Raw genomic sequence first — 70,484 nt, 5'->3', positions numbered from 1 at the left:
ATTAATCTGAAGACTAACCAAATTATCACTTATAAAACAGCCTAGTTGAGGAGCCTAGAGAAGGAAATAAAGATGAGTAAATCTGTTAATGAATCTGATATTCATTAGAATTAATTCGAGATTCTATAACATTCCTGTATTTTGCCAGTGTCATCTTAATATATATTCTCACTATTACCTTTGTTTGGGGGAGATTTTGCTACATTAATATTTCTCTCAAGCAATGTTAATGCGAGCTTTCTCATAATCGTTTTATGTCCATAGATAAAAAGCTCACATCATTGTACTGGTAGGTCACCTATCCGCACAGATTGGGCTTAGTATTAAACGGTTAAAATTATTCTTTCTTCTAGAAATCTTGACACAGTTCACCTTGGTAGGATAACTATCATCTTATTACAATTGACTTAAATATTGATAACCCTCTTTTGTATTGACTCCAGTGAGATTTCTGTCGCTTCAAGAATATACGTTGTGTAACTTTGAATTGTGGACATAATTTATAACTTATTTTGGTCAATAAAATGAAAAAAAAAAAAAAGCTGGGGAAAGATAATCTGAGCCGAAATGGCTATTCTCATTTGAAGTTTCCAAGAGTATATTGCTTTTTTAACAAATATATAAACATCATGCTACCTTGAATGCTGCATTTTTTTTGTTTTAATATCTTGGCTAGAATTTAGAAAAATATATCTTTTCAGCATGTTTAATAACCTTTCTTTTTTTTTCCCCCCTTTTTAGGTCAAGCCTTGATCAAGACCAGGCATTTTTGACAACTGCGGATTCAGCCATAAGGTTGCTCCCAAATGCAACAAAACCGGTTAAAGATTGGAAGGGTCTGGAATATAGAGCAGCATTTCCAATGCAGAAGCCACCTGGAGCAAATTTCTACCCTCCAGACATGGACAAAATGGTACTACTGCTAATAATATGCTGTGCAAAGAATTTGATTTTGCGACAAGGGAAACAATGAGCTTCTGTCATGTAGGAATTTGAACGATGGAAGGACAGTCTAGAAAAGGATCAGCAGACAGAAGCTACAGGCTTTTTCAGTGTTATAAAAAGACACAGTGAATTTCTTTTGGATTCTAATACAGTAGATAACAAAGTGGGTGCTGCTCATGATCTTTATATAGTTCCTTACTCTCAAGAATACAAGACTCTTCTTGCAAAGGCTGCAGAGTTATTGCGTAAAGCTGGGGACACAAGTGACTCACCAAGGTATGTTTTCGTATGCTCATTATCCACCAATCATTGGCTGCTTCATGCTGAATATTTTAATTTATAAATGTTGGCTAACTCATTTGTTCTAAATTTAGTTTGAAGAGGCTTCTACACAGCAAGGCTGATGCTTTCCTTTCAAATGATTATTATGACTCAGATGTAGCTTGGATTGAGTTGGTTAGTTCTTTCTTTAACTTTCTACAAGAAGATTTTTCAGCTACTTGGTGACATGTAAGATGAACACAATCCAATCAATCCCATGTTTTAGACTCATTTGAAGATTCCTAATTTAAAAGAACAAATAAATCAAGTATCTTATTTTTGTTATCATCACTAGCATGACTGGGAAAGCCCGCTGGATTACTTTTGCTCAATATGTCTCTTTTGCTAAATGTGTGTTTTGTTTTAATCTGTGCCCAACCTCCTTCCTATTGGAATGATTACTTGATGATCAAGCCCATTTTGATGAACAAGCCCATTTTATTTAGGCAAAAGAAAATGTATAAAGTTTCCTAGTAGCGCTTCTGATGGCATTTAGTGCTTGTTTGGAGTTATTTATCATCAGCACATTCACACAGCCTAAAACAAAACTCTTCTCACATACTTACCTTGTACGTTATAAATCACGATTGGAAAGCTTCTTTTGAATGCTCTAATCGCCCTTCCAAAAAAGCCCTTATATGACTGGCTATAAATGTAGATGGCCCTTTCATCTCAAAAGCTCTAGCTTCTAGGACAAGGCCTAGGAATGGATTATATTTCATATCTCTAACATTTTCAGTGAGGTGAAAGCCTGTTGGGCTTCAAGTGATAATAAAGCAAGCCCAAGCCAGTCATTCCTTATTCTGAAATTTCCTTTAGTTAGGAGAATTGGTTCACAAGGATTAAGCTTTGTGTGTGTGTGTGTGTGTGTAGACAAAGAGTGAGAGCAAGTTGCACCGCCCTATTTATGTACTTTGTTAGTTTTAACGTCAAGCATTACCTTATTCAATTCTTTTGCTCTTTTCTTAAAACTTCAATCAGATGAAATCAAGTTCTTGGTACATTCCATTCCAGCCTCAGAGGCATTGGAATTTGGGTTCTTCAATTTAAATCAGAAGGAATTCTTCCCTACAATGGAGAAGATGGTCAGACACATCATTAAATAGCGACCTTGCCCTTTGAGTCCAATAACCTTTTTCCCTGATTAGGCTTTTACCAATATGCACAATGTGGAATGGACTTCATTACATTTAAATATTTAGTTTTTGCTGGAATGCATGTTACTTCTGGCACATTTCAAGATCATATAATTGTTGATCTTATTCCCTTTTCTGGTGCAGGACTCGAAGTTGGATGTTACTATTGGGCCATATGAGACTTATGAAGATAAACTATTTGGATATAAGGTAAATATTAATCTTTGATTGAGGCTTTTTACTGCATCCAGATGACTTTATGCAATGTTGGCTTCAATGCTCGAATTTTTCAACAGCTAAGAACTTTATATCTTTTTCCGCTATAAAATGATCATATGCTTCACATAGTTAATATGAATGTATACTACTATTGAATGAAGCTATTGTCATTACTTGGAAGCTGATTCACAAGAATCTTGATACTTTAGGTTTTAGATTTCTAACATTCATGTCTTGTCTGTGAAATGGCAGTTTTGTCTTAAGAGTTTCAGGACATCAATGTTGTGGGCCATGTGGCATGGTTTGGGGATTCTTGTGAAATTAATGGAATGTTCCTCCCTTTTCAGTGGCTTCAACCTGAGGGGGGAGTACTTTATTGGGCAGATGATGCTTTAAAAATGCAGTCTCCCCCTCTTCCCATACTCTGATGAGGTCCTTGATAATTCCAGTTAATCTCGTTTTGGGACTCACTTGACTTGTGCAGTGAAAATCCTGAGACAACCATGCATTCCATGTCTTCTCCTTGTGTCCCTTGGAACTTCTAATTTTATTTAGCTTATCCAACAATAATATTCAGCTATATTATATAAGAATGCAAAAGGTTAGGTGTATAAAGTTATTTGGATAAAAGCATAAAAGTAGCTGAGTTTATCTTTTGAGGTGAACGAAGCTAGCAAGTTAGGCTACTCTTCCTATGGCTTAGGCTTCAATATAATATTGACAGGGACTACTTAATTTAAAGTATGGAACTTTGCCTGTAGCCCTTTATTCAGTCATTAATTATTTTCCAATTTCCATTTCCTTTTAAGTGCCTGTCTCTTTCAGGCATGGAAATAGGAATCTTTGAAGCATAGACACTGCAGAAAAAAAGGAATAGTGTTCATGCTAAACACATCTGGGACATAGAACTTAGGAGATGCCTCAACTCTTTGGAGCTTGCTATTTTGTAGCGTTCATGTTATTATTAGCAATTCTTTCATTTTCCACATGTTAAGTTGATTATCCAACTTCCCAGAAGTCTCTCACTTTTAAAAATGAGTATCTTCTAACTTTAAAATTCCACAATTCGATTTCTATTCTTCTAGGCCACCTTTGAAGCATTTATTGGAGTCCGGGATGACCAAGCTACAGCTCAACTGAAACTTTTTGGTGACAATTTGCAAGTGATATCCTGCAATCAATTCTGCTCATGTAATTAATTTATAATCATTTTTATGTGCTATTGAATCTCAAAAGATTTCTGCTACTGAAGGTTCTGGAGCAAAATCTCCCAATGGACAGAGCATACAAATCAGAAGATGTAAATGCTGCACCAATCCGTGTTATCCGGCTTATATATAATGCTGGGGTGAGTATCAAGAATAATGTAGTATTCATAAATTTCTTATGAGCTATGATGCTAACTGTTAGGATCACCATTGAAAAATTAGGAAAATACATGAAAAGCAAAAAGATGCTTTTTATGGATCAGAACTTTGACTTCCCATTTTGGAGGGAAAAATAGGAAAGTAGGGTGGCCATAGGGTTCCTGTAGCCAAAGTCTATGAGAGATGCTGTAAGAATCCCTTTTTGGGCCTATAAATATCCCCTTTTGTTCAGCAGGAGGGGTAGAGAAGAATTTGAAGTGTGGCTTGGCCCTTGGGAGTAGAGAGTGCCAACCTTTTGAAAGTTTGGGAATCCTGTTCTGTTTTAGAGAGTCTGTAGTGTCATTGGGTTGTGGTCTGTGTCCCGTTTCTTGTTAGTTTCTAACTGTTATTCAATTTCTGTTCATGTATCTGAGTGGAAGAGGGTGATATGTTTGTCTTAAATCACCTTGGCCCTTGTAATCTGATTTAGTTATGCAGTAATATTGTGATCAGTTTTCAATTATTCCCACTCTGTTATCTACCACTAGTTTAAGTCTTGTTATAGTAGAGAGGGTCATAACACTAACAAAGATTTATGAGTTATTACAGTAGTGATTCTGTTGGTGTTTGATTTTGAAACAATTTTTGGTCTCAGTTACGGGCTGCAAGCATGATTTATGGGTTGCAGTTGATAGAAAACCTGACGAGTGTCGTGAAGAATGGTTATATTACATCATGACAAGAAAAATAGTTTCACTATATCAATATAGGATCAGGGAGAACTGGCTTAAGCATTTATTATATGAGACACGTCCTTCTTAAAATGCAATGCTAGTCTCACCTGCTAGTGCTTTCCAGTGTCCAGATTTTCTTGCTTTTGGTGTAATTCCTTAGGATGAAATTATTAAAACGGAAATTTTACACTGATGAATTATTTGTCAGGATGTGAAGGGACCACAGACTGTTGCTTTTAATCTACCAAATGATGAGCGTATAGTAAATGATCGAGGAACATCAATGGTCATGCTTAAGAATGTTTCAGAGGCAAAGTAAAAACTCTCATGTTCAAATGCCCAGTCTGTTCAAGTTACAAACATGAATGGTTTTCTTTAGATGATAATTTTTACAAACCCGCTGCCTATCATAATCAGGTTTAAGCATATTCTTCTTCCCATTGCTGAAGTCTGTGTTGCGAAGGAACAACAAGAACTTGTAGATTTTGAATCATTTTTTACTCATACAATTTGCCATGAATGCTGCCATGGGATCGGACCTCATACCATAATACTTCCAAATGGTCAGAAGTCTACAGTGAGATTGGTCAGAACTTCTGCAGCAAACTCAATCATTGAATGATGGATCAATAGTGTCGATTTGACTGTCTAACTAATGTGTAATCTTCCTTCTTTTGATACAGGAATTGCAAGAATTCCACTCTGCTTTGGAAGAAGCAAAAGCTGATATAGTTGGTCTTTGGGCATTGAGATTCTTAATCAACAAGGTCAGTTATTAAATTTAGTTATCAATGAATACATGTATCCTGTGCATATTCAGATTGACTAGAAACCCCGGGCCAACATCACAATGAAGAGGTGAAAAGGAGGCTTGGAAAATGAGAAGAAACGAGAAGTAAGTGATAAGGGGAAAGGAGAGAGTAAAAGAAATAAAGTAAAAGTACAAACTAGAAGTAACGAGGGACAATGTATTCTACTAGGACCAGGGGAAGATGCTAGGGAATTTAGTTTCTTTTCACGCCAGGAAATGAACCAAAGTCCCCCAAAATTTTAGATTCTCAAAGATAGTTTGAGAAATAAAATCTCCTTTAAGATAATCTATAAGCTCCACGGTTTTACTGGAATTAACTAATCCTCAGTGACAGATCTAGAACATGATGATTAGGGGGGCCAAATTAAAACGAAATATGGAATGTCTGTGGGGGGCCCTTGCCTCTACATCTGTCACTGCTAGTCCTTGTTTACTATCTCAAAGTAGATTTTTTGTTTTTAATGTCCTTACGTTATTGTCCAGTAAGAAACTGATTGCGAACTTTTAAATATATCTGGGCACTGCATTAATACGTGTTTTATGCCATGTTTAAGTGAGATCCAAAATATCTTTACTAAGCTGTAGGTTAACCTTCACAATAATTGAAACTTCTAAGACTTAGCCCGTTAGCCGGCCAAATTTGGCCTTTGATCTCGTGAGCCATAACTAATGCTAATTTATGGCTTGTCTGAACATCAGGACCTACTTTCCAAGAGTTTATTGCAGTCCATGTATGTTTCTTTTCTTGCGGGATGCTTCCGGTCAGTACGTTTTGGTTTAGAGGAAGCTCATGGGTAAGCTAGTTATACGCTTTTCCTCCATCTGTTGTCTATTATTATCCAGCATCTGATTTTATCTGTCTGTTTTCATATCGTTAGGAAAGGGCAGGCATTGCAGTTCAACTGGTTATATGAGAAAGAGGCATTTATCTTGCATAATGAGGACAGATTTTCAGTCGATTTTTCCAAGGTATAATTGACTTGCATTCTCTCAGCCTCTCTCTTCATGTTTATGACTGTTAGATTGATGCCATAATTATATTTTGCTTCTTCAAAGATTGAAGGAGCAGTCGAGAGTTTGAGCAGGGAGATACTCACCATACAAGCCAAAGGTGACAAAGCGGCTGCAGGTTTGCTTCTTGATAAATATGGTGTGCTCACAGAACCGTTGAAGCTTGCTTTGAAAAAGTTGGAGCATGTTCAGGTAATCATAGTACTCTGTTATTGGCGAATCTGATAAGTTGGCATGTGTCACTATGCTTTTTGATATTATCTATTTCTTGTTCTTGTTTTACCATATTTGAAGTATAAGTGTATCTTAGCATCCCAGAGGAGCTGAAAACTAAACAAGAAATTCACATCTCTGGCAGCATTAATACGATGTTGTCTCGCTTAAACATCGATTAATGATGATGTTTGTGAAGTATCAACAGATGATGGACAATCCTTGAAATTAATTATGTATATTATTAGAAGAAATAATAATTTTCTAGCAAGTGTCCTTTCGACAGTTATTTCTGCTTTTTCCATACAAATCAATATTGAGGAAGCTAGTGAAAAGTATTGCAGAAAAACACCTGCGCCTCAAGGGTACACAGCTACAATTTAAGTACGGCCCTTTGTACCATAGCTGATAGTATTTGACTATTTGTTGTATATTTTAGGTACCCGTTGACATTGTTCCCTCCTTTCCCATTGCTGAAAAAATATTGGAATCATGATACAAGATCCAAGGCAGAAGCTTACCATGCCAGCCATCGTCCTTGCATCCTTGGGGTCAAATTTGGAGCAATTGCAAGTTCTTCTTAGAAAATAAGTCTTTGTTTTTTCAAAAACAAATTGGTCTTCTAGTGTACTTAAACTTACAATGAAAATGATGGCATGATGTAAGGCTTGTTACATGATTTTCTGAAGTATGTGAAATAGTTGTTCATATTCGAATGCCGGCTCTTTTTGTTTTGACGACAACTTGTGAACCGGATGATTTTTTTCAAAAAGGTTAGTACAAATTTTGGTCTATTAAATTTGTCTTCATTTTGGTTTTGATTCCTCAACTTTCAAGTCATAGGTTTTTATTCCTATAATTTAATAAAAACTTGGACTATTTTATCCCTTGAGAGATCAAAACCAAAATGAGGGCAAACTTGAGGGGTTAGATTATATTATCCCTTTTCAAAAAGAATAAGTTTAATCTCAAAAGCTTCATGATGGTATATTTCTGTTTGAAATCTTTGGTTCATACTGGATTATTAGTTTCTTCTAATTATTTTTAGAGACCTGGGGTGATTGGATAACAAGATTATATACCTCAATAACGTGTACTTATTTGATGTGTGTGATTGTAACGAGCAAGAAATATTCAAGCTAACAGAGTGGGACTATCTGAATGTCATTGTTAAATGTTAAGTGAATTGTCAAACTAGTTCATTCGACTAAAAAAATTTAGTAAATGCAAACCAAACACTAAATAACTGAGTATAAATGTTCATGGGAAAAAGATCAAGATAACCCTTGCCAGTGTCCCGTCTTTAAAAAAGGGGACGATTGGAGATGAAAATTATATCCCCGGAGTTGGTCTCGTAATGGGATGATTGATAGATCAAGTAAATAACCTGGTAATAAAATAAAGCAACCTAATTTTTAAAAAAATTAAATGCCTTTGCGGTGAATGATGTATAAATATGAAAGGAGTCTTAAAAGTTGTAATATAAGAAATAAAAAATGATTTTCATACCTAAAATTTAAATGGGTTAAAGTGCATTTAATACTGTGAACTACTCTTCTGGTTTTATTTATAGGATAGAGAGAGAAGACATTTTTTTGTTCTATTTACAGGATACTGAGAAAAAATTTTTGTATGAATGTACAACTTTACCCTTTATTTGTTATTGTATTGACTTTGTTTACATGAAGCATAATGTAAATTAAATAGGGATAAAGTTGAAAAGTTATTAAATTTTAAATAAGAGTTAATAAAGTTTAAGATTTTTCTTAGTGTGTAAAATATATTGGAAGTGTCTCATAACTAGGACCAGAAGAGTACTTTTTTTAAAAATGTATTCAGTATTATGCACTCTAAAGTATTTTTAAGTGTATTGAGCACCTTAAATTATTTTCAGCACGTCTAGCACTCTAAATTGCCAAATGTAATATTGCATAAAAAATATTTTAGGGTACTGGATGCACATAAAAAAAATTTAGAATACTAGATATATCTGAAAATATATTTCAAGGGATACAATCTTGTTTGAGACACTGTAAGGTATTAAATGTGGGTTTATTAAAATTTGAATTTTGATTCGGGATATTACAAGAGGCTAGTTTTTTGGTTGGCTTCAGGCTCTGGTGAGAGATGCGCGTCATTGGGTGCCGTGGGTGGGTCCATGACGTGGTGGGATGGTATTCGGATGGCTCGCTTGGGGCCATTCTCTCATTTGTCCCGATCCTTTTTTCTGGGCTTTGTTTCTTTGTTGGGCACATCCCGTCCCGTCCCAACCCAACATGATTGGGATGGAGATGGGCCTAATAAAACCCGGACATCATAAACACCCTCTTTAGTTGTGTCTGTCTCAACAAGATGTGTTTATTAATGTTTTTAATGCTTGATCAATAACACCTTTAATTACCAACAGGAGTTAGGTCTAATAGAATAAACTAATCCCTCACAATATGACGGACCAAGATTTGAATTCCTGCTGGAGAGATGCCTACATTTAGTGTCCAACAGTATCTCGAATAAGATTGCCTCTAATAAGAGGATGCCTATGCTTTAGCAAAAAATAAATAAATAAAATAAAACCTTTAATTTTTAATGTAAGTTTCAAAAAAAATTATATAAATTTAAAAAATTATTTAGAATTAGTTAAAGACTATAAATATACATATAAAAAAATACAACTTGTCTTTTCAAAACATCTTTATTTATGAAAAGTGTGAGGGGGAGAGAAAATGAGTGGAAAAAGATGAGAAAGAGTGGTGGAAAAGAATAAGGCAATAAAATGATTCATGTCACATCTATAAAAAAAAATAAAACAATTCTCACCATGTATATAAATAAATAGATTATTTGCAAAACATATATATTTAAATGTGTACTATTAGGATCATTGTATATCTTTTGTGCTCGAGATATCTCAAATATAAGCAGTATGTGAACATGTTGAGAATGCTTTATTGATGTGCTTACCACATTTGACAGCGGCCTAAACATTTTAATTTGCTCATTTAAACCTTTTTTTTTATTTTTGAGTTTACATATGTAGTATAATAACGAAAAACTTAAATTCCAAAAAAACAAATTCAAGCTTTTGAGCTACCCATGAGCCCAATTTGAGAATGGCTCCAACAAGTTTTTGATTTTGCGCCTAAGTTTGGACTAGATATTAGATCGATTCCTGCTCCAACTAATTGAATTGGCTAGTTCGGTCTAATTTTTAACAAATTGCTTTTATATCAAATACATAGCAATTGTGATTAGGCGAAGTGAAACAAAAAAAAAATCTATATTAATACCTTTGGTCTTAAATATACATACCCTGTTTATAGATTATAAGCGAAATCTTATATTTAAGACCGGAAGTAATATTTAAAATAGATGGGTCATTATAAATGGGGGAAAATTATGTTTAAAGAACTACTTTATTGAACTCGATAATGTTCAAATCAAATAAGGAAAGCCTGAATACCTTCATTTGGTGGATAATGATAATAATCATCCCACAGCTTATTTCATTTTACATCGATGCTCTATAAAGGAAGAGGTAGGTATTGCTTCTATGACAATTTGAAGCAAAGCGATATCCCAACTAATTAAGCCCCTGATCTTGCAAAGCAGAGGATACATGAGATCTAAAGCTCTAAACAACCTTTAATTCTTTTAGCCACTTGGTGTGCAGAGGACATGGGTCAGGTTTTTCTTGTGCCACGGCCTTCTCAGAGAGAGAATAAAACCAACCATTTCTCCATTTGAACTACAAATACAACAAACAAATTGGTAACTTGACAATGGGATTTCAAAAATTTTATACTAAGTTGTTGTCTTTTACCTCCTTAACTGCAGTGGGAAAGTGGGCAACAGCTCGGGAATATGCACACAAGCGCTCGACCATACCATCATCAAATGTTAAACCTTTTTCTCCAGCTGCTGCTGATGCTAGTTCTTCTATAAGTTTTGATACCTAAAAATATAAACATGAGTTAGAGACGCATTATCCATAATTCAAACCCTCAATTTCATGCCAAATTTGACTGCAGAGCATAGTTCATCTCTAGATTCACAGGCTTTGATGTCAATGAGCATTATCAGGACATGCATTTAGGTCAAGCTCATCATAAATGGATCCAAGATTGACCCTTCTGATCAACCCCAGCCTAGTAGATGGAACGTTCAAACTTAATCCACGCAAATTTGACAAACACATCTTAGAATGAATCCAGGATCGATTCCCTCAAATGAAACCATAGCCAATAAATGGAAACACTGAACTTAACCCATGCAATCCTGAGTTAAACAAAAACTCATACCATTCACCTTTTCATTTGTAATCCTACCAGCATACAGAAACTAAATTTGTCAAAATGATAATCTGTACCTATCCTCAATTATTTTTCTTTTCATTTTTCCTTCTTATTATACCTTTTTCCCTGAAGCCAAGTAAGTCATTGCACTTCTTGGCATCACAGAAGAATTCCATATGATAGGCATGTAGCATATCCTTCCTTCATATTAAAGTCACAAACAAAAATGCAAAATTCAAATGTTCATGGTCCAGTGGTCAGCAATAAAACATAAAATAAAATAAAGAAAGAGCGCGCCACTATTTGTGGATGACAGGAGGTATAAGGGTATTATCATGTAAAAAAAAAATCGAGATGAAAAACTTATATCTTTGGCCAAAAGCAACAGATGAGAAATAGAAAGACAGAGATCCCCTAAACACACAATAGCATTAGAAATGAAACAAGTTAATGATTACTGTTTTTTTCCCCCCAAACATGATTAAAAATTAAAAAAAAATTATTGAATAAAGGGGGAAAAAAAAAGATGGATTTACATCCACTGATATCCATGTCAAACCGGTAATGTAATCATATCCTAATCCAGGCATATCACCCTATATAAATACAGTGCAATCTCAAACGGTTAGTCTTGAAGAAATAGTCAATTGCAAAACTTACTTCAGAGGTGTGTTCTTTTTCCACAACACCTACTGACACCCCTCCATTACGTGCTCCAACAAGCATGAATGAACAAATCCATATTAGCTTCTCTAGCATCTGCTTTTGAAATGCTTCCTTCTCAAGAACCTGGCTTTTTTGACAGAGATCCGTACATGATAAATTATCAGTCGTGTTATACTATCTCCTTTTGACAATTCTGCATGAAATTCTATCACTTTAGCTTTACAAGACTTCAGCTAGCAAAGAAACACCAGAAAAGAAAACTAGTAATCCATCATTCATCATGAAAACAAGTAAATCTCTAAAATAATACCTTGCAAGAGAGGCCTCCGGCATGTAGTCTTCCCGCCACAGCAGATGCCCACTTCCCATAAGCAGCTGTGAGCCCTTCAGGATTAGTATCAGTCTTACCATCAATAGGGGCTTCTCCAAGTTTTGACACTGCGAAATATGCCAATACTTGGTCCGCCTCATTTAATCCTTTACTTTCAAACCATGGCTCCAGCATTCCATTCTGGAAAAACACCAAATCTGCTACATTTTCAAAAACTCAGACTCATAACTAGTAAATACCAACGAACTATAATTCACAATAGAAATATAGGGACTTCCAATTTTGCACAAGTAGCAAGGCAACTACATATTAGTTCGTAACCCCCACAGACAAACACACACTATGAAATAAGATGTCTAGTATTTTCCAGGAAAGTTATAAAAGTTCTAGCAAACTAATGCGGAACCACGAGCTTGAGTGGTTTAATTGCACCGCAGATTGAAGTGGATCACAATAATAAGGAAGTCTTAATTACCGCTCCATCTGGACCGAGGAGTAGCTTCTAGAACTTGATCGAGATCGTCATTCCTTGTGCAGACCAAGATGGGACCTTGAAAATCGAGGGGCACAGGGTCTCCTCTCTTGACGAGAAAGTCATGACCGGAGCCCATGTCTTGCAAGGCCCTTCCGACTCTCCCGCCGCCGACGATGACGGCTGGAATAACCTTTGTTGGGGTATTGACGACGCCGGAGGCCATGCAACTGAAGGCTCTTGAAGAGGGAAGGGTGAGAGTGGAGCTAGAAATAGCTGAGGAGAAGAGAGAGGCCATGTTTAAGCTTGCGGGCGGAGCCCAACATTGTTCTTCCCATAATATTTTGGGAGCCACGCCGGATCTCTGAAATCCGTCCACTCGTTTTTCCCACCCCTATCCGGAAGCCATGACCATCATTTTTTTTTTGGCCAGACATCATGACCATCATTAATATATTTTATAAATAATATAGGAAAAATGGAGAATCCCACCAAAAATTTAAAATTACAAATTTAAAAAAAAATTTATAAAAATGTTGTGTTATTTGTAAGTGTAATGTAGTATTATCAAAACGTATTAATGTTATGACTAAATCTAATTTGAGATTTAATAATTTTAAGTTTTTTTTCCTCCTTGATTCTCCCAAAAAAAATGACGGAAGATTGACGTGAAAATATCCTGAAAAATAAATAGTTAAAATATATTCAGCATCTAAAAATATTTTCTCAAGTGTATTCAGCACTTTAAAGTATTTTGTACTGCATTCAGCATTTGAAGTATTTTTTGGGTGTGTCAGCACTTTAAAGTATTCTGTAGTGCATTCAGCATTCGAAGTACTTTTTAGGTGTGTCAAGTAGTCTGAAATATATTTTTTTTGGTTGAAGCCTGAAATATTTTTTTAACTTTAGTATTGGATGTACCAAAAAAATATTTTTGAGTACTGAATGCACCTGAAAAACATACTTTAAGGTCTTGAATATATCAAAAAATATTTTAAGGTATTGAATATATTATAAAATATTTTAAAAAGTGGGATACACTGGACAAAATACTTCATATTGTTGAATACACTTTATCTCAAAATAAAAAATGACAAGCAATGATTTAAATTTATAAAGTACCAAATCAGCTTACCAAAACTAAATTAGAATTTTAAAATGTTGAAAAAAGATGTCACTGCCTCTCAATTTTAAAATGCCATTGACCTCGTCGTCGACCAATCGCCACCGATTGGGATTTCTTGGGGCACCGTTAGCCAATAAACTATTGTAAAGATCCTGAAACATCCAAATGTAAAATTTGAAAAAAAAAAAAAAAGTGTTGTGATTTGTTAGTTAAATGTAATACTGCCTCCAATCTTAAATACAAGAACGAGTTGATTAATTTGAGTAAATTATGAAAATAAGTTAAATTACTATTCCGTCCCTTATTATAAGATCCTTTTAATTAAATTACACAGTTTGAGAAAACAGTTAAAATTAGTTAAAAACAATTAATATGTAGCAAATATAATTTTTTCTCAAATATACCCTTATATAGAAATGGGTAGATATGAAAGAGTAATAGTGAGGTAAATGAAGGGAAAAAATGTATTAAATACATTAAATTAGGGGTAAAATAGTTAATAGTGTATTAAATGTTCAGACAAATTCAAAAGTGATCTTATAAAAAAAGACAAACCTACTCAAAAAATGGGATCTTATAACAAGGGACGGAAGGAGTAGTTATTTGTAATAAATAAGTATTGTCTTTCCTAAAATATCTATATCAACTAAGTATATTGGTTAGAATTATTATTATTAGAAAGACTGTTTTGAAAAAAAAAACATAAATATGAGAGACAAAATGGATTCAAATTTTATATTTAAGATCAAAATAAAAATCAAATAAGGTTCGAAAGTAATATATAACGAATGAAGTCCAGCAAATATCTATTTTATACTTATTTGTCATTATGGATAGCTAAATTTTTGTAGCAAATGTTGAAAGAGTTGTTACTTCAACCAACGTGAATGGTAAACTTTGTGACAGGAAATTATTAATATGGAAAGAATTATTGTTATTCACTTTATTATTTAAGGAAATATCAAATTTTATGACTGAAAGTTGTTAATATCTTGTATGTTCTATAGAGTTAATACTATCCCAATTCTAAATATAAAAACTCACTAGAGATTTAATTTAATTTTAAATATAAAATCTAAATTCACTTAATCTTTTATATTTTTTTTTTTTTGAAGTAGTCCCCAATTACACATCTTAAAACCAACGTGAATGGTAAATTTAAATAGAGTTAATACCATCCCTGGTAAAAAAAAAATAGAGTTAATACTATCCTAATTCTAAATATAGAAGCTAACAGGAGATTTAATTTAATCCTAAATATAAAATTTAAATTCACTTAGTTTTTTATATTTATTTATTTTTTCTGAAGTAGTCCCCAATTACACATCTTAAAAGTTTCATTCTAATGCACATGATTAACAAGACTATTTTATAAAAAAAAACATTACTCATTTATTACAAATAACTAATTTAATCAATTTATTTAATATTTATAAATTAGTTATCTAACTCTTATATCAAATACAGAAAGTATTATTAAAAGAGTTACCATGTTTACTTACCCCGTGACTTTCTTAAACTTATACATTATTCTTCTCTAACCAATATATAGATTGAAATCTAATGTGAAAAAAGAGTGGTGCATGTAGGAGCATTACAATCCGTTAATATTTAATCAATGAAACGTCCTTAACTTCCAGCGTCTTGTAAAAGAGTGCGTGTGTATTTATATATATAATTGGGCGGGTGAGGGAGGGACGTCACATATAAGCTCTATAAGCTCTATAAACTCGATTGATAAAATTGGATCTGTTTGGATCAGTTTTTTTACAATCGGGCTTTTGTCTGAAAAGCTATAATAAGCTATAAGCTAAAATTAACAGCTTATAACTTATAGCTTATGACTTATAGCTTTTGAAATATGGAGAGAGAAAAAGTTAAGAAATTTATTACCTCTTTTAGTTCCTATTATAAGCCTCAAATAATTAATTTGTAAATAATAAAAAATCAGTTAAAATTAGTTGAAAGTAATGAATAAGTTAAAAATATATTTTTATTTTTAAATATGCTCCTAAAAATATACTTTTATTTTTTCATGTTTCACTTTATATTTAAAATATTTTTTATGACTTCTTCATATTAAATTATTTTAATTTCATTGTATTATGTGAAATTATTTTTTTAATCATGTTTCATTATTTATTAAAACTCATATCTATTTTGATCATTTTACAACCAAACTTACTTTTACTCAATCATAATCCAAACAACTTTTTACCAATCTCACTTTTGCAATCTAGCTTTTCTGAACTCTAATCCAAACACAATTCAGCTTATCCAATTTAGCTTTTATCCAATTTCACTTCTCTATAAGCTACTTTTTCAATAAGTTACTTTTCTAATCGCTGATCCAAACGGACCCTTAATCAATGAAACGTCCTTAACTTCCAGCGTCTTGCTTGAGTCCAAAAAAAAAAAAAAACTTCCAGCGTCTTGTAAAAGAGTGCGTGTGTATTTATATACTAGTATATAATTGGGCGGGTGAGGGAGGGACGTCACATGGACTTTTATAACTGGGACCAACTGTACGTAACCAAGCTTGTAATTACAAATTACCCTACCCACCTACACCTACATGTACTCTATTTATAGTCTCTACCTATTGTATTTGACTTTCATGTTCTAATTTGCGGGGTACCCAGCACATGTCTCCCCCTTATTTGTGAATCAAATTTAATAATATTTTCATGAGTTTGCTTAACTTACCACTTTGTCGTTGAGATTTAGACACATAGCAGCCACGTTTTTTAAATTTGAAATCTTTTTTATTTTCTTTTACCTTCTCAATGTTCATAATGCCACAATTGTGTATGCATACATATGACTGCACGTGGAGAATGGACATGCTATTGGAAAGAAAGATGTTGCACATGGTTAAATAGGATTTTTATCAACGATTATTTGCGGGACTTTTTTTTGAAAAAAAATGGTGCACATGAATATTAATTTCAGGAAAAAAAAACGAAAATATATATACATACTTAGTATGTTTAAAGTAATTGTCTTAATTTGTCTTCTCAGACATCACAATGACATAATCATTCTAAAGCTCGTTAGTGTCGCAAGATAACTGTATATTGTGTATATGTAAATTTTCATGTCGTGCTTCGATCAACCCAAGAGGTAACGAAATAAGTATACACACGCACATATTCCCTTGCTCCTTATTATATGAGGTTTTCTAAAAGTTTTCTTTTTTCTTTTTTGGGTCTATGATACATACATATATATGATGTGGTTTAATATTTTCTGATGATTTTAGACATTTTTGTTTTTGAGTCTTTTAAATAAATCCCTCATAATTAAATTGTGAAGATGAGGGGATGAACTAATAATAATCATGTTTGTTCTTTTACTTAATTGAAGCATAAATGAAATATTGATCTATTTTTGGATAATTTTGACCATACAAGTAACCTTCCCTAGTATGCACATGATTTTGTTTAAAACAGCTTATAACAATGCCCCGAGGGATTACATACATAATATGATACTATCTCATATATTTAATAAAAGAATTAGTTGACTAATTTAAATAGATTAAAAAATTAGTTAATTTAGTTATTTGTAATAAATATGTATTGTCTTTCTTAAAATATTATTGCTAATCAAGCGTACTGAATAGAACCACCATTATTACAAAGACTACCTTGAGTAAAAATGAATAAATATAAAAGAAAGTAAATTAAAGTCTTATTTATATTTAGGACCAAAATAAAAATCAAATAAACTCTTATATTAAGGATTGGAGGTAGTATTATGCAAGAAATGAAAAACATTAAAAAAAAATAGCAAATTTTTATAAGAAGGGAAAAAATTAGTGAAAGTAACCTTGAAAGAATCTTACCCCCTATTTGTCTACCCTTGCCCCAAAGTTTGTCTTTTGAATTATTTTCCTCACCTCTTTGATTTTTTTTTAGCGTGCACTGATATTGATTATGCACCTTATAAAACCAAAGTATAACTGAATCTACCAAATAAACAATCTTCCAAATTTGTGGGTTAAAAAAATATTACTTTTCTAAGCATCCAGCTCGCAATGGAAAATTGGAGCAGCAATTGAGCTCAAATCACCAAAGATGATGTCATCAGTTTCAGGGTAGCTGCTTGAATCATGACAATCAAAGAATGTTTGAATATCTTCAGGAAATATACGACCAGGAGGCTTTGATTCTGAAGTTACTGCCGTTGCAGGGTAACTATGGTCTCCGGCTGATGAAGTCCTCTCCAGCATTTCCTTGAACTTTGAGGATTGCCAGAGGAGCCCTAGTGCAGATGACGGCGGAGCCCCGCCTCCGGATCGTGGTGGCGCCACCATTGTGTCGTCAGAGAAACCCAATTCAAGTTCAGGATTAGAGCTTGGTCCAGACTCGGTGGTGTTATCAGTAGTAGGGTTTTCATTGGAGTCTTGGGTTTTAGGACGGAGCCAATTGATATAACGGCTGAGGTCAAAGTTTGTAACGGCATTAAGTCCTCTGTATTCTATGGCTGCCATATCATATGCTGCGGCTGCTTCTTCTTGTGTAGCTGTACCATAATGGAAACAAATCATGATGCAAAAGGATAATTTAATATATATTTATTTAATTAATAATATGTACTAATTATTAATATAGAAGGCAAATTTCGGTGGAAACTACTTTCAAACTTAGGCATTACTTTGAAAAGAATGAGGTCACGAATAAATAGCTTTACTTAGTAGTTGAGGTTCGGTGATCTACACCCCAACCAACTGGATTTGATTGCATGTATATAACTTTGACCTCTGCTGCTTTGTCCTATTACTCTGACCTGTAGGACCATTTTCCTGATCAAGTGGGAATTTACTATGTGGAATGCATACTCAAATTCAATTATATATAATATCTACTCTCTATCTTCTAAAAAAAATTTCTATAAAATAATTAAACCAATTGATAAGTTTCTGATATGAGGCTAATTTAGGGAATCCAAAATTTTAATTTTTATGATGTATTTAGAAAAAATTGATAAGTTTCGTTTTAAGGACTGACCCTAGCAGGTTGACAAGTTGTGAAATATGGTTCTGTCCCTTTGCCACGTGTCACAAGTAAATATGGATACTTATTTTGCGTCCAAGTACTACGGCCATATAATTGGGGTTAAAAGAAATGGAAGAATGGTATATTAAATGTATTGAAAGGGACGCTTTTGTAAGGTTTCTCAAAGACTCCATATATCCAAAAATTTAAAAAGGTGTCTATATTCGCTACCAAAAAGAGGTGATAAATAAGTAAGCATATGCATGCGTCTTTTTCAACACTGAGAAAATAAAGCGCACAAATTTTGGGCCACATAATGCGTGAGTGACTGATTGGGTAAAAGAGATTAACCGCATAATGCAAACAATATTCATTAATTGATTACCTCAACATGAAGCATTATACAATTTTGAGCATTTCCTATAGGGAATCATTCATCTATATTTCAGATTCTGCAATTTGTTCATGGCTTTACTGGATTTTGACTGAAACCCACAACTATGAATATATAAAACTAGGAATATATATTACTATACTCAAACACACACATAACATACTAACTCCACCAATTCCAAAACTAAACCAAACAAAAAGTTGAGCAAAAGTAGGGGGGATGCGTGGAGCGATAAAAGGGTCAAAGGGGTTACCGAAAGTTCCGAGATAAAGATATTTGTTGCCGAAGACTCTGCCAATCCGAGCCTCCCATCTTCCATTGTGATGGTGTCTGAAACTTGTAAATTTAAAAATCAGAGCATTTCTAATTTGTAACCAATTATAGACGGATCCGTCATGAAAATTGCCCACCCATCTGTCATCAATGGGGCAATACCGTGCTTTCATTAATAAGGTTCGTCCATGATCATTAATAACCGAACTTGTGGCTGGCAAGTAGCCAACTGACCAAATACAGCTTCCTAATTAAAACTAATTTCTGCAAACATTTGACTGAGATATCTTCATTTGGAGTATAGGATTACCTTGCTACGCCTCTGTACTTCGAGACTCCGCGCGAGAACCCGCTGCTTTTTCTGCCATGAAAATTTGTTTATTTACAGTTAGAATACTGTTTCAGATCAGATGAACATTTTGACAGCTAATAAATAACTAACAACCTTCTTAAGGATCCAATGTATTCTTCTTTTGATTGGCCCTCCATTTCCTTGACCTCTTCTTCATAATTTGTGAGCTACAGTATAATCATGTATGATAATTAAGATATAAAACTGAACATTTATTTGATCGACTTTATAATGAAGAAGAAGAAGAAGAAGAAGGAAGGAAGGAAAATTTTTACAGGAAAATTGAGGATGGTGTCTTGGCCCCAGTACTTCAATGCTGCCAAGTCATAGGCACGTGCTGCAGCTTCTTCATCATCATATGCCCCTAAGAAATGCAAGTTTTGGAGCCATTTATTAATATCCCCATCCGGTCCTACTACCCGCAGGAATGAATTCTCATACCAAACTACCAAAATTAAGGTAAATGCGATACACGATTTCAAAAACGTCACTTAAACATACCTAAATACACTGCATAAATCGCCCAGTTGTTTTCCCCATTACGTGATCAATCGAATCGACAAGAAATCAACAACAAAAACAAGTTAATAAGTGGAACCTAATTGATTAATTAGACTTGCAGACCAAGAAAATCAACAGTGCTAAAAAGAAAGAAGAGAGAATTTCGTCTTCCTGTAGAAGAAAACGATGATCTAATTAAGAACCTTGTCTTCCTTTCTTGCTCTGCGATTCATTCCAGCAATTCTTATCCCAGAGATGAGCCTCATACCGGCCCGTCCAACGATGCCTATATATAGTATATGCACATGGCATAAATCTTCTTGCTCGAATTAATGGGAACAAGAATTGAAACAGAGCAGGATCCAAGAATTGCAGAACAAACGAATAAATCGAAGCGAACATATATGTAGAATTAATCAATACTGACCTGGTAACACCTCGATAAACGGAGCTTCGTTGCGGAGGAGAGTCTCTGGGAATGCTTTTGCGAGTCCGTTTCGTCTTGGTATTTGAAGGCGTACTGCTGTTTTCAGCGTTCTTCACCTTCCTCTGTGACATCTTCGCCATTATTATCACACACCTTCACAAACGCAGTGCTACTACTTCTCTCTCACACACAAGCACACGCAGTTTTTAAGAGACTGGGAAAGAAGCGAGAGAGCTATATGAATTGTGACCAGGTCATCCAACAAGAAGGGCATTAATGGAAATAGAGCAAGAGAGGGAAAAAGTAGGTCTTATCTTATTCCTACCCGTCTCTCTCTCTTCCCGCTCTCTCCCTCTCTCTGGATTCATTTTTCTCTCTTCTTCTGACTGTGTTAATTGTTCATAAGCGAGTTATTGGAGTCGAATTGTTTTTTTTCAGAAAATGAGCATAAATTCAACATAAATAATTAAATTACTACTAAGTAATATGCAATGTCAAGTTCCTGTACTAAAATAACAATAAGGAGTATGCTGCTAACTTATTATGATACTCTTCTGGTCTTTAATATAGAATTTAATTATTAAATTGATTTTGATCATAAATATATGACTTATTTCTTATATTTATCAATTTTTTCTAAATTACCCATGTGATACTCTCTTAACCATAATCAAGTAAAAAAAAGAGAAAAGATATTAAGAAAAATGATTATGGTGTTTTAGGAAAAGCATGTTATATTTTTTATAATTAACTAACCTACCTAACTTCCTTAATCTAATCAAATTAGTTAAATAGGTCTTATATTAAGGACCGAAAGAGTACTTTTTAGTGATTAGATAATTTATATGAGAATGTATAATGATTTTTTTCCTTTTGTTACAAATATACACATACTCCTTCCATTTCATAATATAAGTCGTTTCTAAATGAATTACTTAGTTCAAAATATAAGTAATTTAGATAATATAATTAACGTTTGTTTTTCAATTTTATTCATGTAATTAATATTTAAGTCTCATATTTTTTTCTCTCATTTACGACCTCATTTAATATAAGTAAAGATGAAAAAAATTTAATTTGGAACACATTTAATTAGTTAATACTACTACTCCTCCGGTCCTTAATATAGGACCTAATTGTTGAGTTAGTTTTGGTCTTAAATATAAGACCCATTTATCATATTTATCAATTTTTTCTAAAGTGCCCCTATAGATGCTCCCTCAATCATAATCAAGTGGAAGAGGGAGAGGAGGTATTAAAAAATATGATTATGGTATTTTGGGAAAAACATGTCACATTTCTTATAATTAACTAACTTACCTAACTTCCTTAATCTAATCAAATTAGTTAAATGAGTCTTATATTAAGGACCGGAAGAGTATTTTTTATAAGTGATTTATATTATGGACAGGAAAAAATTGGGTTGTTGTTATTGACTTTTTGTAGGTGGAGGGAGGTGGGATCATGGCAGTTAGTGGTTAGGAAAGTGAAGGTGTTAGAAGGGGAAGAAATAGCCGGCAAGGTTTTTTGGATTTTAATTGGTTGCCATCTTAAAGGCGCCCTGGGATCTATTTTTGTTGCCATGATGGGATATCGGTTCGGGCCGAAACGGTTTTTGATCCATTTTTAGATGCCTAAAACAAGTAAATGCTCCTATGATCTTATTTATAATATAAAAAAAAGATATTTCTCGTCCTATTTATAAAGTAATAAGAAAATTTTTTCATATGAATATACAATTTTTTTTCATTTATTATTATGTTGACTTTGTTTACATGAAGTATAATACATATTAAATAGGGATAAAATTAAAAAGTTGTTAAATTTTATATAAAAGCTAATAAAATTTAAAATTTTTCTTAATATAGGTAAAAACATGCTAAAAGAACTAAAAAAGTAGTTGATACTTTATGTGCACACTTAGATAACACAAGTCAGTTTGTTTTTAGAAAAATTAAAAGAAAATTGGCTATCATCTGTTATATTATATCAAATTCGTATACACTATAAACTCACATTTTTTCTTTCAAAATATAAAAAATAAATAAATAATTTATAAATATTAAAAATTAATTAAATTAATTATTTATAATAAACACTTGTTGATTTTTTTTAATTGTCTTTGTAATTATTTTCATTCAAAAAATTCTCTGCGGTATGGACTTCCACATGTTGTTAATATAAGGCACCTTCAACCGTCTTGTCAATTGTCAAAACCAACAAAAAACATAGTTAAATCATTAACTTTGTCTGAAAAATAGAAGCAGCAGCCAATGAGATTTTAACAAGGGACGATCTTGAAATAATATAGTTAATATCTCATTTAATAAGTTATTATGAGGAGCATCTATTTTTTTTTTAAGAAAATGCTTTACAATAAGGGATAATAACAAAAAAAAACTGAAATTTTGTAAATACCAAATAAGGAATGTCAACAAAAAAAATTTCATTTGTAAATTCAAACTTGTCAATATCAAATAAAGTTGTGTTATCAAACCTAATTTGGGAATTATAATTTTCAGCTTCTTTTTCTGTCATTCTCCCTTACAATAAGGATTGGAAAGAGTATTATTAATAAGATTATTTAAAAAATTATAAATTTGTAAGATTAAGTGAATTGACGTATTATATTTAAGATAAAAACAAATCACTTCATTAATTTTTCACATTTATTTTTTATTACTCTACTTTTATATATAGGCCATTTGTGGAAGAAAAGTTTGTCCATAAATATAAGTTACTTGTTATATACAAAAATAAATATAAGTCACTTGTTAGGCAATTGATGATTTTTTTTATTTTACTCTTATTCAATGTAATAAAAAAAATAGGCGAGAGATAATACAAAATTTTTATCAATTTAATATATTTTTTGATATATGTAAATGGAATACAAATTGCTTACATATAAAAAAAGGGTCGTATCTTGGCGCAAAAAAAAAAAAAAAAGGCAGAGTAGTATGAACAGAAAATAGCGCGCAGCAGGATAATGTTGCATGAGGAGTGGAGGTCCCGCGCCGCTCCAGCGAGGGGCAATATGCATAGCTGGATGTGGTTGTATTTCAACACATGCTGTTTCAAAAAAACAAAATGCACCATTTTTAAAAAAGATGTTTTTATCAATAAACAATTCTGAAAGGCATTATTTAGAGGGGGAAAGTACAATGAAATCCTACAGAAAAAAAAAATAATTATTAAAAGGTCTCAATAACAATTTTAACAGCTTATAATGACAAGTTTTATAGTGAGAATGACAACCTATGAGACTTGTTTTTCAATTATTTTCTTTGTTTGGGACCTCATTGTAATTCTTCCTAATTTAGACGCAATAAGTGATGTGCTTCTTTTAGATGGATCAAAATGCTGAACAAAAATAGTTAAAAATAATAAATACCACCCCCTATCTTTGATGCTACTCCTGATAGTTAATACAAGAGTTTGTTTGATTTTTAATTGGGAGAATTGCAATTAGGTCCCACTCAAGAGAATTAAATACAAAAAGGTTCTTTAAAATCATGAAATTATTCTGAAGTCCCAATGGACCTTTTTGCAATAAATTTTATTTGTTTAATTACCAAATTATCCTTCTTCTTTTTGAAAAAAATTTGTATTGACAACTGAAAGAGCAGTGGTTGACAACTCAGGGTACAAGGATTGACAACTATCGCGGCTGGTTTGACAACACATTTTCTCAACATATCACACCATAAGTTGTCAAACCAGCCGCGATAGTTGTCAATCCTTGCACCCTGAGTTGTCAACCACTGCTCTTTCAGTTGTCAATGCAAACTTAAAAAAAAAACAAGAAGGGTAATTTGGTAAGTAAATAAATAAAATTTAATGCAAAAAAAATTTTGGGACTTTAAAATAATTTCATGATTTCAAGGAACCTTTTTGAATTTAATTCCCTTGAGTAGGACCTAATTGCCATTTTCCCTTTTTAATTTCATATTAAATATAAGATTCTAATTCATTTTATCTCTCATATTTATTTATTTTTTTGAATTAGTTCTTATAATAACTGCATATATTAAAATTTCTTCAAATGATAGTTCTAGCTAATACACATTATTAGTAATGGTATTCTAGAAAATTCAACTCATATTTGTTACAAATAACTAACTTGACAAACTTATTTAATCTACTCAAATTAGTCAACTAATTCTTATACTGCCTCCAATCCCTAATATAAGAACTAGTTTGGCTTTTAATTTGGTCTTAAATATGAGACTCCAATCAATTTTGTCTCTCATATTTGTTAACTTTTTAAGGTAGCCCTTATAATAGTTACACATGTTAAATATTTCATCAAATGACACTTGATTAGCAAGGATATTTTAGGAAAGATAACACATATTTATGACAAATAACTAACTTAACTAGTTTTCTTAATTTATTCAAATTAGTTAACTAGATATTATTTTAAGGACAAGAGATAATATAAGACCTAGTTAATTAATTTAACTATATTAAGAAAATTAGTTAAGTTAGTTGTTTGTAATAAATATGTATTACCTCTGATCCTAATTATAAGAGCTAGTTGACTAATTTGAGGAGATTAAGGAAAGAAATTAAGTTATTTATTTATAATAAATAGATGTTGTCTTTTCAAAAATATCCTTACTAATCAAGTGTATTGGTTAGAATTACCATTGTTAGAAGGACTAACTTGTAAAAAAATGTATAAATATGATAAACAAAGTGGATTGGGGTCTTATATTTAAGATCAAAATAAAAGTCTAACAATATCTTATATTAAGGACCGGAGGTAGTATTATCTTTTCTAAAGCACCTTTGCTAATCATGTGTATTAGTTAAAATTATTATTTGATAAACATTTAATATTTTCACCCACTATAAGGATTACCTTAAGAAAAAATAAATAAATACAAGAGATAAAGTAAATTAAAGTCTTATATTGAAAATCAAACTGAATGTTAAACTAGTCTTTAATTAATAACTGGAGTAGTATACAAGAAACATGATTTTTTAAAAAAAAAAAATCCTCATTTATGAAGATGATAGGTGTAGGAGAAGATGAAAAAAAAAAAAAAAGGAGAGAGAGATGAATAAAAGGGCATTAAATTTTTTGATAAATACAAAGTGTTGCTTGTATACAAGATCAATCCTATGTGGAATACTGTTGTTTATATATAGGATCAAAAAAGAGTATGAAATAAGATATGGAGTATTAGATCTAATTTGTAATACTAATTTCATAGTAAATTAGATATTATATTTAGAATCGGAAATAGTATTTGAATGTTTATTATTGGAAATTAAGACATCAAATGCTTATGTGTATGGTCTTATTATTGTCAAACTTGCGAGTTGATTTTCTAAATTTGATATTTTTAGATTTCTAACTTATAAAATCATGTCAACTTCCTAGTCAACTCATAATAGCTGTAAACTCAATTGAACCCACAAGTTTATTTCATGAATTTATCATTTCTATTGAGTTGAGCGAGTCAAACATATAATTGGTAGAATTCTATTTACAAAATGCTGAGGAAGACCTAATCCCAAAAAATTAAAAGTCAAGAGATAGAAACTAATGGTAATATAACCTTTCAACTTGATAGAAATTTTTAGATTGAGTATAATAATAAATTATTAATATCGACGGATTTAATTTCAATGATTTAATACTTTCTCAGGGTATTCCTTTATTTTTAAAGAGGTTCTCTCCACAGGACTCTTTCATTGAACTAGCATTTTAAACATTTTATTTTTCACTCTATAAATAATTTCTTTTCATTCAAAAATATTTCAATAATTTGAATTTGCAATATATTGTTATTTTCATTTTTTGTATTTCAATCATTTAATTATATATTTTTAATATTCATTTAACTATATATAGTACATTAATGCTCCTTTCACTCCTTGATATATATAACTTTTATATACGTTATTGTTGATACAACATGCAGGATATGGGATATTTTATAATTTTAAAGAAAATATCTTTCATTTTCAGTCCATATATTGGTTAATATCAGGCAACAAAAAAAACATATACTACCTCCGGTCCTAATTATAAGACTCAGTTGACTAATTTGAAGAGATTAAGGAAAGAAGTTAAGTTAGTTATTAGTAATAAATAGGTATTGCCTTTCCTAAAATATCCTTACTAATCAACTATATTGGCTAGGACTACAATTATTAGAAGGACTATCTTGGAAAAAAAATGCATAAATATGAAAGACAAAGTGGATTGGGGTCTTATATCTAGAACCAAAATAAAAGTCAAATAAGGTCTTATATTAAGGACCGGAGGTAGTATTGTTTAATGTGACATGAGTAATTACACGGATTGTTAGTTGTGGTTAATGAAGCAAATTATTTTGTAGTCTACTGACATATAAACTTTTCTATAAAGAGTTATGAATTGAGTCTCACTTGTAACTTCAAAGTATTTGTTCCTCTAAAGATCTTACAATATAAAAAAGTTGTTAATAAGGATAAAACAAAAAAAAAGGGACAAATTTTCATAGGATTTTAAGAAAAATCAATTTTCTTAATATCTGTCACACTCTTAAAAGAATATTTTTTTTAACTGATATAAGTCATGCGCAAAATAAGTAATGCTTAAATGTGACTTTATATTTTTTTTCTCTTTCAAAATTTCATTTAATATGCATAAAGTTGAAAAGAAAAATCAAAATTAAGGCAGATTTTTTTGTAAGGTCATCTCTACTTCAAATCTCAAAATGTCAGTTTCTATATGTAAGTCAATTGTAGGAAAAAATTTTTGCTTTTAAATATAAGTCAATTGCAGTGTAAATAATGATTTTTTCATTTTTACTCATATTTAGTATAATAAAGAAAATAGGTGAGAGAATATGTACATTATTTCTTTTCAATAACCTTTTGTTAATATGAGAAAATGGATAAATTTTTATCAATTTAATGCACTCTTTTAGTCTTATTTATAAGGTATTTTTAATATATTTTACACAGATAAAAATTTTTAAATTATATTAACTCTTTATTAAAATATAATAACTTTTTAACTTTATCTATATTCAATATATACACATTTCAAAAAAATAACTATCCACACCATAATAAATAAAAAACAATATAGTATATTTATAGTAAAAATTTAATGAAGTGACTAATAAATAGAACTAAGCAAAATCTTCTCTTGGTGTCCTATAAATAGGATTAGAGTTCAATTACTTAGCATGCTAATAAATTTCCCCCAGTAATTTCACTTATTACTATCAAAAAAAAAAAAGTAATTTCACTTATTGCTTTCATCATAAATTCTTCATTAATTAGGACTACATGTTTTTTTTTTCCCCGGCTAATTGTTAGGACCACATGGTCACTGGCAAGTGCTCATTTTTAGTGCGGGAGATGGAAGGAGTGCTCATTACGAATTCCACCGGCTAAATTAAAACTAGACAATTTAGATTTAAGGAAGAATTAGAGAGAAGAAAAAATAGAAAATGATATTTATGAAAGAAGATAATAAAAATTAAAATTCTTTTAAAGGACTAAATATTAAAATATAAATTTAAGAATATTATATTGTTCCTATTCAAATCTCCTACATTTTTTTCCTTATGCTCCCTCCTGCATTTTATTTTTAAAAATAATGCCAATTAATAAATTTTACTAAATTAAACATGGTTTCTCCCAAAATTTATAACCTAAGTAAAAATCAATTAAAACAATACGTAAATATTGTTCATGTAAAAATTAACTTTTTATTTTCTTTATAAAAAATTAACATTTTCTTTTTAAAATCATCACAGAAATTTAAAATCATCACAGGATTTAATTTTGAAAGTAAAAAATCATATAATTCTACTAAAATTTAGATTATTATATCATTATTATATAAACAACTTTAAAAAAAATCAAAGAAAATGATTTCTTTAAATTTCTTAACATTACATGAATTTTTTTATTATATAGTTAGGTGGTCTTTGTTAAATGATTTTGAGGAGGGGTCTTATAAAACTATAATAAGTTATCTGAATTCTTTAAATTCCTTAAAATTACATGAATCTTTTTATTTTTAAATATGATATAAATCTCTTTGAAAATAAACAATATATTATACAAATTTTCTTTGAATTTTAAAATCATGTATATATATGATAAATGATATAATAATCTAAATTTTAATTAAATTATATAATTTTTATTTTCAATTAAAATATGTGAAGGTTTTAAAAATAAAATTTTAATTTTTTATAAAGAAAATAAAACTTTAATTTTTACATGAATTAAAAATGTTTACATATTTATTAAATTGATTTTTAAGCATGTTGTAAACTTTGAGAGAAATCAGATTTAATTTAGTAAAATTTATTAATTTGAATTAGTTTTAAAAATAAAATGTAGGAGGTTTGGATAGGGATAATATGGTACTTTTAAATTTATCTTTGAATATTTAGTCTTTTTAAATAATTTTAATTTTTATGACGTTCTCCTATAAATACCACTCCTTATTGGTCCTTCTCTCTAATTCTCCCTAGATTTAATATCATTGTATTGTGGTTTTTATATTTTTTTATTCTATTATATGTATAATATGATTTTTTTTTCATTTTTTATCATCCAATTAGACTTCATTATAACAATAAGCAAGCAGTGTTCAACTGCATTACAATGAGCATTAAATCTGAATCTTAGTAAAGATTCAGTTTTCCATGCATAAAAATAATTTTAAAATTTTTTTTTTTAAAAAAATAGACCGGAGAGGCAACATTGCATGGGTAAGAATTTTGGGGGGAAAATAGTGGAAAGATCCGAAAAGGAAATCATTGGACCATGTGTAAAATTTCACCTGATTTCAGGTTAAGATATATTCCTCCGATCTTTAATATAAGATCTGTTTAACTAATTTGATTAGATTAAGAAAATTAAGTAAGTTAGTTAATTATAAGAAATATGACATGTTTTTCCTAAAATACCATAATTATTTTTTCTAATATCTTTTCTCTTTCTTCTACTTGATTATGGTCAAGAAATATCATAGAGATAATTTAAAAATAATAATAAATATAAAAAATAAATCTTATATTTAATATCAAAATTAATTTAATAATTAAGTCCTATTATACCAAGGAAATAGTATAAAACATGAAAAGGAAACACAATCCAGAAGAAGCTCCTTTGCTCATGGTCCATGAAAGCCACCTTTTCCGCGCTACCGACAGTGGGCGTATAGTATTGGGCTGTTATTGTCAAGCAAGTCTTATCTTGTTTCAATTACTTTACGTGTGTAATTTGAATCATTAATTAATTTATATTTTTATATAATTATCTTGTATACAACTCATGAATTAAAATATATCAAAATCACTAATTTGTCGTTTTAGAATTTAATAAGTATTTTTTTGTTATTTTCTTTTTAATAAATTCAAGCATGTTGGGTCCATTTAAGGTGACTTTTTAAATCTCATTGTTTAAATTCAAATATTCAATTATATTTAAAAAGAATGGAGATTTTTATATTTAGTTTAACATGAATTTAATTTTAAATATAAGATGTTAATTCACTTTGTCTTTTATAATTTTTATTTTCTTCAAACTAATTTGTTAAACTTATATACTAATATATAATCTAGAGGCATTCTTAACTAATTCTCCTATCTTGTTTCAATTACTTTGCGTGTGTAATTTGAATCACTAATTAATCTATATTTTTGTATAATTATCTTTTATACAACTCACGAATTAAAATCTATCAAAATCACTGGTTTGTCATTTTAAAATTTAAGAAGTATTTTTTTTGTTATTTTCTTTTTAATAAATTCAAGCATGTTGGGTCCATTTAAGGTGACTTTTTAAATCTCATTGTTTAAATTCAAATATTCAATTATATTTAAAAAGAATGGAGATTTTTATATTTAGTTTAACATGAATTTAATTTTAAATATAAGATGTTAATTCACTTTGTCTTTTATAATTTTTATTTTCTTCAAACTAATTTGTTAAACTTATATACTAATATATAATCTAGAGGCATTCTTAACTAATTCTCCTATCTTGTTTCAATTACTTTGCGTGTGTAATTTGAATCACTAATTAATCTATATTTTTGTATAATTATCTTTTATACAACTCACGAATTAAAATCTATCAAAATCACTGGTTTGTCATTTTAAAATTTAAGAAGTATTTTTTTTGTTATTATCTTTTTAATAAATTCAAGCATGTTGGGTCCATTTAAGGTGACTTTTTTAATATCATTGTTTAAATTTAAATATTCAGTTATATTTAAAAAGAATTGAGATTTTTATACTTAGTTTAACATGATTTAGTTTTAAATATAAGATGTTAATTCACTTTGTCTTTTATAATTTTTATTTTCTCCAAACTAATTTATTAAATCTATATACTAATATATAATCTGGAGGTAGTATATACTCCTTCTGGTCGTATTCTCAACTAATTCTCCTATCTTGTTTCAATTACTTTGCGTGTGTATTTGAATCATTAATTAATCTATATTTTTGTATAATTATCTTGTATACAGCTCATGAATTAAAATCTATCAAAATCACTCATTTGTCATTTTAAAAATTAAGAAGTATTTCTTTGTTATTTTCTTTTTAATAAATTCAAGCATGTTGGGTCCATTTAAGGTGACTTTTTTAATGTCATTGTTCAAATTCAAATATTCAATTATATTTAAAAAGAATTGAGATTTTTAAACTTAGTTTAACATGAATTTAGTTTTAAATATAAGATGTTAATTCATTTTGTCTTTTATAATTTTTATTTTTTCCAAACTAATTTATTAAATTTATATACTAATATATAATCCAGAATAGAGGTGGTAATGCAGGCTGGCAGTGTGGATACGGGGTCAGCTCGCGGTGGTGCCGGCCCAAAGCGGGTGCAGGTTGGTGTTTTGCCAGCCCGAGCCCACCTCGGTATTCTTTTGTTAAAAATAAAAACTATTATTATTAGTATAGATTGAGCTTAATTTGAAATGTTAAAATTAGGTTTCAAATCTTGAATTTGAGTAGTGAATTATAATAAAATAAAATGAAGATTAATTTATAATTTAAGAAGATATTTTTAAAGACTAATATATTTTTTATAAATAATTAATTTAACTAGTTTTCTTATTCAAAGTAATTTAGTTTTCTTATCCAAATTAATTAAGTAGATATTTTATGTATAAATGTATAAGTATCACGTGTTTATTTAATTTTATAAAGGCTTTATAGTGATGCAACAAATAAATAAAAAAATAAAAGATGGACGATGATCTTCGTATAACTACACACAGAATCACAAATATATAAAGTGTTTAATTACTTATGCAATGATATGAAAGAAGCAATGTTTAGTTGTTTATGTAGAATTTGAGGGTCAAAATATTTTAACTATATTAGGAATTATATGAAAAATTAGCCCGTAACTTAATGGGCTAGCAGGCTAGGCCTGCGGGCCCAACCCGTATTACCAGCTCTAATATAGAGGCAGTCTATATTCCTTCTCATCGAGCATTCTCAACTAATTTTCCTATCTTGTTTCAATTACTTTGAGTGTGTAATTTGAATCATTAATTAATCTATATTTTTGTATAATTATCTTGTATACAACTCATGAATTAAAATCTCAAAATCACTAATTTGTCATTTAAAATTTAATAAGTATTTTTTATTATTTTCTTTTTAATAAATTTAAGCATATTGGGTCCACTTTAAGGTGACTTTTTTAATATCATTATTTAAATTCAAATATTCAATTATATTTAAAAAGAATTGAGATTTTTATACTTATGATCCGTTTGGTATGAAAGATAGGAGGAGGGATTTTAATCATTTTCATTTGGTAGGCAAGATAAAAATTTTAGGAGAGGAAAAACCTCCCTTCCCCTCCAAAATTGGGAGAATTTGAAGAAAAAGGATAATATTTTGGCTTGTATTGACTAATATGCCCATATTATTTTCTAATAATCCTATGTTACCCTTCATTACCGAATTGTATGTAATTTGGCATATTTATGGATTCAAATTCAATCATGCCTCTCTTCCTTCACTTATATGCTATCAAATATAAAAAAAAAAGTTGCTATCGAATATATTTTAATTTCCAAATGCAAATCAAGCATTCAAAACAAAAACATACAAATAAGTCATCTATATCGTCTTTGAAAAAGTTATTTGACTACTCGTATCAACAACACATAGAAAAATGAAAGCAGAAAAAAAAACTCAAATTAGACCTTCATTAAATCAGATTTTGGATATAAATATAATTATATAGTTCTTGGATATATAGTAGTTATTAATTATGCATTATCATAATATTTATTTAATTTTGCTAATTATAAAAAGTTGATCTCATATATTAAATATTATTTATAATTATATTTTATTAATTACTTTATAAAGTTTGCATAAATCAACTTAAATAATATAAGCGTAAAGTTGTCCATACAAAAATATTTTACTTTCTCTTCCTTTCTAAGCCAAACAAAGTAACATTAAAATTCCTCTCCTCCCCTTATATTAATCCAAACAAAATAATATTAAAATCCCTCCCTTTCCTTTCATTTCCTTCCCCAGTTCCCTTTCATTAAAATTTCTCCCCTCTCATTCCTCTATTGAGCCAAACACACCCTTAGTTTAACATGAATTTAGTTTTAAATAGAAGATGTTAATTTATTTTGTCTTTTATAATTTTTATTTCTCCAAACTAATTTATTAAATTTATACACTAATATATAATTTAGAGGCAGTATATACTCCCTCTGATCTGGGCATTCTCAACTAATTCTCCTATACCAAGGAATAGAAGTTATAGCATTCAGTTTGTTCGAAATTGATAATTTTTATCAAGTTTACTCTCAACTTAAATGCTTGAAATAGAAAAACACAAAATTCAATGAACTTATAAACACTAACCTTTAATTAATAATAAGGAAAAATTAAAAAATAACAATTAATGACTTATATTTGGAATTGGCAAAAAAAAAGAAGAAGAATTTATATTTGGAACCAAAAATTACTTCCATAAGATATTCTATAATAAGCAACATTTTGCAAATAACCCGTATGCCCTAGTTGCCACTTCCGGTTGACTCGGTTAGGTTTAGCTTTACCCTTTATGAGCAGAGCCGTTTGAGCGTGACGTGGAAAATTTGAAATCCCTCGGCGCGTCCATGGCCTCTTGAAACTTTGAATCTTTTATATATGCTCTCACAGTCACCATTTCTCTCTTCTTCATCGATAAATCCTCCAATGCAAGTTTCGAGGCTCTCTCCTCTTTCCCATTGATTTCTCACCCGGCGTTTTGCCCTCTTTTTTTCCTCCGATATACGCCGGTGAGTAACATCGACGGTTTCTTGTTTTAATTTTATTCGTTTATTGCTTACTCATTGTTTTTTTCGTAGGTAGATCTGTGTTTCTTATTATTTCGTGCGGTCAGTTTCCTCTACCTCCTGTACTTTATACCAGATTTCAAGTATAGCAGGGGAAAACAATTTTTACTGCGGTTGTTGAGAGAGAGTTATGAATTATGATCCCTGTTATAGGTGTTTTCAAAGGATTGACCCAAAAAGAGATAGATTCAAATATCAATGTGGTGAATTCAATTTTCCATAGTGAGCATTTGATCTGTTGAGATTTTAATTTGATTGATGCTACAACCGGATTGACCCGTGCTTACTGTACTTTATACCAGATTTCAAGTATTGCAGGGGAAAATTTTTTTTACTGCGGCTGAGAGAGGGTTATGAATTATGATCTTTGCTAATAGAATGGGTGAATTAGGGAACTATTTTGTGATCCTTGTTATAGTTGGTGTTTTCGAACGATTGAACCCGAAAGAGATAGATTCAAATATCAATGTGGTGAATTGAATTTGCCGTAGTGAGCATTTGATCTGTTGAGATTTTAATTTGATTGATGCTACATCCGAATTGACCCTTGATTTTACTATGAGAAAGGGAACCATTTCCATTTCCCACATACCAACTTCAGATTGAGTTTGAATTGCTAACGTGAAGTTTTTGGTTTTGCTATCATATTACAGCCACTTCTTTATTGCCATCATGAGCACGCAAAATGAAATGCGATGTATTTTCCCCTTTTTGGTTCCTGGTGGTAAAATGTAATTGACTCTTTATTCTCACTTATATAATTATCAATATGTCATCATGACTTTATACATCTTTTATGGTGATCGTCTAGTTCCCACAGTCTGTTTGCCACGCTTTTGTGACATTATTAGTTTTTGCGTTAATTTTGTTTTTCTTGAACCAAATTTTGCATTTAGACAGTGCTTTAACAGCAATAGTTTTATGCTAAGAGTGACAGATTGAGATAGAATCAAGAATATGAACCTCTGGGACTATCTCAATTGTTCCTCATGGAGTTTGGATTCATAAAACTTGAAGGTCTTTGGCTACTTTATTTCAACTTCATAGTTGTGTTCAAAAATTTGTCTCAACTATAAAACAGAGCCTTGCCTGCATACTGATGCCGGCATATTCTGCACATATGTTTTAAATATCTGTTTTCTTCATTTATTTATTTTTGTTTGTGAATTTTCTCTGCATGATAGAGGTAGTTTTTGTGAATTCTAGCCTTATTTGTTAGATTATTCAAGTTTTCTTCTGATGCAGAGTGGACAAGTTTTCAACAAAAGTTGCTAATTTTCATTAACTACGCTTATGCAGTTGCTAAGCCTGAATTGGCTTAACAGTTCTAGTGATATTTACGCTTAGGCATTTTGAAACATTTAATTTAAGTTGGTAATTTATTCATCTTTCTTTCTTTCTTTTTTTTTCATCGGCATTTTTTAGATGTCCATTACAAAGATTCCGTTTTTGCTCCGTTAGGAGGGATTGTTACAAAGATTCTTTGATACAAATTATATCTTGGGCAGAAAATTAATCTATTTCACATCATATCACATATTTCTCAGCTTTCGCATATTTGAACCCGGACTTAAAAGGTGGGGCAGAGTACAAAATATATAATGCACAAAATATAGATATCTTAGATAAAGGGAAAAAAATATTTTAAAGAAAAAGAGAAAAATTCTTTCAAGAGAGGTTTTTTGGATTAAGGTGCATCATATTCCAAAGTATTTTTCTGAGTAAATCCAGCAATTTAAAATATTTTGTAGTACTTTAGTATCTTGGAATTTTTTTTAAGTGCGTTTAGCATTTTAAAATATTTTTAGATACATCTAGCGCTCAAAAAATTTTTCGGTACATCTAGCATCAATGTAAAAAAAAATACTTTAGGATATTTGATACATATAAAAAAAATCATTGTATTAGATATATTACAAAATATTTTGGGGTATTGAATCTATTTAAAAAAAATATTTCTGATACTGAATATACCTTAATCTTTTTTTTTTCTTTTCTAAGTTTACTATGGCTGATGATTATAAACAGGGGAAATCCTAAAAAAGTGATAGTTGAATTTTAAAATTATAAATCAGTATTAGTTACTATATTTATAAAAAAAATGACTATGTTTAAAAAGCAAATAACAACATATTTTCATAGTAATTTTTTATTTGAAAATTTGAAATTTAACAATTTTTTTTGAGATTTTTCCTCATATATATTTATATGCGTGTGTGAATTTTTTTAAAATAAATATATCTACGGTCTCACGTTTCTCTAAGCAGGGCAACTTGATTGGAGTAATACACCAAAAAAAAAAAGTTCAAAGTTTTTTGAAATCACTGGAGGCGCGGCAAAACGACACAAATCTACGTTTGCCCGTTGCCTGACAACTTTTCTCTCTCCATTATTTGCTGTCTGTTATTTTGCCCTAATCTCCGATCGCAGTCGTCGCTCTGATCAATCCTCTAATTGATCGAATCCTCTTACTTAGACTTCTTGCATCTGAGGTGACTTGCATTATCGTCTTTTCTGTTTTCGTACTGTTCTCTTTCCTTTTCAAAAATCATGGGTATGTTCTTTGCTTGAACTTGAGCCAGTTGTATTGGACTGATCTTTTCAATTTGCTGTTCCTTTAGACTTCCTATTTGATTAGTTTGCCATTTACTTGAAAAAAAATTCTTGCAAAGTAATTGATCGAACTCTTTCTTCTGGTGCCTTCTCCAGCTAAACAAGGATAAAATTGGTAACGTAAAGCAGGTGATTATCGGACGTTACCAGCACTAACTCTGTCTTAGTGTCTTTTTAATTTCGTTGATTCCGTGGTAATTTGATTCTTGGGATTTGGTAAGATGGTGATTAGTTAGATATTGTGTAATTTAGAATTTAGAGTTAGAATCAAGGAGAATTCTTTATATGAGAGGCTGTTAAATATTTGATTCAATGAATCTTGATTGACATTTTGTTGATAAATAGTTGAAGGAGCTGATTTCTGCCAATGGAGAAATACGAGAAGTTGGAGAAGGTCGGAGAAGGGACTTATGGGAAGGTATACAAGGCAAAGGAGAAGGCCACTGGGCAACTGGTGGCTCTGAAGAAGACGCGTCTGGAAATGGACGAGGAGGGAATCCCTCCTACTGCTCTTCGAGAAATCTCCCTCCTTCAGATGCTTTCACAGTCCCTCTACATTGTCCGCCTGCTCTGTGTCGAGCACGTCGACAAGGCTTCAAAAACTGTGGCTGCTGGTTGCCAGCCCAGCACCAAGCCCCTCCTCTACCTGGTCTTTGAGTACCTGGATACTGACCTTAAGAAGTACATTGATTCTCACCGTAAGGGTCCCAACCCCAGGCCTCTTGCTCCTTCACTCATTCAGAGCTTCCTTTTCCAGCTGTGCAAGGGAGTTGCCCACTGCCATAGCCACGGCGTCCTCCACCGTGACCTCAAACCCCAGAATCTTCTTCTCGACCAGCAGAAGGGAATTCTCAAGATTGCTGACCTTGGGCTTGGAAGAGCCTTCACTGTCCCTCTCAAGAGCTACACGCATGAGATTGTCACCCTTTGGTATAGAGCGCCTGAGGTTCTGCTGGGATCCACTCACTACTCCACTGGCGTTGACATGTGGTCCGTTGGATGCATTTTTGGTGCGTGGATTGCTAATTCGCTATACACATCTTTTATTTTACCTCTGCCAACAGATGTTTAATTCGCCATTATTTCTTAATCGCCAATTTGTTAGTTTTTATAGCTTTTGGCTGACTTAATTTTGTTCTGTAGCTGAAATGGTGAGAAGGCAAGCCCTGTTTCCTGGGGATTCTGAGTTCCAACAGCTCCTTAATATATTCAGGTTGGAAATCGCTCTACTAATGCCGTACTTTTCAGACCTGGAGCATGTGACAAAGCAGAAAATTTTTTGTTTTTACTTTTTACAATTCTTTTTCTAATGGCCAGTATTGTATTTATTGCAATTTGTCACGCCTTTCTCTGATAATCATTTCATCAAGGTTGATTCCTACTTCCCAAAATTCAACTTCAACGTTGACCTCATTTTTATTTGTGGTCGTTGAAGGTTGTTGGGTACTCCAAATGAGGAGCAATGGCCAGGAGTTACTTCTTTGAGGGACTGGCATGTCTACCCCCGGTGGGAACCACAAAACTTGGCGCGAGCTGTTCCGTCTCTGGGACCTGAAGGAGTAGATCTTCTTTCGGTTAGTGTTTTTGTTTCAACTACCAAGTTTTGACTGTTGCATCCTATGCCTTTTAGGAACAAAATATTATAACAAAATAAGTTACTATCAGTCAACGAGAAATTTGCAGTCTCGATTTTGTTGTTTTGGATGAACACCAATATCCGGAGGCAATGATACATGTACTAAAAAATCTATTTTTATTGTCAAGCATTTACACATTTGAATTCAAGCATGCCATTTTATTCAGATACATTATGGGACTAATTGAATTGAATGTGATATTGGCGTCCTGCAGAAAATGCTCAAGTATAACCCTGCTGAGAGAATCTCTGCAAAGGCAGCACTTGATCATCCCTACTTTGACGGCCTGGACAAGTCTCAATTCTAACCACGTGCTCATCCACTAGTCACAAGTTCGTGTGCAGATGTCTCCGTTTGCTATGTTATGGGGGTAGTTACCAGAAAATTTCTCATGCTGTGCCTAAGGATCTCTTGAATCAATTAGGTGAAATCGTTTGTCATCATCTTGGTGATCTGGCTGGACAATTCAATGCAACTTTCCTTGAGGCTTAGTCTTTACGAGCCATCACTCTGGTTGAGAGGGACTTGAGAAATCTTGTTTACCTTCAAGATTGTATTATTTGCTTTAGCTTATAGTTATGTATAACCCCGCTATTAACCATGTGAATGCTTTGTCATTCTCTCTGTCTTGCCTTTTGTTGTCAATAATGACTTAGGCTAATTCATCAGAAACACATGAAAGTGCCAAACTATTCCAGTCACTTGACATGAGATTAGAGATCTTATAAAAAATGGTTTATTAGGCAGACACTATAAAATATGTTAAAATATATTTTGGATTTTTTAAATTATCCACCACTAATTATCGTATTTAAAAAAAACAAAATATTGAAAAAAATGTGCGAGAATAATATTTTTGAATGATTTTCCTCACATATTGACTCATGCCTTTCTAGTGGAAAAAGGTTTTGACTTACCTTTGTTTTGGGCCAAAATCAAATTGGACCAAACCACTTAGTTTGTTGAAACTGTAGACTTGCTCACTTTGAGGGTGAAGTCAGTTTGATTGAATTGGATCTGAGTCATGTTAAAGGATTTTTTTTTTGGGGGGGGGGGGGATGCAATTTCAAATAAATTAGGTTTGAATTCATATTACATTTTAAAAATAAAACTGAGTTTGGATTAATATTAGGTAAAACAGAGTTTGAATGAAATTGATTTATAGTCATACATTTAGATAAGTTGACTTAATCAAAATGCAGATAGCCCAGATAATCAATTTTGAAAGCTTGTAAGGTAGTCTTAAAAATTTATCTTAATACTCATTTTTAAAATGTAATACTCATGAAGGCAATCAATTACCTATGACTATGAGGCAATCAATCAAATACTCATTTTGATGGGTTCTCTTTTAATACTTATCATCACAATGAATATATGCTTGTTGTGTGATGAAATTTGAACAATTCAAAATTTAATTTAAATGGTATGAATTTGAAGTTTTTAATCTGCAATATTCCAACAATAAAATTACTTTTTAAGAAGTATTAAATATAAGATTATTTTTATTTAAAAATTTTCATTTATTAAAACAAAAATTATTTAAAACAGAAAAACTTAAATTGAGTTTGGATAATCCAAAAATGAATATGGATGATCCAAATTAAAAAAAGCATGCCGTGATGTTTTTTTTTTTTAATCATTATAGAACATGCACCCATATTTTGATTAAATAAATTTTAAAATCTTCAACTCGTTATCTCATAAGCAACTCTCACGAGCTTACGCATTTTGATCAAATCATTTGGCCCAAAATCATTAAGGATTTCACATTCATATAATTAATTTAAATCAAACTAGTAATAGAGTTTTTGGCCCAAAAAACCGGTAATTATTGAACTGGACAGTTGCTAAGCGTCATTTTCAATTGGATTTGGTTGAGTCTGACTCAATCAGTTTTGTTCAATTTTAAAACCATCTAACGATTAAAACGTTAAATGATTCCACCAAAAAAATATTTAACAATAACAGAAATCATACCCCCGAAAAATAATTGTAATTCATATGCACAAATTCATCCACATTATATTTGATTTAGGACATATTTAAATAGATAATTAATAGTATCGCGACAAATGCGCCAATATTTCATGTTATTAAAAACGTAACCAAAAAAAAAAAAGTAAAGTGGAAAAATTGATATTATCATAAAACAGTTTATTGTGTTGGACTCTAAAAATTAACTAGGGGTTGAAATCGGTTCCAATTATAATATTTATTGTATTTATAATTTTTTAAAATTAATTTGCTAAGTTGTAAATTAATTTGTTAACTTGCTTGGATTGAGAAAAAAAAACCTAAAGAAGAAAACACGAGGAGAAATGAATTTTCAGAAGAGAAAATATAGGAAGGAGAAAAAGTAGGAAAAAAAATAAAGTGGACCCCATATCTTATTTGAGCTCCAAATTTTCTTTCAATATATAAAGAGATTTAGAAAGGAAAACAGGATTTCCATAACTGTCCTTTCTTTCTCTGAGTCTTCATATTTATTTTTGGAAAAATTAATTCGTGAGTCCTTATAGTTTACTTCAATTTTGAATCAGATCCCTATAGTTTATTTCTTTTAAATCAAACCCTTACACTTTGATCTGTTAAGCCCATCCATCCTTAAGAGTTAACACTGTTATAACACCGTTAAGTTGTGATGATGTGGCTAATAGTATGCTTCCATGGCTAGCTGACATGTTAAAAATATAATATTAAAATTATTTTACTTTTAAAACTTTCAGGTAAACACGAAAAAAAATCAAGGGTTACTGTTTCTGGGTCTTCAGTTTCCGACTCCCGCCGTGGAATTCCTTGCCTTCAATTGCAGTCATGATACAAGGAACGTACTTTTAAAATTCACGGTGCTATATGTCGTCAAGTATTACTCAACCATTCTTATATCTTAATCTACCCCTTATTGCTAGATTTTTGTTTCTCTTCTTTAATTTTCTTGCCGCGAGAGTTTTATTTTCTTGGTGGATCTTAATTGAGTTTTCAAAACTTCTGATATAAACCCAGTGGATCCTGTACTATTTAGCATATCCTATACTATCGAGCTTAAGTCCTTAACTGGTTAGCAATTGAAGATTAAGAAAGTAAATCATGGTAAGAAATTGAAATTGTCAAAACTTATATTGAAGAGGATGATGTCCCAACTTAGCCGCACGTTGAATACAATTTAATGGTGAAAACAGTAATCATATGTAAATCAACAATTGAAGAGGAAAATTAAAGAGTCATGTTTCATATATAAATTAAAATGTCCGATTTTATTATTTGCTCGCATTGTTGGTTTCTTCGTTGATAATATCAACATTTGGGATCTTACTTCTCTGAAGAAAACAGTAAGTTGTGCTTGTTGAAGATTTTTTTTAATATCAATTGTCTAATTAAATTTCCAAATATTGAATGATGGAAATATTCTATTCTATGACATGTACCTTGTGCAAATTTTTTATGGGATACTTTATTTATGTTCCCTGTTGCTTTGGAGTATTCCTTTTCATGCGCCTACTTATATTTTACAATCAATATAGGTCCTATTGCTGGATACAGAATCATGTTAGTCAAGCACTTCAATCAACTAAGAGGATATTATTATGAAATGGAAAGGGCTTTTCAAGAAGAGATGAGAAACATGCTCAATATCATTTGATTGGATAGTTGATCTAGCTTCTTATTGTTTGAATAAACCCTCCACTTCAATTGGTATTTTTTCATGAAAAGCAAATATGAAATAATAAATCCAGTCTTTCGTCTCCAATCAAAAGAAAAATTAGAACTAAAATTGAAGTCATTGTTTGCATACTAAATATCCAGCAAGAAAGATATAAACGTCTACATGCTAAATTAGCATTCATTGCCACAACCAAAAGCAAATTGAAGACATTGTCTGCATACTAAATAACCTAAAATAGTATAACTAAAAGTCTAAAACTCCAAAAGAGTTGGGTACATCAATGGTTTGGAGGTGGGCTTTTTATTGAAGGTTGCTTGCATGTTCTTCGGTTGTGACCATAATTACCACAAGCTTTACACTTGATGCTTGTATTTTGTCTCCTGATTTTGTGTGGAGGTTGTGGCTCATCTTTCTCTCTCTTTCGTCGCTTCTTAGGTCTACCAGGACGTTTGTGAAATGTTGGAGGATCTATAGGCTCTGATTCAATTTGTTCCCACAACTCTTCTCCATTTATGGGCTGTATAATGGGAGCGTAACATTCTTCATATTTGTTCAGAGTAAGATATTCATTGACATATGTATGAGGGTCCTCACGCTTTTCGTAAATACAAATAATAGCATGCCTGCAAGATAAGAAACAAGTTATATATTGAATTTTTCAGATTATAACCACATAAGACAATTTATCTAATTACCTTCAAGGGATTCCAGATAACTGCCACCATCGACATTCACAAGTCCTCTCTTTGAGATCAACAATAAATCTTTGAGTGTTATATTGAACTTCAAACTTGTCGTCTCCTGCCCATCTTGGCATCCACTTTCTAGACTCTTCAACCTCCTTGTCAAGTCTCTTACGGGGACGAGGGCATACAATTCCCTTCCCATGATATTTTGCAGCTTTGATGCGATTTTCTGCAAATCTATTCATCCAATAAATCCGAATCCAATCAAGAAGACCTACAATGGGAAGTTCTCTTGCTTCCAACAACCGACTATTAAGAGATTCTGATATATTATTCATTATCATATCACATGTTGAATACTCTGAAAAGTGAGACTTGGTCCAACAAGATGGAGGAAATATCATCAAGTGATCATGCGCTTCCTTTGACACATTATGCAATTGTTTCATTAGTTCTTTCCAAGCTAGGGGATAAGTGGCCTTCGCTGCATCTCTAATCACCGTTCCACCACCATACCTTGACTTGATGTTGGCATACAAGTGCCTTACACAATATCTATGTTCAACACCTTCAAGTAATTCTCCAAAAGCTTGAACCAATCCCTACAATTAAAACATAATTGTCAGTTTTGAAATTTATGTTAAATAAGTGTAAAAATTAACTAAACATATTACCTTCTGTTGGTCTGAGATAAAAACCCATTTCTTTTCAGCCATACTACCAATATCATCAAACAATTGTTTTAAGAACCATGTCCAAGAATCTTTGTTCTCAGTCTCAACTACTGCCACAGCTAGAGGAAAATATTGATCATTAGGATCGCGAGCTACAGCCACCAACAAAATACCTCCGTATGTGCCCTTAAAGAAGCAACATTCTAATCCAATAATTGGCCTACATGCTTTCATAAAACCTCTTTTCACTGGTTCTAAGCACACACACAATCTCTTAAACACACGTGGGCAATCTACATAATAAGTAGTGTCAGTGACAAGAGCAAATGTAGATTGCGGATTTCTCTTCTTGACTTCAGTACAAAAGTTTACCAACTTGTTGTACTCTTCTTTGTGGTCTCCCTCTATTGTTTTCTTTGCAATCTTCCTGGCCCAAAATGCCTTGTTTATTGAAGATTGCACCATATAATTTTGTTTTACTATTGAAACCACATCTCCTAGCTTCAAATTCTTATTCATTCTCATATGATCTACTATCTTGTCTGAAACCCACTTTGATGTGGCTAACCTTGAATTAAATGTTACCCCACAAGTATGCTTTGGTCCAAGTGTTTTCACTCGAAAAGTCATTGAGCCACCAACTTTGCTTACAAGTATCAACCAACCACACTTCTTCTTGCACCTAACTCGGCATCTTTCCTTATCATTTTTAATAAACTTAACATCATACCCATGTAGCAAACAGTACTTCTTGAGGGCTTCTCGAAACTGTTGGACTGAATTAAACTCCATTCCCAACTTAAATTCAAACTCCTTGCACATTTGAGCACAATTGTATTTCTCATACCTTGTTATTGCCTTATTGTCCTTGTCATCACATGCATACTCCTCATACAACTCATCATCTTCTAGATCAGAAAGCATAGCCAACGTGTTCTTGTTCGGTAACTCAGAAGCAGTAACAGCCTCTGAATGCACGGATTCGAATTCGGCCAAATGATTAGAACCCCTACTTCCTTGACCCACATTCTCAACATCAACATCAAGAAATTGATGAAAACAATCATCATCCAACTCTGCATCATCACTATCCTCAGCTTGCGGGCACGTCAAATTATCATCCTCAACCTCTATTTCGTTCCCACTCCCTAAATTTATATTCCCATTTTTTATGCCTACGTCATCTCCCCTCCTTCGTTCCATGTATACTAAACTGATAGAACAAAAGAAAAAAAATTAATGAGAGAAACATAGAATGTAGAAAGCGTTTAAAAAATTATAACTTTAAAAAGCCAAAATCATTTTTATTGATTTTGAATGGAATTAATATTCAATGTATAGTTTCGGTTTCAAAAAAGATTCAAAATTTATTATGTCAAATCAACATCTTTGTTCTCTTCTCATTGTGGATAGAGAAAATCTGCACATGCTTATAAGGGTACTATTTTTTTTTTTTTAAATTTATAGAAGATCAAAGATGGGACCTTTACAAATGGATATGAAATATGGGTTACCTGCTCGAAATTCAAAAACTGTGTTTGAGAGATGGAGAGCAAGAAATAAAATAAAACACGTTGAGGCAAAGCACCAACACGCAGCCTTACTCAAATAATACAAATCGAGACACAGTACCAAAATGCAGTTTTACCTGGATAATCTTGGTCGCCGCCGTTCTCTGCACCCAATGAAAACCAAAACTGAACGTTCTGCAACTGGCCGCAAAATTAGCGAGAGGGCGGGAATGCGATGGTTTCTTGAATCGACTGATCACGATGGTCTTAGTTAAAGGCTTCTTAATCACCTTATTATCCGCCTGTCGTCAAAATTAATCCATGTGGTGCCAACTCGTGTTTCTTTATCCACATGTCAGTTTAGTCAGCCTCTACATCATCAAAACTTAATGGTGTTATAACGGTGTTAACCTTTGAGGATGGATGGGTTTAACGGATCAAAGTATAAGGGCCCTATTCAAAAGAAATAAATTATAAGGACCTGATTCAAAATTGAAATGAATTATAAGGACCTACGAATTAATTTTCCCTTTATTTTTTATTATATTTAAAAAATATTTGCTTTTTATTTTTATCTTCAAATAATATTTTTATTAAATAATTTGGTTGTAGAATATAATACTATGAAAAAAATATATAAACCAAATAACTTAATCTAAAATTATTTCATGACGCTAATATTAGTATAATGTTCTTATTGCACTATTTAATTTGATTTAATTTTAAATATGATATGTTTTAATAAGGATATTTTAGTCATTTTGATATGTGCTTATCTTTTTTTCTATTTTTTTTGGTATATCCAAGCAAGAGAGATGATAATACATTCTCTCTAGTTTTTCCTTCCCTTTATTTTCTCTCCTTTTATTTTCTTTCCTTCCAACTTTTTTTCCCATCCAAGCAAAACATTAATATAAGATCTAATTAATTAATTTGAATAGACTAAGAATGTTAGTTAAATTAGTTAATATGATATATATTTTTTAAAATATCCTAATCATCTTACTTAATTTTCTCCCTCCCTCTTTTACTTCATTATTGTTGATAGATTATTAATAGGTTTAATTAGTAAAAAATTGATAAAAATGTGAAATAGATCTTTAGGATTAACATCAACTTTCAAATTATATTTATATTAAAGACTGGAGTAGTATAATATTACCTCAGGTTCTTAATATATGAGTTAGATAATTAATTTGTGAATATTAAAAAATTAGTTAAATAATTTATTTGTAATACATGAGTATTATCTTACTTAAAATATTCTTGTTAATTATGTACTACCTCCGGTCCTAATTATAAGACCCAGTTGACTAATTTGAGGAAATTAAGGAAGTAAGTTAAGTTAGTTATTTGTAATAAATAAGTGTTGTCATTCCTAAAATATTCTTGTTAATTATGTATATTAGCTAGAACTATCGTTATTAGAAGAACTATATTGAAAAAAATACATAAATATGAGAAACAAAATGGATTGAGGTCTTATAATTAGGACCAAACTAAAAGTCAAACGGGGTATTATATTAGAGACCGGAGGTAGTATATTACAGTAAAAACTCTTCAACATTTTTTGTTAGTTCCACTAATAATGTTAAGTTTATAGGACTAAAAATGCCCTTTTCAAATATGAAGGATTAAAAATTAACTTTGTATAAAGTTAAAAGATCAAAAATATACTTTAATCTTGAAAAAATAAATAAATATAAAAGATAAAATAGATTAAAATTTTATATTTAAAACTAAATTAAATTTTTTTTACTATCTCTTATATTTAAGACAATAGATGTAGTATATAGAAGGGTATTTTAGGTTGATCCTGTTATATTTGTCACATTTAACTAATTTATTTGACTTATCAAACTAATTTCTTTAAGTTGTTTATTAATAAAGGTAAGCAATGGCCAAAAAAAAAACGACAAGCAGAAATGGCAGGACACGTGGGAGCGAGGACGGAGTTCGTTGAGGCAAAAGAAGTGGCGGGACTTCGCTTCCAACAACGAACTCCCTTCCCTCTGCTTCTGCGGCCATCCTATAAGCCCGCAAATCTCATCTCTCTCTTATCGCATTAACTTCAGAAAATATCATTTCTGTTGAGAAAATCCCAAAGATTTTATTCCATTTTTATGATTCTTAAAATCAGAAGCCAAATTCCTTGGATCGTCACGAGAAATCTGGAAACACCACCAACCTTCACTGAATCCTCATCACTCATATCGATGCCTTCCCTTTCAATCGTCCTTTTCCTTCTCTTTCCCTCTCTCATATGAGCTGCTGATTAATACATTCCCTTTTTTTTGTTTGATCACTTTCCTTCAATCAATGGATTCCTCCTCCTCGTTCTCTGATTAATACTTCGCAGTTCTTTCCCATTTTCGTTATGCGTAATTCTGGATTTCACGTTGCAGACTTTTTCGATTTTGTGGTAGCTGTCGTCCCTGGATTCGAAGCTAAAGTGTTTTGACTTTCGTTTTCGTTTCTTCCTCTTCCTCTTTGTTTTTTTCCCTCTGAATCTTTTTGTCTGAGAGATGAAGGATACGGAGAAAAAGAAGTACCCCATTGGCCCTGAGAATTATGAACTACTCGAGGAGATTGGCCAGGGGGTAAGTGCCCACGTACATCGTGCTCGTTGCATTACTTTTAATGAGATCGTTGCCATAAAAATCCTGGATTTTGAGCGAGAAAACTGCGATCTGGTAATTCGCTCTCACCTCCCTCTTGCCTCTTCTTTTTTCAATGCTATGGTATGGCATTACTAATAGGTTTAGGCAGTTTTCGCCTTGTGCCATTACGCCATAATCCCGCCGGTACTACTTGCCAGTAGGGTAAAATGCTTGGAACGAGTTCAACATACATACTTTATCCGATCTGTTCAAAATAGAATCATGGGCACCCAGCTTTCTCTGACAAGAACTATTTCTCTTGTCGAGTTTGCCATGGCATTTTTTTGCGTCAACCATTAGCATAGAATGGGGAAGGCACCCCCGGGTGTATGACCAGGACACAAAACGAATGGTTGGCAAATTTTTAATTGTTGGAGTCACAGAAAATAGTAAAACAGAATACAATGCCCCGAGGTGAATCTGGAAAAATTGTGTATTAATGCAATACAGTACAATGTATGTTGTAAATTATTTGGTTACAAGAGGACATATTAGATAATGGCACAAGTATAATTCAGTCATGGAAGAAGCACTACATAAGTATTACCATTATATGAAAGACAGCAAAATACGTGTACAGCACTACACAACACTAAAGATGATATTACCTCTACCGTTTGCTGTTTAGTTACTCATACTCTCCATGCAAATGAAACCCTTCACAACTTTGTAATAAATGTAACCTAGATGTCATAGGGTTTTGTTTCGCTCTTAGTTTTTGCTCTAGGCTGGTGCCTTCCTCTTACAGTGTATTTTTTGGGTTGAATGAATTATTCCTTTCCTTCAAACAAAAAAAAAAGAAAGAAGAAGATGGTTTTACCTCAAGAGAATCATTCTGAACCTTTATTTATAGTCTTAGCTGTTGGTGGATTGGATACTTTGCAATTTGAGCCTCAAGAGAATTTTTCTTTCTCTAGGACGCATGTACAATTTATTTGACAAATTTGTTGTGTATCCTCCTTATTAACCTTTAAACTGTCTTTGAAATGATACTTCCTCTGCAGAATAATGTTTTTCGTGAAGCACAGACCATGACCTTGGTTGACCACCCTAATGTCCTCAAATCACACTGCTCCTTTGTTAGCGATCATAATCTATGGGTTATCATGCCATATATGGCTGGTGGTTCGTGTCTTCACATATTGAAAGCCGCCTACCCAGATGGCTTTGAGGAGGTTGTAATAGCAACAATATTGCGAGAGGCTTTGAAGGGTTTAGAGTACCTTCATCATCATGGCCATATACATAGAGATGTTAAAGTGAGTATTAAAGTTGCATTTTCAGACCTTGTTACAATTTATGATATAGGCCAAAAATGCACGGTATTTTTGTTTTAGGCCATATGCGTATAATTTTCCGACCTTCAAGACCTTGAAGCTAACCCCTCGAACTAGAGGCTAAGTACAAATAACTGCCTGCCTTCAAAGAATTCATTATTTTACTATCAAAAGTGTGGCACTGTTATATAATAATAATATCATATACGAAAGTTGACCCTAAGAGTTTCTTAGAAATAATAGTTAGGATTATAGCGGTTAGGATCTTTAGTGACTCTATATACGGAACTATTCCTCTATTTTTTATTCATGTGACAATATAAACTGCACTACTCAGTTTTTATTCCCTCTGTTTTCTGCATAAACTCCTCTGTTTTTATTTCTTACTCTCTGACCTCTAGCTTTTCTTCCTCTGCCTTCTCCCCCACCCCCCTTTTCTCTCTTGCACATTGGAGAGTTATTAGTACAAAAACAAATAGTTTGTGGGTTTATTTAATTTACACGTCACTCATGCGATAGTAAATTAATTGGTTTATTGACAGCAGGATAACACAGAAAATACAGTTTGGGGTCCATTTTAAAATTTTGAAGGTCAAAAGAATTACATGCATTTGACTCAAAGTTCTTGCTTTGTGGCCAATATTATAGTAGTTTTAGGTTCTTGCCTTCGACCAACTTGTATCTGCTTCTATAGGCCGGGAACATTCTAATTGATGCGCGCGGTGCAATCAAGCTGGGGGATTTCGGTGTATCTGCTTGTCTTTTTGATTCAGGTGACAGGCAACGTACAAGGAATACATTTGTGGGGACACCTTGCTGGTATGATCTGAGTTTTTTTTTTTTGGTAACTTGTTGTTCTGTTGATATTCAAAATGATTCTCTTGAACTGCTGGAAGTTGATGCATTCGCAGATTTTATCTCCGAATTTGCCCAATTTTTATGTAGTCAATATACACATGTGCATTGAGTCTGTTGCCATTTCTTCTTTTTTCATGTCATATAATAGCTTATCTATGATCATGAGTGTTGGAAATAAACTGTATAACATTTTGGTCGCAGGATGGCACCTGAAGTCATGGAGCAACTGCATGGTTACGACTTCAAGTCAGTGATTATGATGATTATATATTTTTCCCTTTCTTGTCACACTTCCTGGTGGTAACATTCAGTTGGAAATCGTACTCTTGTAATTGCAGAGCAGATATGTGGTCTTTTGGTATAACAGCACTGGAGCTTGCCCATGGTCACGCTCCTTTCTCAAAGTATCCTCCCATGAAGGTGTGCTTACTAAGACAGGAACCTTTCTCATTGAACCCTGAATGATGTTTTCAGGAATTTAACCTTCTACATGTTCAGGTACTTCTTATGACATTGCAAAATGCACCGCCTGGCCTTGATTATGAACGAGATAAGAAGTTCTCTCAGGTCGGCTTACTTTGAATATATACTAAAACTACGTCCTATGTTTCCGTTTTCAATAAGGTTTGATCCTTGAACCCATTTTTCCCCTTCTATCCTGAAATCTTTCTTCTATGTTGTCAGTCATTTAGGACGATGATTGCTAAATGCTTGGAAAAAGATCCTTCAAAACGACCCACTGCAAGCAGTTTGCTAAAGAATTCCTTCTTTAAGCGAGCTCGCTCTAGTGATTATATTTCGCGAACGCTTTTGGAGGGGCTGCCTGCATTAGGTGATCGCATCAAAGCCCTAAAGGTTGCATATTGTTGCCTAATAATTTTTTCATGCTTCCATGTTGTATAATGTTTTATAGGGCTGTCATTCTATTGCAGAGGAAAGAAGAAGATATGCTTGCAAAAGAACAAATTCCTGATGGGCAGAAGGAGGAAATATCACAGGTAGTGTGTGTGTGTGTGTCTGTTTTTTTGTCTTATCAGCAAGCAAGCAAGCAAACACTCAACAAAATTATTTTTGACTTTTTGTGTAGAATGAATACAAGCGAGGAATTAGTAGCTGGAACTTCAATCTTGAAGATATGAAAGCTCAGGCTTCATTGGTACCCAAGCTACCTTATCTTTTCTCTCACAATGAAGTTGTGATTCCTGAATTTTAAAAGTATTTTTTATGTCTTTTAGATACAGGATTTTGATGATGCAATGTCTGAAATCAATCCAGGAGGAAGTTCGAATTCCACATCACCAAATGATGTGCAAGAGAAGCAATCACCACGTGCAAACCAATCTCAACTTACTGACATGGTATTCATAAATTTTTCAATGCAGCTGGAAAATGTTTGCCGCACTTAATATTCGTTTTCCCCCTTGTTTTTCTCTTCTACCTTGCAAGCAGAATAATATTTTCTTTGAGTAGTTTCTAATAGCAATGCTTCACAGGAAGATAACGACGAGATGCGAAATCAATCAGCTCCTGTGCCTGCAGTAGATTTCACAACAACTGATGCCAAGTATGATAATACATGCAGTAAATTATTTTATGGAAATCATGTTGTAAGAGTTTTGAGAACATCGCAGGCTTTTGCCTGTGCCTAAGGTTTTTGTTTTTGTTTTCACTTCTAGAATCAGCAAGGGGCTAATAAATTAATCATATCTTTTCAATCCAGGGTTAGAAGTGAAAAATCTAATGATGCCTCTATCACCAGTTTAAGCCATGAACACAACTTATCACAGAGTGCTTCACCGCGTCTTGAAGATCATGTAGTGGACCATAATTTTAGTGAAAAATGTGATGTGGAGAATGGGGGAAGACAGGTGGAGCCTACTCATTCTTACCACAGAAGATGTTCATCAAGCATCTTACCTGAAGTTACTCACACACCTGCTCGTGGGGAAATGTAAATGTTTCAACTAAATCTTTTCATTTTATAAAATTGCATTAGATTGTTGCAATAGTCATTAGCATCATGTCTGTGCTGGACATTTGGGTGCTGATCTATCAATCTCGTGCTGCCTTGGCTTGGATGTCTTACGATGTTTCTGGTTATGCCCTATATATATTTGACCGAGCTTCATATGCTCCTTATTCTGGCTACACGAACTTAATTTCAAGAGACTGGACTGCTTTATCTTTCTTCTTTTCATTGGAGTCAGTAACTAAGAAAGATATATTCGTTTCATTCTTGCTTCAAACCTTAAACTACTCTAATTAAGTACTGCGAACATGGCGATATCTTACGCTGCTCAATTTGGTGTTTATGGCCACTGCATGTGTTCATTTCATTGCTATATTATATTCAGAAACAAACGGAGAAAGGAGTATTTATCATAGATTTCAGATTTTTTTTACTACAAGATTTCAGGTTTAATAAATAAGATTATCATATTCAATTAAGATTATTTATTTCTTCATTTTGGCTTCTTAATTTGAATGGTTTTGTGCATCATTGGTAGTATGCTTCTGCCTTTCAGGTATCAGATAGTTATTATATACTCTTGTTGATGTTGCGAAGGAAAGTTGATAAAATTCAATGTAATTGAGTTTTAATGAAAAAGAACTTTCGACAAAATATCTTGTCATTTTTTTCATGTAAATGATTTCATTTACAGAATCCCATAGAAATTTAAATCATGAATTTTACCTTCGTCAATAATTTGGGAAACGGTCTCTTATGCCTTATTTTACTGGCTTTTGACAAACTGTGTCGAATAAGTGGTGTTTCCATTGATTTGACAGGTGAGAATTGACAATGGTCAGTTGTATTATCATTATTCACGCTTATTTATTATATGAATGACAGAGAGAAGATACATAATCTGTCCCATAGCGTTTCAAGTTGCAGTGCAACAACAGTACCACAGTCAGGAGAAGGTACATGATCATATTACTCCACTGGTCACATGACTTGATTGTCAAGTTCAAGGAAATGTCACAAACTATTTTCTCTTTCATCTAACTGGCAGCTCATGAGCCATGCAAAAATGACTCCCGTGTCTTATTAAAAATAAATATGTCCTTGCAGCAGCTAAATCTCTCTCTTTACTTTTTTGGTAATATGCAGCTGCAAATTTGGACGACACTGATGAGAAAGTAAAGGTGCCAGTTGTTCAGCAGAGAGGACGTTTTAAGGTTACATCTGAGAATGTTGAATTAGAAAAGGTGAATACCCTGATGTAGATGACGCGACTTTCCTTAAGACTAAATAATAAATGAAGTTTTCTTTCAGGTGGCCCCAACTCCTATTCTGCAAAAGAGTCAAAGCATGCAGGTTAGTTTTTTGCATCATGCATTACTAAATTTCGATCAAAACAGGCCGTTCGGATACCTCAATTGCCATGTTCTCTCGGTCTATCATGTCCGAAAGCAGTGATAGATATATGCGAAAATATTATTAGATGTTCATCAACATCCAGTTCACTAACCTCTTCAGCTTTATAGAGAAAACTCAGCTCCCACTAGGATAAAATGACCAAATGAGTAAACCTTTTCAATTTACATTTGGCTTAGGCAATAATGGAGTCTGATTTGCAGCTTATGTTTATACCTAAATGAGTAAAACCTCCTCTTAACATGAAGTTGAGTTAGCATCACATACCAATATCTAAGCAGACATGGCTTTCTAATTAACTGAACATCTTACGTTTACCTGGTTCCTGTAGGTTATTAGCTCGCACAATGTAACTCCTTTACCTTCAATTTTACCACTATCAACGACATCCCAGGCTACACCAACAAATGTTTCTGGTTCTTCGCTTTACCAATTATTGCTTTGTGTGCTGCAAGCAAATATCGAACAAAGGGTATGTTCAATCATATTCATATGGTCCTAACTCCTGCAGCTAGTATCTATAATAACTACCTTTATATACGTCAAAAATAAGGTGACACTATCTTACTTTTCTTTTGATATAGGACACTATCTTGCTTTTAATGAAACATGTAACCGCTGGTGACTCTACAGGTTCCTTTTATTTGAAGTTTTCTTCAGATCTTTTCCTTTGTAAGGTTTCTATTTATGTACATAATTTTTAGATTATCATATCTGTCAATCGTGCAGTTGATGGAGCATCTAACCAATCACCGGCTTCGGCAATGGAGAAATCTTTGGTATGAATTTTAATGGCAAATAGCATTAGAAATCATTTAACTCTATATGAGGATGTATCTGGCTGAGAACTATCAGCGCTTGGCTACGGTATAAGGAAGTTTGAAGCCGGTTTTGGATAGTGACACTAACTGATTTTAGGTTTGAAATCAAAGAACTTCAACGAGAAAACACATTTGAAAAAGAGTTGAGTAGTCAATTACACTTGTAACAGATTCCAATTTAGGCATATGATAAGGTTCCTGGGGTTCAGGTTGTCTCCATCAGGCCGAGGAAAAATTTCTAATTCAAACCTTGAGTGGACTAACAATTATAGCCAGTCAATTAAATTGCTCAACTTTATGCTGTTCTTTCTGGCGTGCTAGATCATTTAACTGTGAGACACATAAAGAAGAGCAGCCTCTTGGCTCCTTGATTACTGTTCTCAGTGTTTGCAAATATTGATTGTGCTAGCCATCATGAAACATTCTTGCAGCTATAAATTAGCATGACTGTCCTTTGGACTTGCAATGGGATACACGCTCTATGTATTTACCTTCCAAAGATAATTTCCCTTCACTTCTTGGGAACTATGCCTTTTTAATATTTTGTGAGTTTGCTTAAATGACTTGATATTCACCTTTCCCTGTATTACTCAACGGGAGATATTGGTTTATGCACTACTGCAGCTTGAAGCATCTCACGAGAGAGAGAAAGAGCTACTTCATGAAATAACTGAGTTGAATAAGAGGTGTTGTATTATGAGTTTAAGATACACGATTATTTGATATGATGTCAAATAGGTCTTAAACCTTGGTTTTGTGATATGTAGGCTCCGAAGTGACCAGGAACAGATTAAAAGATTGAAATCAGAAAACGCTCAGGTTTGTATCAATTTGCATGCGGTTTTGTACTTATATTTTTCAGAACCAGAATTCTGTGTAATGAATGTAACTTTTTAACTTGTAAATCTTAGGTGTGATATTGCACTATCGGAATGGATATTTGGGGAAGGATTTTGGAGGTGTTATCGTTGCTCATGAAGCGTATGCCTAGGAGTACTCAAATTTAAGTTCTTCATGGACATTTTCAATAAATTAAGAAAAAAAAGGGGGTTAATACAAACTTTGGTCCTTCAAGTTTGTTATTATTTTGGTTCTGGTCTTTCAAGTTTCAAACAATAAGTTTTGATTCCTCAAGCTTCTTTTCATCTATAACAATATAATCTAATAAAAACTTAGATCATTTTGTTCCTTGAGAACCAAAACATACGGTTTGACACTTGAGGAACCTCATATCAAAATAAGGACAAACTTAAAAGACTAAAGATTATATTAACAAAAAAAAGTACAGGAAGAAAGCAGAATAGGGAGATGACTGCAAAGTTTTCTTGATTACTTTTTACTAAGGATTTGTATTTAATTACATTGTAGGTAATATGAATTTTATCATAGTCTACATTAGTACAGACTTAATGTTTATAATTTCACCCAAAAAAAAAAGGATTCAATGTTGATAAGATTCTAAGTAGATATCTTGTGCTGTTGTTTTTGTTTTTTTTTTTTTATGAGTTTGCTTGTAGAAAGATATGGTTGGGTGAGAATTTGGGAACAAGGTGCAGAGAAGAAAAAGGAGGGCGGGGGGGTTGTTATAGTGGGTCCCATTGACATGTAGAACCCACTGTATCCCTCTCATATGAGTGTTTGGTTGAAGGTTTCATGTTTGATTTTAATCCAAATATGGGTGTTTGAATGAAATTGAGGAAACCATGGTCTTGGTTTTTTTTCCCCAAAAGTTTTGGTTGTCAAAACCGTAGTTTTAGAAATGTTTAAATATTTAGTATAAGACAGTATCTAGAGCAGAATTGTTTTCAATAAGAAAATACTTGTGCTTAGAAAAAAGAAGTGTCCAAGCATTATTACATCCAATCCTTAATATTAGAGCTGGTTGATTAATTTAAATAGATTTAAAAAATTAGTTAAATTAATTATTCATAATAAACAATAAATATGTATTGTATTTTCTAAAATAACTTTGCTAATCATGTGTATTAGTTAGAATTACCATTTTATAAAACTTTTAACATATGTAACTATTGCAAAGATTATCTTGAGAAAAAATAGATAAATATAAGAGACAAAATAGATTGTGGTTTTATATTTAGAACAAAATTAAATATCAAACTAGTTTTTATATTAATAACTGAATGTGGAAGTTCATAGTTAGCAGAAATCAAAGATAAAGAGATGAAATGAAAAATAACGTATAGGAGGCAATTTTTCTGCGCCGAGTGTAGTAATAATTCCCAACTGGGCAATATTTATTCCCATAGGCAGCGGTGAAAACTAAATGAATCAATCATTCCTCAGCAGCAGAACATTCTTGTTTTGTTCGTCAAGCATTAGTGAATGCTGATGGACGATTCATCTGCCTGAAGGCGCAAGCCTTGGCAAAATTTTGTCCAAACTAATCTAAGCTAATTATATGAACTCGTTTGGAAATTACAGTGACGGCCATCTTGTCTTTTCTGGGACGCGTTCAAGCGAGTGGCGGACCTATTTATATGTACTCTTTTCTTATTTAATATATGACCTAATTATTAAATTGATTTTGATCCTAAATATAAAACATATTTATCATATTTATTAATTTTTCTAAATTATCTTTATTGACACTCTTTTAATCATAATTAAGTTTGAGAGGGAGAGAGAATATTAATAAAGATAATTATAGTGTTTTAGAAAAAACATGTTATATTTCTGATAATTAACTAACTTAAAAACCAAAGGAATATAGCTAGAATGACTCGGTTCCTATCTTGTTTTAAAGAGGTTGTATTTATTTTTTTAACATTTAAAATCTGTTCAAATGGTAAGAAAAATATTGAAAGATTAAAAATAGTGTACAAAACCCGTGGAGATAAAAAAGAATAATAAACTGCACAGCAATTGAGAAGAGCTATCTTATTCCTTTTTATGAATAATATTAATATTAGTTATTGGGTTTCTTTTAAAAAAATTGAAAATGGGTCATGAGACCAAAACGGAAAAAGAGAACTCACAGAAGACTTCTAAAACCAGACTAGAAAGCATTAATTTTGAATGCTATATGATACTTATTTGATTCTTAATATAAGACTTATTTAACTAATTTGATTAGATTAAGGAAGTTATGCAAGTTAGTTAATTATAAAAAATATGATATGTTTTTTCTAAAATACCATAATAATCTTTCTTAATATCTTCCCTCCCTTTTCTACTTGATTATGGTTGAGGGAGTATCCATAAGGATAATTTAGAAAAAGTTGATGAATATGAGAAATAGGTCTTATATTAGGACCAAAATCAACTCAACAATTAGATCATATATTAAAGATTGGAGTAGTAAATATTGGGTTTTAAAAATACAACATGAGTTTAAAGTGGGGTAGTCAAGATGAAAATGCTGAGGTAAATGTATAGTCATATAAAAAAAAGATTTGCAATGAATATATGTACAAAAAGAAATTGGAGTGACTTCTATTGCAGAAAAAATGATAGAAAATCGTTTGAGATGGTTTAGTCATGTTTAAAGAAGGTCTTTGGATAATAATGAGAATGGTTGATCACACAATATAGAGTCTTATAAAAAAAAAAGTAGAAGAATGCCAAAAAGAACATTTCGATTAATAACATATATGAAAATTTGATCATTGATAAACCTCAATAACGTGATACAATCTATGTAGCTGATCCCATTTAATAAAATAAAGTTTTGTTGTTGTATATTTTTAATACAATAATTACTATGATTACTGACTTTCTTTATTATTATTTTTTCGAATAGAAAAGGAGAGGTGTTTTTTAATTTCTTTTTATTCTTTCCAATAAACGAAAAGAGAAGTAAATCAAATTCTAAACAAGATCTAACTCCTCCTAGTTGGCTACCTTGCATCAGGCTCAATTTTTGCCTGTAATTCGTCATGTGTCATAACACTACGATGTACTATGGAGATATACATGTGTGCGTGTGCGTGTACAATCAAGTTCACATAACAAAAATTAGTGACACCTGAAAAAAAGGAACAAAAGTTCGAATAGGGTAAGACAGTTTATAAAAAAGAAAAAGAAAAAGAATCATGGGGTCACTTAAGATCATCATTGTGAAAAAGAACATGTGTTTGACATTCTATGGATCAATATCCATTTATTACACTTATCAATGCAAATCTCGGACCCATATAAATATTCCTCTCACTTGTATGTCAAAAATAACAGGTGTTAAAAATTATTCACATTAATTTAAATTTTAATAAAAATTGGTATTATTTCTAATATTTAGTTGTCAATTACAAGTTTAGTATAGAAAATGATAAGTGTTGAAAAATTATTCACAATAATTTAAGTTTTAGTAGAAATTAAAATCATTCCCACAATTTAGATGTTAATAACAAGTCTAATATAAAAAATAACAAATATTGAAAATATATTTACAATAACTTAAATTTTACTAGAAATTGCTCTTACATGCCAAATAACAACTTGTGAGTGCCAAGTTACAAAAATTTAGAAGAGTAGAGCCTATATACATTAATAAATTAGTTGTCTCATATCTAAATGAACTTCTGGAGCATGACCTGTTATTACAATTCATTTTTTATAGTAACTTGCAATAAGAATTTACTTTTAATCAAATTATCAGTTACAATATAATTTTATTTCATCAACTCAATTATAACAACTTAGCTTAGTTGAAATAACAAGTCTTACGTTGAAAATAAAAACATTTTCATGGTCAATAACAAAAAACCAATATAGCTTTTCGATTAAGTTAGCTTGTTATTTTTAATTATAAATTTATTAAATCCATATACTGAACTTATTATTTCTCAGCAAAAACTTGTTATTTTCAATTATAAACAAGTTAATTAACAATTTAACTTAATTAAAATAATAAGTCTTTCCTTGGAAATAACAGCATTCTTATAGCCAATAATAAAATACCAGTGTTGCCACAATTCCATCCATTATAACCAATAACATAGTATATCAATCACTTAAGCTGTTCAATAGGCCCTAGCTTTTAATAGACTCCATTGGCAATAAGAGTACCTTAGTCAAGACCTTGAACTTGCTTGTTCATTAACATGGCTCATCCGGAGGTATGTCACATTATAATTGAAGCCACGCATGAGATGATGCAGCTATTCAGATCAGATAGGCTTGAAAAGTTACTTTTGTTTCAGAAGACAAACAAACAACTTTCAATTCAAAATAGTTGTTAAATTCCCTTCTGGTTTTATTATATTCGATCATAATCATTATACAAGAAAGCATTTTGAAAGAAGCAACTCAAATCAAATATAAATGCAGCATACAAGTATACAATAAGAATCCACCCCTACACATCCATCATATTTTGTTTCTTCGCACTGTGGTTTGACGATTGCATAGAACCGAGCAGTGGTACTGAGTACAAGTCCCGTATTTGACCTCTCCAATCCCCTAGTATCAATACCTCCCTTGGATCAGAAGCTACCCTGGGCAGAGCAAAGAGTCATTTTTTCAAACAAATAGGGATATTTTGTTCTTTTAGCCATTATCTCATAATTATAAATTAAGATCTGGTCTCTAATAGCAATTTTATTTATTTAAATACTCATTTTGCTATTTCGTATTTTTAAGTTTTTTTTTCTACGATTTTCCCATATATATATGGGATAAATGAATAATTTATTAATAAAAAATTCGGCCATAATATTAATAAAAATTATAGAAAGTAATATTATTTAAAGAAAATAATAAAAATTGTAATGATTTAAAAAAAAATCAAATATTACAGTATACTTAGAAATACTAAATTGTATTTCATCAAAAAAAGAAAAAGAAATACTAAATTGTACTAACAAATCCTCCTACATTCTCTCGTACTTATAGAATTTTGTTTTAAAAACTAAAACTAAAACTGCCCGTCATCAACCTGACCATATCTTTTTTATTTTTTATTTTTTATTTTTCGCAGCAAATGTCGTTCATGCATTTTAATAGGTTTAGGAATTACTCTCTTTTGCCTACTGACAATTATAATAGGTTTGTCTTCTTCATGCTAATTAATACTCATCTGCACTATTTATAAAACAGAGAGGAAAATCATTTTTTGTTTTATTTATAGGATACTAAGAAATTTTTTATATGGATGTACAATTTTATCTTTTATTTATTATTGTGTTGATTTTGTTTACATGAAACATAATGTATATTAAATAGGGATAAAAATGAAAAGTTGTTGAATTTTAAATGAGAGCTAATAAAATTTAAGATTTTCCTGGGTCTGTATGAAATATATTAAAAGTGACTTATAAATACAATTAGAAGAGTATCATTTTGCTCGATTACAACAAAATAGTAATCTCCACACTTATCCATTTCATTAAGCATTTTTTGCACAATTTATATTATGACGACTAATAATTATTAAACTCTCCTTCTAAACAAAAAAGTTAAACTCATTTCATATCTTAATGGAATTAGTTACATAAACTCAAATAAAAAAAAACATTACATAAATATTGTGGAAAAATCCTAATATATTAATAAGATGTGATTACGTCCATCCAAAACATATTTATTTAAGAAATAATTTTATGATAAAAATAACACCTTTTCAAAATCATGAATAATCTAATAATTATATATTAATTTTACATGTTGGCAAAAAAATTAATTTTACACAATATTTAGTTAGGAAATCAATTTAGAATTTGGAACAAATTAAAGTAATGGAATATTAAAAATTCTAAATGGTAATCATAGAATTAATTTATTTAATGAAAACTAGAGTTGGTGAAGGAAGAATTTCATTTAACCCTGCTGCAGGAACTTTATTGCCGGTTGCCTCATATATCTCCGAAATTTCATTGCACCTTTTTGGGAGTAAAGTGAAATTAATTCCTAGAATAAAGAGTGAATAATAATCTTGCAGACATAGAAACAAGAAAAACAAATTTACAAATAGAACACGAGAATTCACAATCAAGATAAGCCTGTTTACAATTAGAGTTAGGTTATTTACAAGGGAAACAAGTATTAGTATGATTCACAAGAGAAATAAGACTGTTTATAACTGGAATAAAGCTATTTATACGTGGAAGTAGGCAGCTAGCATTTACAACAAGTCAAGGAGGTGGGATTTATAGGTGGAATAACGTAATTTATAATCAAAATGAAGCAATTCATTATATAAATAAGACTGTTTATAACTAGAGTAAGATCATTTACAGATAGAGTTAGCGTTCACAAGAAGTCAGAAAATTAAGATACACAAGTAAAATATGAGAATTTACAACGAAGATGGAGGGATTCACAAGAGAAATAATGTTATTTACAACTAAAGTAAGAAGAATGATATCTTTTCAGCTGCACAAGTTAATTTCATTTTGACGCTTGAGGTGCACTAAAAATTCATAATGTTTGTGCTGTTCGCGCAGCTATTTGAAATCCTCCCTTAGTTAATTAACTTTTGTGAAAATAGGGATAGCGCAAAGCAAACTATTAACTATTTGTTCCATCTCTTTTTATAAACTACAACTACTATTTTTTTATCGTCCCTAAATATAAGCAACACTTATAAGTTATCTTAAATTTTTGTAGCAGATTTTCTATTTTGTCCTATTAATTATTTATTTTAATACTCAATATATTTATTACTTTATTTTTCAATTCATCATCTATTTCCATAACATATTCTCTCTTTCTCATAATTATCTTTATTATAATAATTTTTTATTCTCTTCCTTATATTTTCTATCCCATAAATAAAGATATTTTAAAAAAAGAACTTTAAATTTTACGTACTTATTATCTTTAAGCAATTTTCATGAATTTTCTATTTATATAATTGTATCTAGGATTACTTCTAAAAAAAACGGAAGGAGTAATAGTTTTTTTTTTTTTGGTTCGGAAACTTAAAAAAACTTCATTAATCCTCAAAGCAAAAACCATACACTTGGTTCAGTATCAACAACTCAACAGAATCAAAAAAGCCAAACCGAGTAAAGAACAAACACCAAAACAGATGCATAAAAACGGGAGGAGTAATAGTTATTTGCAATTCGGCCTAATCATTCACTGCATTGGTCAAGCGATATTGATGGAAAGGTTTTAGCAATTTGGTTCAATATGGAGAGCAACGGTGATCAAGTGAAGCTACGTGGTGTCCAAGTTATCAGAACATTCAGATAAAGTTGATGGCTGAGGAGACCCATTGTCTCCATAAAATCGAATCGTGACATCATTGGGCGTAACTAATCAATACATATGATGAATATTCTCTGACAATGTCATATTCATTAAGGTAGCGAATGCTATTAATTTATGATATTTAGACACAAAGTGAGCCCCACACACTGTTAATTACAGGTAACAAATATGACAATTTCCTTCATTTGGAAACGCGTTCATGTTGTCAGATCCAAAAAGAACTTCACAGTATCAGGCGACAGGCAGGCACAGGTGAAAAATGTTAATGGGTAGATTTATAACTCAACTTACATAAAAAATAACATTTCACCAGAAGGTAAAATGTTGATTATATGAGTTGATGTGCTGTTTAGTCTTTATAATTTGTCCTTAATTATTTTGATATTACTCCCTATAAAAAAATAAAAATTAGAATACATCAACGAAGAAACATCTAAAGCAAAAACAAACAAGCAACCCAGTGGAAAAGGTTGTTCTAGGACATGTCAGCCATAAAAATGTTTTTCCTAAATGAATGAACCTGCACAATATACCAGTCCCCATAGTTTTAAATGTAGATTTAGGTTTCTCAAGTTTTTTCTATCCAAAATATTAGCCCTTATATTTAAAAAAAAAAAACCTTTTGTATCTAAAAAAATATTTTAATAAGAATTTGAATTATTTTGCCTTTTTATGGACCAAAAATTATAATTTAAAATTTTAAAGACAAAAACTAGAATGAAAATAAACTATCAAAACCAGATATTATTCCTCCGACTTTAAATGTAAAAACTAGAATGAAAATAAACTATCAAAACCAAATATTATCCCTCTGGCTTTAATGTAAGATGTATTTTATAGTGTTATAAAATGAGTCTTATATTTAAAATCGGAGAGTAATATTTGATAGAACAAAAAGAATATATGAATGCTCACTCAAAACAAATCAAATATTGTAATTGGGACAGAAGTAGTAGTAATAATAACAGCAGACAAAATAAAGAAACGACAAATAATCAGCAATGGACCGCGGGGAAGCTGACATGAAATTCGTCGTTTAACGGAAAAAGGACAAGTTACGTACGTCACATGATCATGGGAAATGCACCAAAGCTAAATCATCGATAATCAGAATCAACGTGTTTATTACTTCCTAATTTTAATCATTAAGATCCCCCCTTGAATCGATCATCTATTCTCTTTTTTCATGATCTCTCTCTCTATATATATATGTGCTTTGAGAAATTACTTCGGGATTTCGGACGGTGAAGGAAGGTCGAGAGAGAGAGAGAGAGACATGGAGACGTCATCGAGGGACAAGTCGCGGGAGCCGTCGAAGGAAATGGTGTTCGTGGAGCACCGAACGGATGCAAATGGCCTCCAGAAGGTCATTCTCAGAGAACTTCGAGGCTATTCTGCTGAGGTGTGCTTATTTTCTTCTTTCTTTATCTCCTCGTGCTTACTCTTCTGTATTTTGTTGTTCGTATTCGAGAATTTCCGTTTTATTTTCTCTTTTAGCCATTTCCACTTGTGGGTCCCTCGGGTGAGCTTTTTTCTTGTATTCTGTATGATTATGCAAATTGAATTCTGTCCTTGTCTGGGCATTTTCTTTTTGGTTTTATTCTGTTCTCTGGATGAATTTCTCGCATTTATGATCAGCGGTCGTGGCCCATGAGTTTTGGAATCTATATATCCGTCCTCTATTAAAGCATTCCCTGAATCTGTCAATTTGCATTATCTTTGGGTTGCTACATTTTTCATCTTCTGGACAATGGTATTTTGCGAAAATTTCACACCGAGATTTATGATCCTGTAGCATTATTCCTTCGTAGTGGAAATGTGACTTTTGGTTTTCCATGTACAATAAATTTGGTGATTGCTTTCCTGAGGCAAACAAAATTATATTTCGTTTAATTTTTGCTGCTGTTGCACGATTCCGACAAAGGTTGATCTGGAACTAATTTTGAAATCGAATAGGGAACATGCCTGAACCAAACATGTGACGTAGTTTTGATAACTGTTACTCCCGTCCCCACCCCATGACGGACGGGAAAATGAAATAAAAAGTTTTATACTTAGATGTTTCTTCTTTTGAGTAAATATTTCGTGGATAATCAATTATCATGAAGCATTTGAACATTTTATGTAGTTTTCTTTCCCATTTGAAATTATATCCTGGTTCTGTCACTATACTTTGCATGCCTGCCACTAGCATGAAGAACCCGTTATCTTTCTCCGACGGTATGAGGATGAGCTCTGTTTAATCTTATATTACTTAAAATTCCACTTCCCTTATGTTAACGAATCCCTAAGTTTTGCATGGGTTACTCTGAATGTGGACTTTTTGCTTGCAATTCTATATGATTTAAAATTCATAATCAAGATTGTATTTATTTGTTTAAAAATGTTGAAGCCCATAGGATTATATTCCTTTTATTTAACACAGGTGTATCTATTTGGAGGTCAAGTTACATCCTGGAAGAATGAACTTGGGGAAGAGTTGCTCTTTGTTAGTAGTAAGGCATGGCATTTCATCGTTGTGTAGCTTTTTTCTGGTAGAAACTTTGCCTGCTTAAAGTAATGTGCTGATGATGCTATATATTCCCTTCACATTTTCACTAATTTTGACAGGTATGTACATTTATATAATGAAATTATAGAAAGATTCGTTGTTCACAAGTCATAAATTGTACGATTTGCTATATTGGATTCTATACAATGCATAAGCCGCATGACTTAGATTGAGCATGTAGTTGTGTGTTCTACATTTTTTCAAACTAAAGTGAGCCTTATGCATTTGCACAAAGTTCAAGATGAGTTACACTGTTATAACTGATAAATAAAGTGGTTTCCTACAGCTTGTTATGTTCTAACTATTAGTGAGTTCAATCTCCCAAAAAGTTTCATTCATATTCTGCCTATTTGAATTTCATCCCTTCGAATAATTGCAGGCAACTTTTAAGCCCCCAAAAGCTATACGTGGAGGTATTCCAGTTTGTTTTCCTCAAGTATGAATGTCTTCTTTAGCTTCCATACTTTCATGTTCTTTTTTTTTTTTCTTTTTTTTTTCTCTTAAGGTACTCTGCTTCGTATGTAGTTTTCAAATTATGGGCCTCTTGAACAACATGGATTTGCGAGGAAAAGGCTGTGGACGGTAGATCCTAATCCTCCACCATTGTCAGCAGTTAACACAAGTAGGGCTTTCATTGATTTGATTCTTAGGAACTCTGAAGAAGAAGCGAAGATGTGGCCTCACAGGTATAAGATGTATATTAATGTGAATGTCAATACCAGGCTCCCTAAGCATGTTTTCTCTCTCATTTTTGGTCCCACTGCCAAAAGGGTATGGAGCTTTTTTCAAGAAGTTCGGCTAGCTATATAATCTGTAGTAAAATGAACCCTGATATTGTTCTATGAGATGTCTTTACTTTTTTACTTGCATAATTTTTTATTCCTTGTGAAGCTTCATATTCCAAAACTCTAAGTTTCTTTGCACTTAGTTTTTGATTCATGGATTAAGGGAATATCACATTTTCGTTGTTTGCAGATATGAGTTTCGTCTGAGGATATCTTTGGGACCTCAGGGAGATTTGATGTTGACATCCCGCATTCGAAATACAAATGCAGATGGAAAACCATTTTCCTTCACATTTGCCTATCTTACACATTTTCAAGTTACTGACATCAGGTTTTATCTTAAACCAGGATTTCTTTTTTTTGTTTATCGTTTAATATTTAATAATTCATAATTTCGCCCTAGCGTATGCCACATGCATTTCCCCCGCTATAAGTAGTTGGGAACTTTGGATCCTAAGTTATGCCAGATATTCTCAAGCAGCTTGAAAAGCCACTGATTATCACCTATTCAATTCTGTTAAATCATTTTTAATTTTCTGATAAACTATTTTCTGTCCCTTCCAGAAGTGATTTGGCTTTGTTTTTCTAAGCATAATTTTTTGCAATTTGACCTTCTCCATTTTCAGAGCATAATAATTGATTTTGTTCTGATATTTGTGACCGTGACTTCTACAATTTGGTGCAAGCTAACTGCCACGTTGCTAATGTCTAGTGAAGTGCGGGTAGAAGGACTTGAGACAATAGATTATCTGGATAACTTGCAAAATAAACAACGGTTTACTGAACAAGGGGATGCACTAACATTTGAGTCTGAGGTTTGGGTTTTATGTGCATTGGAGTGGTTTCTTGAATTGTTTTATATTATATTGGTTCAACCATGTAACTCTTTCTTCTTTATGTGTTCATTTGATTTGATGACAAAGGTGGACAGAGTATATTTACGGACACCTACAAAGATTGCTGTCATTGACCATGAAAGGAAAAGAACTTACGTAGTTAAGAAAGATGGACTTCCAGATGCTGGTGAGTCTAGCAGTAGATGTTTCCTTATGTGCAGAAAGAATTGGATCACAGATTCATCGCGAAATTTGATATTTGATGTTCCAACCTTTTCTTGTTAGTCACATGAACATATTAGACAATCTTTTATTCCCCACGAACATGTGGTCACCTGGTATGAAATGAACGTTTCCTCCAGGGAATATATTTGATTAAAGTTATTTGTCTAGATTAAAGGTGTGCTCCTGGTTCTCTAAAATGAATAAACTGGCTTTGTATGTAGGAAGGGTGAAATGTTCATATTTTCTATGGTTTTAAATTTTTTTGGGGTAAAGGCAGTAGTCTTTTTTTCTCTGCAGTGGTTTGGAACCCTTGGGACAAGAAAGCCAAGGCCATACCTGATCTGGGGGACAGGGACTACCAGCGCATGATATGTGTTCAGGCTGCATGTGTAGAAAAACCAATTACCCTAAAACCCGGTGAAGAATGGAAAGGGAGACAACAAATAACTGCAGTTCGTTCCAGTTATTGCAGTGGTCAACTTGACCCACAGAGAGTACTTCTTCATGGTTATTAGAGTAGAGTGAGACCTGATGTGTCTCCCTCTGTACAGGTAAATCACTAAACATTCATGGCATTCCTGTTGCTCTATCCATGGAGACCGATTTCAATGGATGATGTGTGATGTATTCTCTTGGTTAGAAGGCGGATTCCTTTTTAGTACATTTGTTCATGTTAGGCTTGTTGAGTATTTTCAGCATGGGTCAGAATTGAAGCGGGCTGAAGAAATAGAACTTGGTGTTTGTAAAGGACGTGTAGACGTCAATTTTTAACTTTTGTTTGTTGGGTCAATAGACGCCTTTACTAATTTCTTGTATTTTCTCTTTGCCTCAGGAAGTTTGTTAGGAGACATCGCTTCTTGCTTTGCTTGTTGCATCTTCCTAATTGCAGTTCTATTCCAAGTTTTTGAAGCTCTGAACATCTGGTTTTCTTATTTGCTCATTAGTATCTGTCGTTTGAGGTCGATAAAGCTAGATACAACTACATTGACATTTATGCTCCAACTTTCATTCATGTGTTGGTCCAAAAAAAAAAGATTCATTCATGGGTTTTGATAAATTAGGCTTCGACTATTGCATGATTTAGCCACATGTGAACCAGAACCACCCAAGAAATACTGAAAAGGAAATTAAATATATATATATAGAGAGAGAGAGAGAGAAAGAGAGAGAGAGAGACCCACACGCACACGGGGGCATTTTGGGGCAGCGTAAGAGAGTGAAGCCTAATATAAATTCTTTGATACATACTAAATAGTAACTACAACTTGACGTTTAATGCCTCAGCAATGGTGGCCATATTCCATAAGATAAAAACAGTGGGTTGCCGATTGCTAAAGCATCAAACTTGAGTGTGATTTGTAGATTCTGATGAAGCTTGAGTTTGATTTGACCATACAAGGACGCTCCAGGATGGATTTTGCTTGCGCTTATCATGATTCTGTAGCAGATCAGATTCTGCTCTGTGCAACATTTCCCACATCACTTGAATATCTTGATACCCACAAGTTTGTACTTCATCCTGAAGCTTCAGCAGCCCTCTTCCTGCACCAAACACCATCATCACCATATAAGATGAATTCATAACTTTGGCTATGGCACAAATAACCCTTTTAGGTCATAGTGAACAGAAAGATGTAGAACCTATGTCAAAGTTTAGGTTGGGTACCACTTGAAAACAAATTAACGGTAGTGGCGTAATGGTTGAAAATTTGTTCATAACTCTGTGTAGATATGTAGGCATTTGTGAACCTACAATTTATGTGCTTCCTTTTATCTCTAAATGCCATGCTTAGTGGATATGAAGCTTTAGGAACCTAAAGCAAATATATAAACACACACAAACACGCATCTATACAAACCATGGCAGATGAAAAGCGAATCTAGAGAGAAGGAAGCATCTTTCTTTTCTTCTTTATCTAGTTTTATCAGTTTTTTTTTTTTTGTGTGTGGCCATAATTCTTGCTTTTTTGTTTCCAGGTTCAAAGTACAAATTTCAGGGCATACACTGAATGCAGAAAAGGTAGTGGCCTCCACAGTAGAATCTGAAGGAAGAAAAAAGGCAGCCAGCAACAGAGCAGTAATCAATGACACAACAGTCTGCTGGCCCTACTAACCTCTGCCGTTTCAATTTGTGCAGAGAAAGGAGGAGGAGGAAGAAGAAGAAGAAGATCCAACCACGTACAGAGAGGGAGAGTGAGAGAAATGCTGAATTGTTTTTTGTTTTTGCTGATATAGTATCTCCATTGGAGATTTCTATGCGATGGATGTTATAGCTACGAATAAATCACAATTAAGTTCCTAATAAAGAGTTCACAAAGAACCATTTCTGAGATTCTTCTCTTGCACATACAGAATTCGAAACATGTCTGTTACAGAGCATATAAAAAACAGAGATCAAGCACAGAGAGAAACGAAGAAGAAGAAGAAGAAGAAGATCAAAGTGATATATACCATTTTTGCGAGCTCTGAGACGAGCATAGAGAGCAAGCCAGACACGCCTCATGCCAAACACCATCTTGCTCCAAATTTCCATACACTGTTGTTATTATTATTATGCGTCTTTTTCTTCCTCCTCCTCCTCAGCCAAAGTTAGCACTTAGCAGAGCCACAAATTCTTGTGAATAAAAACTTCAAATCATCAAATCTCTCTCAGTACTAAGCACCATCACACTTCACTTCAATTCAACCTTTCCTGCGGAGAAAACGTGAGTCTGAGTTTGATGATTAGCTTCCACGCCAAAGTTGGGTCGCTATTGTGCTTTCTGATTCGTGCCTTATAAATAAAAAGCTTCGAGTCAGATCACCGACACGTGATCCTATTTTTATCTGGTTTTAATTTAAAATTCTCATTATTATTATTATTATTTATCTGCGTCGCCTCCTCCATTAATCCCACTAACCTTATGTGTCTATGACTTTTTTTTTAATTGTGATTCAGCTTCATCATTCACTATTTACATCTCACGGACTGACAAATAAATTACGGTTATAAATGAGATTAGACTCATAACTTTTGCAGTTTTTATTATTTGGCCTTATTTTCCTATTTTGTGTGCATATATAACTGGGGAAAAAAATCAATATGTGTTGGTTCCAATGAAAAAGAATCCATCTCCTAAGATACCGTACAAAATCTCATGTTTAAATTCATACAGAATGTAAAAAAAAAAAAATTAGGAGAGTTATCTTTCATAATGATACTCCTCCGGTCTTTAACATAGGACTCGATTGTTGAGTTGGTTTTGGTCTAAATATAAGACTCATTTCTCATATTTAATCAATTTTTTCTAAATTACCACTATGGATACTCCCTCAACTATAATTAAATAAGAGAGGAAGATGGGGTGTTAAAAGATGATTATGGTATTTTAGAAAAATATGTCATATTTCTTATAATTAACTAACTTACCTAACTTCATTAATCTAATCAAATTAGTTAAATAGGTATTATATTAAGGACCGGAAGAGTATATAAAATGTGACAAAAATTATAAAAATCTAATACGCATTATTATTGGGTTAAAAAATTATATCTATAAGATTGAAATCATTAACTTTATTCAGAGAACTTGAGATTATCTCGCTCATTTCATTTACCATTGGTGCTGAATAATTTTTAATATAACTGAATAATTGTTATCCTTCCTTTAATTCTACTCTTGAAATTTATATACATAACTAGACAACTCATAATATTTATTTTATTCGGCTCATATCTTCCAATTAATTGGTCTTTCTTACACCATAATCATTTTGTTTCTGAAAAGAATCAAGAGAGAATATATTTAGAATTTTAAAATCACTAATTAAAATTAAAAAAAATGAGAAGAAGAAGAATAAGAAATCAAATAAAAAAGACAGGAGCCACCAAATGGCAAAAGGTGATGTCGTTGCATAATTGGACAAGTATTAATATATATATTATATTGGATAAATATATGAAAGCAGAAAGACACACGTGGTTGAGAGCATGTGGTCCTCTTTTGAAGATTTTTAGAATACTTTTTAAGTCAAACACGTGTCTCATTTCCCGGTGCTCAAATCTTAATAATACGCATCCGCAACAATTTTGTTGGGAAATTGAATGATTATAGGAAAAATAATAATACTTCTCCCATTCTTAATATAGGACCCAATTCTTGAGTTGATTTTGGTCCTAAATATAAAACCTATTTCTCATATTTTATCAATTT

The 70,484-nt window shown here is 32.0% G+C and overlaps 8 protein-coding genes and 2 long non-coding RNA genes across 11 annotated transcripts in view; 6 read left to right on the top strand and 4 right to left on the bottom strand.

The window, feature by feature from the left end:
- LOC114733583 (nudix hydrolase 3) overlaps nt 1-7,527 on the top strand; it is a 13,010-nt gene extending 5,483 nt beyond the window's left edge. For both annotated transcript variants that reach the window (XM_028921057.1, XM_028921056.1), the window contains 13 exons: nt 742-913; nt 989-1,221; nt 1,320-1,401; nt 2,547-2,612; nt 3,707-3,784; nt 3,874-3,969; nt 4,910-5,016; nt 5,119-5,287; nt 5,385-5,468; nt 6,212-6,306; nt 6,391-6,481; nt 6,569-6,715; nt 7,176-7,527. In XM_028921057.1, coding sequence (XP_028776890.1) covers nt 742-913; nt 989-1,221; nt 1,320-1,401; nt 2,547-2,612; nt 3,707-3,784; nt 3,874-3,969; nt 4,910-5,016; nt 5,119-5,287; nt 5,385-5,468; nt 6,212-6,306; nt 6,391-6,481; nt 6,569-6,715; nt 7,176-7,232 — 1,477 coding nt within the window. In that variant the 3' untranslated portion in view covers nt 7,233-7,527. The remainder of the gene's footprint in view (nt 1-741; nt 914-988; nt 1,222-1,319; nt 1,402-2,546; nt 2,613-3,706; nt 3,785-3,873; nt 3,970-4,909; nt 5,017-5,118; nt 5,288-5,384; nt 5,469-6,211; nt 6,307-6,390; nt 6,482-6,568; nt 6,716-7,175) is intronic.
- A 2,737-nt stretch (nt 7,528-10,264) lies between these two features.
- LOC114733582 (uncharacterized) lies at nt 10,265-12,817 on the bottom strand. The gene is made up of 5 exons (XM_028921054.1): nt 12,501-12,817; nt 12,005-12,222; nt 11,689-11,817; nt 10,557-10,688; nt 10,265-10,481 (listed from the first exon to the last, which is right to left on the bottom strand). The coding sequence occupies exons 1-5, from the start codon at nt 12,793-12,795 to the stop codon at nt 10,368-10,370; spliced, it is 888 nt and encodes a 295-aa protein (XP_028776887.1). The 5' UTR covers nt 12,796-12,817; the 3' UTR covers nt 10,265-10,367.
- Nucleotides 12,818-17,617: 4,800 nt separating this feature from the next.
- On the bottom strand, nt 17,618-20,799 carry LOC114733596 (AP2-like ethylene-responsive transcription factor At1g16060). The gene is made up of 8 exons (XM_028921069.1): nt 20,571-20,799; nt 20,347-20,429; nt 20,144-20,152; nt 19,918-20,006; nt 19,736-19,809; nt 19,601-19,651; nt 19,271-19,347; nt 17,618-18,150 (listed from the first exon to the last, which is right to left on the bottom strand). Exons 1-8 carry the CDS (start codon nt 20,708-20,710, stop codon nt 17,645-17,647), a joined length of 1,029 nt encoding a protein of 342 aa, XP_028776902.1. The 5' UTR covers nt 20,711-20,799; the 3' UTR covers nt 17,618-17,644.
- A 13,070-nt stretch (nt 20,800-33,869) lies between these two features.
- On the top strand, nt 33,870-38,903 carry LOC114733595 (cell division control protein 2 homolog C). The gene is made up of 5 exons (XM_028921068.1): nt 33,870-33,879; nt 36,895-37,559; nt 37,693-37,762; nt 37,985-38,123; nt 38,401-38,903. The coding sequence occupies exons 2-5, from the start codon at nt 36,917-36,919 to the stop codon at nt 38,491-38,493; spliced, it is 945 nt and encodes a 314-aa protein (XP_028776901.1). The 5' UTR covers nt 33,870-33,879; nt 36,895-36,916; the 3' UTR covers nt 38,494-38,903.
- A 3,647-nt stretch (nt 38,904-42,550) lies between these two features.
- Nucleotides 42,551-44,416, bottom strand: LOC114733588 (uncharacterized). The gene is made up of 2 exons (XM_028921062.1): nt 43,214-44,416; nt 42,551-43,141 (listed from the first exon to the last, which is right to left on the bottom strand). The coding sequence occupies exons 1-2, from the start codon at nt 44,414-44,416 to the stop codon at nt 42,551-42,553; spliced, it is 1,794 nt and encodes a 597-aa protein (XP_028776895.1).
- Nucleotides 44,417-47,164: 2,748 nt separating this feature from the next.
- LOC114733577 (serine/threonine-protein kinase fray2-like) lies at nt 47,165-51,378 on the top strand (the record flags this gene model as incomplete). Its single annotated transcript, XM_028921051.1, has 12 exons — nt 47,165-47,417; nt 48,389-48,643; nt 49,356-49,480; nt 49,721-49,765; nt 49,858-49,939; nt 50,018-50,086; nt 50,204-50,374; nt 50,452-50,517; nt 50,607-50,675; nt 50,755-50,877; nt 51,013-51,083; nt 51,240-51,378. Coding segments are annotated over exons 1-12 (1,383 nt in total), but the record flags the coding sequence as incomplete, so codon positions are not given.
- Nucleotides 51,379-53,258, top strand: LOC114733580 (uncharacterized). Its single transcript, XR_003739084.1, has 5 exons — nt 51,379-51,470; nt 52,374-52,444; nt 52,635-52,732; nt 52,800-52,841; nt 53,233-53,258. It is a non-coding gene; the product is annotated as an uncharacterized LOC114733580 (long non-coding RNA).
- An 8-nt stretch (nt 53,259-53,266) lies between these two features.
- Nucleotides 53,267-53,671, top strand: LOC114733581 (uncharacterized). Its single transcript, XR_003739085.1, has 3 exons — nt 53,267-53,373; nt 53,486-53,534; nt 53,631-53,671. It is a non-coding gene; the product is annotated as an uncharacterized LOC114733581 (long non-coding RNA).
- Nucleotides 53,672-63,135: 9,464 nt separating this feature from the next.
- LOC114733579 (putative glucose-6-phosphate 1-epimerase) lies at nt 63,136-67,441 on the top strand. Its single transcript, XM_028921053.1, has 8 exons — nt 63,136-63,296; nt 64,320-64,394; nt 64,825-64,881; nt 64,971-65,131; nt 65,421-65,561; nt 65,943-66,045; nt 66,154-66,253; nt 66,589-67,441. Exons 1-8 carry the CDS (start codon nt 63,171-63,173, stop codon nt 66,804-66,806), a joined length of 981 nt encoding a protein of 326 aa, XP_028776886.1. The 5' UTR covers nt 63,136-63,170; the 3' UTR covers nt 66,807-67,441.
- Nucleotides 67,442-67,502: 61 nt separating this feature from the next.
- LOC114733578 (uncharacterized) lies at nt 67,503-69,040 on the bottom strand. The gene is made up of 2 exons (XM_028921052.1): nt 68,743-69,040; nt 67,503-67,833 (listed from the first exon to the last, which is right to left on the bottom strand). Exons 1-2 carry the CDS (start codon nt 68,822-68,824, stop codon nt 67,631-67,633), a joined length of 285 nt encoding a protein of 94 aa, XP_028776885.1. The 5' UTR covers nt 68,825-69,040; the 3' UTR covers nt 67,503-67,630.
- Between the last annotated feature and the right edge of the window lie 1,444 nt (nt 69,041-70,484).

This window comes from Neltuma alba, unplaced genomic scaffold (assembly GCF_004799145.2).
Source record: "Neltuma alba isolate B1F8T4 unplaced genomic scaffold, ASM479914v2 tig00013018_pilon, whole genome shotgun sequence".
In the NCBI taxonomy this organism is placed as follows: domain Eukaryota; kingdom Viridiplantae; phylum Streptophyta; class Magnoliopsida; order Fabales; family Fabaceae; genus Neltuma; species Neltuma alba.
The sequence above is the reverse complement of the archived record's forward strand: the minus strand, read 5'-3'. Positions and strand labels throughout refer to the sequence as shown.

Coding starts and splice junctions, on each gene's coding strand:
- LOC114733579 (XM_028921053.1), top strand. CDS start 63,171: ATGGAGACGTCATCGAGGGACAAGTCGCGGGAGCCGTCGAAGGAAATG. Junction 63,297..64,319: donor TTCGAGGCTATTCTGCTGAG/GTGTGCTTATTT, acceptor TATTTAACACAG/GTGTATCTATTTGGAGGTCA. Junction 64,395..64,824: donor TGCTCTTTGTTAGTAGTAAG/GCATGGCATTTC, acceptor GAATAATTGCAG/GCAACTTTTAAGCCCCCAAA.
- LOC114733588 (XM_028921062.1), bottom strand. CDS start 44,416: ATGGAACGAAGGAGGGGAGATGACGTAGGCATAAAAAATGGGAATATA. Junction 43,142..43,213: donor TTATCTCAGACCAACAGAAG/GTAATATGTTTA, acceptor TTTTAATTGTAG/GGATTGGTTCAAGCTTTTGG.
- LOC114733578 (XM_028921052.1), bottom strand. CDS start 68,824: ATGGAAATTTGGAGCAAGATGGTGTTTGGCATGAGGCGTGTCTGGCTT. Junction 67,834..68,742: donor TCTCAGAGCTCGCAAAAATG/GTATATATCACT, acceptor TGTTTGGTGCAG/GAAGAGGGCTGCTGAAGCTT.
- LOC114733595 (XM_028921068.1), top strand. CDS start 36,917: ATGGAGAAATACGAGAAGTTGGAGAAGGTCGGAGAAGGGACTTATGGG. Junction 37,560..37,692: donor GTCCGTTGGATGCATTTTTG/GTGCGTGGATTG, acceptor TTTGTTCTGTAG/CTGAAATGGTGAGAAGGCAA. Junction 38,124..38,400: donor AAGGAGTAGATCTTCTTTCG/GTTAGTGTTTTT, acceptor GGCGTCCTGCAG/AAAATGCTCAAGTATAACCC.
- LOC114733582 (XM_028921054.1), bottom strand. CDS start 12,795: ATGGCCTCTCTCTTCTCCTCAGCTATTTCTAGCTCCACTCTCACCCTT. Junction 12,223..12,500: donor TCCTCGGTCCAGATGGAGCG/GTAATTAAGACT, acceptor AAAATGTAGCAG/ATTTGGTGTTTTTCCAGAAT. Junction 10,482..10,556: donor TTCCCACTGCAGTTAAGGAG/GTAAAAGACAAC, acceptor TTGTATTTGTAG/TTCAAATGGAGAAATGGTTG.
- LOC114733596 (XM_028921069.1), bottom strand. CDS start 20,710: ATGGCGAAGATGTCACAGAGGAAGGTGAAGAACGCTGAAAACAGCAGT. Junction 20,430..20,570: donor GTTTATCGAGGTGTTACCAG/GTCAGTATTGAT, acceptor TACTATATATAG/GCATCGTTGGACGGGCCGGT. Junction 19,810..19,917: donor ACACCATCCTCAATTTTCCT/GTAAAAATTTTC, acceptor ATTATACTGTAG/CTCACAAATTATGAAGAAGA.